Source organism: Cetorhinus maximus, chromosome 1, assembly GCF_964194155.1.
Source record: "Cetorhinus maximus chromosome 1, sCetMax3.hap1.1, whole genome shotgun sequence".
In the NCBI taxonomy this organism is placed as follows: domain Eukaryota; kingdom Metazoa; phylum Chordata; class Chondrichthyes; order Lamniformes; family Cetorhinidae; genus Cetorhinus; species Cetorhinus maximus.
In genome coordinates, this window is record NC_135879.1 from 104,966,758 (window position 1) to 105,038,846 (window position 72,089).

Below are 72,089 nucleotides of genomic sequence, written 5' to 3' on the forward strand. Positions count from 1 at the left end.
GCTAATCTTTACTCATAACCTCTATTTGCCTACTGTATTAAGCTTTTTGATTCCCTCCTGATTATTAACTGAGTCTTGCTGCTGAGATTTCTCATAAGTCTCCTTTAGCTATTTTATTTTAAGTTTTTATTTACTTTGTCATTCACGGCCCATTAGCTTTGGGTGCTCTATCTTTTCTCTTCAGAGCAATATGCCTAGCTTGCACTTGAATTATCTCTTCCTTAAATGCCCTCTATTGCTCAGCAACTGCTTTAGCAATCACCTTTTCCAATCTGCCTGTGCTCATTCCCTTCTTAAATCATTGAAATTTACTCTTCCTAGCTGGGCATTTTCACATTTGACATTTTCTGGTGTCTTTTCAAAATTACTTTGAATAAAATTATTTTGTGGTCACTGATAGCATGATGATCAACTATTGTAACACAGACCACTTGCCTAACTTCATTTCCCAAAAAGAAATCCAACACCGCTTCTTTCCTTGTGGCACTGTATATATTGAATGATCGAGCTCTTCCACGCACATATGAAAAATTGCTCTTCTTCCCTACCATTAGCACCATGGGCAGAATAATACACTTACGCGCCAATAGCAGTTTCTGCATCCAGAAGTCGATGGCGTTCCAACCTCTGGGCCCGCCGTCGATGCGCGTCTGATAATACGTTAATTGTCACCAATTGGCGGTAAGGGCAGGTTACAGACCGTCATCTCGCCCAATGAGTGCTGGAGGGTGGGATGTCCGGTCTCGGAGGCTGCAGGCCGTGACCTAGAACAAGATCACAGCCAGCACTTTAAAGGGCCCCCTGGCATGGGACAGTATCAGGTGACCCATCAGGTGATCACTCAAGAGCAGAATCTGTACATTGTGAAGATTTGCGAATTTTCCAGTCTAGCCAGGTAAGTCCATTTAAATTCGAGCTAATCTCTGTCAACCATGTCAATCTTCAAAGGTGTCACAATTTTTAAAAATCAGCAAGTCTCCCACCTTTTGGCATTGAGGAGCTGTACAATTATTGCAGATTTCCATCCATAGATGTCGGCGCCATTGGAGCAAGGCATTATAGAAGGGGAAAAGCTGCCCCCAGAATCAGTAAGGCCACCCTTGGTGCCCTCCTGTGTGCAGTACATGACAGATAGGATTAGCCAATTCCGTGCACTGGGAAGGGGAGGAAACCCATGCAAACTCACGCTATGTGGGAGGAGGTGGCCAACAAGGTCAACAACCTTGACATGGTGAGGGGACTTGGTGGCAGTGCCACAAAAGGCACAATGACCTCATGACGTCAGCAAGGCTGAGTATGGCATCAATTTGAGCAGCCATGGTCCAGTGTGATACAGGTCTTGCTAGTGAATGCAGGAGGTAATTGAGGTTAGCTGCTCCTCAAAGGTTGCACGATTCCACAGGGACACAGCTGTCCTAGACCATGCCATTGTGCATGCCAAGCAATGGTCTAGTTATCTGGTGGGTGGTTGGGAGGATCACCTTATGATGCATGAACAAAGGCTTCAGTCAGGCATGCACTGATCTGATAATGGGTTGAGGCATCACATATCCTAGTATTAAATTTTTGATGAAATCGCTGTGTCAAATCTTTTCTGGAGAAGGGAGCCCACAATACTCATGAAGAGCCTGTGGGGGTATATCAACATAGAAGTCCTGGCTCCTTATGAGGAGCAAGTGCTGGCCCTGATGGAGCCCAACTCATCCAGGAGTATAGGCAGTGGTGAAATTTGAGGAAGACCTGGTTCTGGTGAGATGGCAAAAGTATCAGACTGGTTGATAAAAGGAGATGGCTAGTGGTGGTTTAATGGGGATTAGGAATTATGCAATGTGTCTGGTGAATAGAGTTCACACATTGGAACATTGACAATCTTCATGATCAGAAGCTTCAGCTCTCCGTTCAAGGGTTCATTTTGCCTGCGGAGTTCATTCACCCATGTCAGACTGTGAAAGGGTTTATGTGCGTCGTGTGATAGGGCTGATGTGTCAAGTGTTTAGATGCCACACTACCCCCTTACTCATTTCTCCAAGTGAAGCCTCTTCAATGCAGGCTGCACCAGAAGCCACCCAGCAACCTTCATCCTCCAAGGAGGACAACCCTTTCTGCACCCAGCACCATCGCAGATACTGGCACTTCAGCAGGGTTTAAAGTGTTGGACAGGGTTCGTGCACACACTGGCAAGGGCCCTTCACATTCTCACATGCAGATGCTGGAAACTGTGGTGGAGCAGGCCTCAGGCAGTTGGAGGAGCACTTGGGGTGATCCAGAGCCTGATTCTAAGTTGGATCATGAGCCTCTGGAGTCGTCCGTAAGTTACAACATGCTTGATGTTCAGCGCGAGATCCGTGAAGTTTTGGCAGGCATACCGGAGGGGTTGCATGCTCTGGCCTGGACTGTGAAGGTGCCCATCCAGACCTTGAGCTCTGCAGTTATCCACTCTTCAGAGTGTCAAGCTTCCTCCATGGACAGACTGGTGACTGTCCTGGAGGAGCAAACCGAGACCTTTGCAGATGCAATCACTGGGATGTGCTCAGACCTGCACACCTGGCTTTGAGATCTGGGGTGACAGGGGAATGAGGAGGTTGGTCGTCTACCCAGCCCCTGGAACCTCACTGTTTGGCATGGAGGACCAATTGCTTCCAGTGGTGGGGGGGGTGGTGGTGGGGGGCGAGCAGCAGCTGCCTCTTTCTGTAAGTTCCTCCCATGACACTTCTGATGGGGGAGGCAGCATCTCCTCCACCCATTGCCCATTGAAGCAGGCCTCAACCATTGCCATGGCGACTGAAGACTTGCATGTGTGTCTGCACCAGTCTCCTGGAGTGGCCAGCTGCTCAAGGCCACAGCCGCACAGAGGACGCCTGCCGAAGTCATCCAGGGCAAGGGAGTTAGCAGATCAGACTCTCCAGTGCTGCCGCACTGCACCGGAGCACTCATAAACCTGTTAGTAAATATCCACATTAGTCACGAATAAGGGCATGTGGGTGAGATTATTATTTATTGATACTATTATTCCTTGAAAGCTTGCGGGTAAACACCAAATTCACATTCCCTCATGCTGATGTTCTTATTGATTGCAATGGCTATGTGACTTGTGTCTGGAGGTTGAGGGAAGAAATCAAAGGTTGAAGGACAACAGGAGGAATCATGTTCTTATGCGGGGTGATGGACAATGTTTGGATATAAGGGCTACAGGACTCATTACAACTGAGAAGATGAGGGGTGACATTTCACTAAACCCCTTCTATAGCTGTGGCAAGGAGTTCTATAGAAACCTTTGCTATATTAAAGCATCACTGATGTCCTGGCGATTCATTCGATCAGTCCCTCAAATCATCATCACCATTGTCCTCAGATGATTGGCCCCCATCAGGCCAGTCTTCATCCTCTAGGGCATCTCCTCTTTGAATGGCGATATTATGGAGTGCGCAACAAACCACGACCATCAGGGACACACGTGAGGGGGAGTACTGTAATGCACCTCCAGACCTGTCCAGGCATCGCAAGCTAATTTTTAGGAGTCTGATGGTTTGCTCCGCTATGGCCCTGGTGCTGGCACAGCTCTCATTGTATCTTCTCTCTGTGTCAGATCTTGGCACCCTCACAAGCATCATTAGCCATCTTTTGAGTGGATAGCCCTTATCACCGAGTAGGCATCTCTCCAACACATCCGGGCCAGTGAAAAGGTCTGAAACCTGTGAGTCCCTAAGAATATATGTGTCATGACTGCTGCCTGGGTACCCGGCACACGCCTGTATGACCCGCCGATTATGGTTGTGCACCAACTGCACATTGAGCAAATGGAAGGCCTTTCTGTTGGTGAAGGTGCATGGCTGTCCCACAGGTGCCTTAACGGCTATGTGTGTGCAGTTGATGGCTCCCCGCACCCTGGAGAAACCTGCAGTGGCTGCAAATCCTCTGGCTCTATCCATCTGGCCTTGGACATCCTATGTGAAGGAGATGTAATTCTCTGCCCTTCGGAACATTGCACGCGTGAACACCATGATGCAATGGTGTGCAGCAGGCTGTGTTATCCCACTAAGGTCTGCCTGGAATGAGCCTGTAGTGAAGAAGTTCAGTGCCTCTGCCACCTTTAACGTGATAGGCATCAGATGGCTCCCAAGGCAGCTGGATGTATTCTCCCCTGCAAGCATCTCACAAAGTGGTGTCACAGTTGCTCTTGAAAGCCTGAGTCTTCTCCTGCACTCACTCAGTCGCAGGCAGCTAAATCACTGCCTGTATACCCTCGGGGTGGCATAAGTTCGTCTGTGCCTCTGCTGAGGGTTTCTGGGCTCCTCCTGACTCGCGGGGTCTGGCGCTGCTCTGTCCCCTTCCTGAGGAACTACAGCACCCTGAAGCTCCCTGTGTTCCCTTCTTCCTCTCACCCTTCTCCCCCTCCTCCACCTCCTAATCCTTCTCTCCTCCTTGCTGGAGGTTGTTTCTCCAACTGAGATCACAATCCCCATCTGTCTCAGAGGCTTTTCACCCCTCAGCCCTGGGTAAAGGACAGGAATATATACAATCAAGAGACCCCTCTGAATCGGAGGAGAGTCCCCCTCATGAAAAAAAAATCTAAAAGGTTGCTCTGCCCACTCAAATGAGCCGTCCCTGCAGTCAATGGAGTTTGAACTGCAACGCTGAGACTCTGGTCCCTGTTACAGTTTTAAAACCCACCCAAACAAGCTTACCCATGAAAAAGCGGGTTCCCCAACTGTCGTGAATCTCACCCTGAAGGTGTATTATTGCCTTCTGACCGTATTATGGGAGTGAGGTGGGTAGTTAATTACCTTAATTGGGTTTTCAATTGCTAATTGAATGACGCGGGCAAGTTCCCGACTTTTTGACCCACTCGCTTATCATTTTATTGGGAACCAATGTGATGACGTCATAAACGGCACCCGATGTCATCACATCCTATAAAACGCTCTGTGAAGCGGCGAACGCTCCCAATATGGCAGCATATTATTCAGTCCTATGTTTTTCCCACTCCACATTTGGATAATTAGAGTTTTCTAACATTACTACTTCTGTAGTTTTGTTACACGCCTTTGAAATTTGCCAACAAATTTGGTCATCTATCTCCTGCTCACTGTACAAGTTGCTGTTGTTTTGGTTTTTGTTGTTGTTGTTCATCATCTGTCCTGTTTAACACTATAAAAATAATAAATTGCATTGTGGTTTTATGGAAAATCCTGAAGAAAGGGAAAGAGGAAGCGAGTTGGAGGGGTTTAGGGATGGAATTCAGTTTGACTACTGAACTCCTCCTTCTTCCCTGCTTATTTGTTGTTTATGTTCCTGTATATGATTTAGTTAATTTTGGACATTCTTGTAAATTTTGATTTTCTTAAACTGGAAGCTTTTCTACTTATTTTTCCAACTCCTGTTTGCTGCTCTGTGAAAATAATTTGCACTGTGATAAGAAATCATTAATTTTTAGTTTCTATTTTCACCTTATCTACAGCAGCCTAGTTACCAGATCAAGGATAGCTGCACAGAATAAGGTCACTTGACCTATCTTAATTCATCCATAGAATCAGAGAATCACAGAAGGATACCATTCAGCCCATTATGTCTGCACTGGCTCTCCAAAAGTGCATTATGACCTAGTGCCATTCTCCTTCCTTTTCCCCGCACCCCTGCACATTTTTTCTGTTCAAATAATCATCGAATGTCCTCTTGTGTGCCTCAATTGAGCCTGCCTCCACCACATTTCCAGGCAGTGCATTCCAGACCCGAATCACTTATTGTGTGAAAAAGTTTTTTCTCACATCACACTTGCTTCTTTTGCAAATCACTTTAAATCTGTGCCCTCTCATTCTTGATCCTTTTATGAGTGGGAACAGCTTCTCCCTATCTACTCTGTCCAGCCCCCGCATGATTTTGAACATCTCTATCAAATCTCCTCTCAGCCTTCTTCTCTCCAAGGAGAACAGTCCCAACCTCTCGAATCTATCTGCATAGCTGAAGTTTCTCATCCCTGGAACCATTCTTGTAAACCTCTTCAGCACACTCTCCAATGTCTTCACATCCTTCCTATATTATGGTGCCCAGAACTATACCATATTTCAGCTGAGGTCTAACGAGTGTCTTATATAAATTCAGCATAACCTCCTTGCTCTTGTACTCTCTGCCCCTATTAATAAAGCCCAGGTTACTGTATGCTTTATTAACTGCTCTCCACCTGTCCTGCCACCTTCAATGATCTGTGCACATAGACACCCAAGTCTTTCCTGCACACCCTTCAAAATCTCACCCTTTATTTTATATTGTCTGTCCATGTTCTTCCTATCAAAATGCACCACCTCACACTTTTCCACTTTGAACTTCATCTGCCACCTATCTGCCTACTCCACCAACTTGTCTATGTCCTCTTGAAGTTCCACACCATCCTCATCACAGTTCACAACACTCCCAAGCTTCGTATCATCCGCAAACTTTGAAATTGTCCCCTGCACACCAAGATCCACATCATTAATATATATCAGGAGCAGCAAGGGTCTCAATACCAACCCTTGGGGAACTCCACTACAAACCTTCCTCCAGCCTGAAAAATATCCATTAACCATTACTCTCTACTTCCTATTTTTCAGCCAATTTTGTATCTTGACTGTCCCTTTTATTCCATGAGCAATAACTTTTCTCACAAGTCGGTTGTGTGGTACTGTGTCAAATGCCTTTTCAAAGTCGATGTGCACCATATCAACAGCATTACCCTCATCGTCCTTTTCTGTTACCTCTTCAAAAAACTCCAGCGAGTTAGTTAAACACGATTTCCCCTTTAGAAATCCATGCTGGCTCTTCCTTATCAACCCATATTTTTCCATGTGACTACTAATTCTATCCTGAATAATTGTTTCTAGAATCTTGCCCACCACTGAAGTTAATTCAGAAAGTCCCCAGAGTGACCCTGATACTGTATTTAATTGGTCTTAAATAATTTTAGGGTTTTTACCTCAATCACTTTGCTCAAAAGTACATTCCAAATGTTGATCACCTTCTGTGTGAAGGAGGATCTCCTGCAATGAGTCATAAAGTTGCCTTTTACCACTTTGAAATGTGTCCCATTTACCAACTCCCTCTGTTTAATTTAAAGTGAAATTCCAGCTTAATATTTTTTGCAGAATGCTACATTAAAATAAACTGTGGGAGTGAGATAAAAATGTTAGGATTCTTACGCTTGTGATTTTATACGATGATAAATCAGCTTCCGTTCAATATGTGTTTTTGGGGGGGGAACTAAATTTGAATTGCAGCCGGCTTCCTTTCTGAGAGTTTCTTCCAGCAAAATGCCCAAAATTGACAGCTTGTGGGTCATTTCCTCAACTCAGCCAAAAACTGAGTGACAGAGTAACCTTCATCAAATTCAACAGCCTATTTTAATGTTTTACTTGATTAAATTAGTTTCTCATCAAGCTCAAGGTTTAATTTGCAGTCAGGAGAATACAGCACTACATAACAGCATCTGTGATTCATTTTGTTTTAAAATACTGTACCCTTCTTTGAATTCTTCTCTTCACATACCTTGCCAAATTGATTTGATTCTTGGCTTGTATTAACCATCCTGACACTTACACCATTTTTGTTAAAAAAAGTTTCATCGCCACTTGCAATACTTTTTATCACTGTGATAGTGAGAAGCCCACGACAGGTTGAATTAGAATTTATTTTCCTCACATGCTCTTTCGAAATGTCACTCCACATTCACTGAGACCAGCAATTTTCCTATTTAAGTCACTTTCATCAGTGGAAAGGCATGTAAATGTAATTACAACTTCATTGCTACAGCAGTACTGTTCTCAGAGCAGTGGTCAATTCAGAATAGAACTTTAACCGGTTAAACATGATTAGTTTGTAGGTATTTTATCACAGGATCTTTTAATGCTATTAACATCTTGTTGTGTTCTATGGTAGAGCTTTTGTTGCATAGATATTGGGCAGGAAATTGGGCTCAGTTGGGCACCACGGATGATGTTCAGGGATCATTTTAGCATCCAATGCGAGCATGCACAGTTTTGCTGCAAATCACATTGAAAACAGTCTTGTTGAAGGTGTGAGAGCGCACACACAACTAATGTCCATCAGAAGTATTTGGAGCAGTCTGATAATGATGTCAACCAGTTATGCACTGCTGATTTAATGCTAGTGGTGCCATTTTGAAGCTAAGCTGACACCCTCTCTTAACTTTGCACAGCTAAACATGTGGAGAATTTTCTCCCCATTGGGAGGGCAGTTCGGGAGCGGGCGCCGGCGGGCGCATAGCCGATCCCCACCCACGATTGGCTGTGTGCCTCCATTTTGCCTGGACAGGCCCCTGGAAACACTTTGCACTTCCTGTGCGGGTGGGGGGAAGAGGGTGAGACAGGGCCTGTGCTCTTTTGTGCATGCACGTGAAAGAGTGCAGAAATCTCCCTGAGGCACGGAGCTACCTCAGGGAGATTAATTTGATTTGGAAAATGTGAAAAAAAGAATTTAAAAAATTATTCAGACATGTTCCCTCATGCGACAGTGTCACATGAGCTGGGACGTTTCAATGAATTTTACTAAAAATTTTTATTACATTTATAAACCCTTCATGAAACCTCATCCTGCCTGTGGATGAGGTCCTATGAAAAATGTAAAGGCCGCCTGGGCTCTTCGCCTGCCCGGCAACCTTAAAGTTGGATGGGCAGCCCTGTTAATTATTTCAATTTCTATTTAAATGGCCTTAATAGGCCTTTGACAGTTCGGCGGGCGTGCAGCCAACTCCGGTGCGCGCCCACCTAACTGAAGATTGGAATGACGCACAGTGGCATCAGGCCTGCATACCGCGCATCATTTTACGCGTCGGTGAGCAGGGCCCATCCCCGCATGCCAACCAGAAGATTCTGGCCCAAGTGTTCAGCAACAGGAAAGAACCTCATCAATGCTAATCAGTGGGATCATCAATTACTTAATATTTGTTGCTGGTTGATTTCTTCTGGCTGTTGTGTTGATTCTACAAGGGTTTAGAGTTTTCCATCATTCTTATAAGTTGCAAAAGTCTACAGGATGTGGTGTGGAAGGTGCTGAAGGACATTTTGCTGATTTCAAAGTTCCGCACAAAGCAGTTTCTCAATGTCCTGGGTGTAAAAGTAGGCATTCCCCTTGGAATACAGAATGACGGGGAGAATGAGCAGAAGCTATCCAGAGCAAGATAAGTTGTTAGAAGAGTGAGGAGAAGAAAGTGAAGGGCTTTCAGCAGGAGGCCAACTCTGCCCAGGATGTTCAGGGAGGTGCACGGTCAGTGAGAGGAGGCATCCGCCGGAGCGAGACAGAGACAGAGATCGAGTGGGTATATTTGGGAATTTGGTTCAAAGTGGGAATTTGGTGCATAGGAGGTTAGGTAAGGTTTACTGCAAGAAGTAAAGTGTGCTGAGTGGGGAGTTCGCTGAAGGGTGGGGAGGAGGTGCCATTTTTCTTCTACTCTTTCTCAGCCTCCAGTGTTTGATTTCCATTTTGGTGCAGGAGAAGGAGCAGGTAAACCAGTAACTGGTATTATTAGTTTTATCAGTATTGTAAGTACTGTATTGTTTTATCAGTATTGTAAAGTTCACTGGCAGTGCCGAAACCTATTGGGAATTTTAATTAATTAGCAACTAATTAATTACTGCATATTGGGGATGGCAGGGCAGGCGATGCAATGTGATTGCAGGATGTGGGAGCTTCTGGATACTGGTGTGATCCAGGACAAACACATCTCACAGAATCACAGAATCTCACAGTGCAGAAGAGGCCCTTTGGCCCATCGAGTCTGCACCGACACTTGAGAAACACCTGACCTACCTACCTAATTCCATTTACCAGCACTTGGCCCATAGCCTTGAATGTTATGACATACCAAGTGCTCATCCAGGTACTTTTTAAAGGATGTGAGGCAACCTGCCTCCATCATCCTCCCAGGCAGCGCATTCCAGACCGTCACCACCCTCTGGGTAAAAACGTTTTTCCTCACCTCCCCCCTAAACCTCCTGTCCCTCACCTTGAACTTGTGTCCCCTCGTGACTGACCCTTCAACTAAGGGGAACAGCTGCTCCCTATCCACCCTGTCCATGCCCCTCATAATCTTGTACACCGCAATCAGGTCGCCCCTCAGTCTTCTCTGCTCCAACGAAAATAACCCAAGTCTATCCAACCTCTCTTCATAACTTAAATGTTTCATCCCAGGCAACATCCTGGTGAATCTCCTCTGCACCCCCTACAATGCAATAATATTCTTTCTAAAATGTGGCGACCAGAACTGCACACAGTACTCCAGCTGTGGCCTCACCAAGGTTCCATACAACTCCAACATGATCTCCCTACTTTTGTAATCTATGCCTCGATTGATAAAGGCAAGTGTCCCATGTGCCTTTTTCACCACTCCACTAACATGCCTCTCCGCCTTCAGAGATCTGTGGACACACACGCCAAGGTCCTTTTGTTCCTCAGAACTTCCTAGTATCATGCTGTTCAATAATACTTCCTTGTCAAATTACTCCTTCCAAAGTGTATCACCTCACACTTTTCAGGGTTAAATTCCATCTGCCACTTATCTGCCCATTTGACCATCCCGTCTATATCCTCCTGTAGTCCAAGACACTCAACCTCACTGTTAACCACCCGGCCAATCTTTGTGTCATCTGCAAACTTACTAATCCTACCCCCCACATAGTCATCTATGTCGTTTATATAAATAATGAATAATAGGGGACCTAGCACAGATCCCTGTGGTATGCCACTGGACACAGGTTTCCAGTCACTAAAACATCCTTTTGTCATCACCCTCTGTCTCCTACAACTAAGCCAATTTTGAATCCACCTTATCAAATTACCCTGTATCCCATGTGCATTTGCCTTCTTTATAAGTCTCTCATGTGAGACCTTGTCAAAGGCTTTGCTGAAATCCATATAAACTACATCAACTGCACCACCCTCATCTACACACCTGGTCACCTCCTCAGAAAATTCAATCAAATTTGTTAGGCATGACCTCCCTCTGCCAAAGCCATGCTAACTATCTCTGATCAAACCTTGCCTCTCCAAGTGAAGATAGATTCCCTCCTTCAGAATTTTCTCCAATAGTCTCCCTACCACTGACATGAGACTCACTGGCCTGTAGTTCCCTGGCTTATCTCTACAACCCTTCTTAAATAGCGGAACCACATTAGCTGTTCTCCAGTCCTCTGGCACCTCCCCCGTGGCCAGAGAGGAATTAAAAATTTGGGTCGGAGCCTCTGCGATCTCCTCCCTTGCCTCGCTCAGCAGTCTGGGACACAAATCATCCAGACCTGGAGATTTGTCCACTTTTAAGCCTGCCAACACCTCCAATACCTTGTCACTCCCTATATCAATTGGCTTAAGAACCTCGCAGTCTCTCTCCTGAAGTTTGATACCTTCATCCTCATTCTCTTGAGTGAAGACGGATGTGAAGAAGTCATTCAACACTCTAGCAATGTCCTCTGGCTCCTCCCATAGATTGCCCCCTTGGTCCCTTATGTGCCCTACTCTTTCCCTGGTTATCCTCTTCCCATTGATATACTTATAGAATATCTCGGGATTTTCCCTACTTTTACCAGCCAGAGCTTTCTCATATCCCTTCTTTGCTCTCCTAATTGCTTTCTTAAGCTCCACCCTTATCCACTTATCTGCAGTAAGTGTTTGCAGCTGCAGGAACTTTGGCTCAGAATTATTGAGCTGGAGGCTGAGCTGCAGACACTGCGGCATATCAAGGAGGGGGAGAGTTACCTGGACACTTTATTCCAGGAGGCAGTCACACATCTTAGGATCGGGTGTTCGGATTTGGTCAGCGTTCAGGGACAGGATGGTGTGACTGCAAGTGAGGCAGACAAGGGGACCCAGAGGGCAGGAGTGCAGGAGCCTTGGCCTTTGCAATTGTCCAACAGGTTTCAGGTTTTTTTCAGCTTGTGTGGATGAGAGTGGGTTCTGCAGGGTGGAATTGCTAACTGACCATGGCACCAAGGTACAGGAAGCCATTCAGGCAGGGGGAGTTACAAGGAATGCAGTGGTAGTAGGGGACAATATGGTTAGAGGGATTGAAATGGTTCTCTGCAGCAAAGAGCGTGAGCCCAGATAGATGTGTTGCCTGCCCAGTGCCAGAGTTCAAGACATCTGCTTGGGGCTGGAGAGGAATTTACAGTGAAAGGGGGAGGACCCAGTCGTCGTGGTCCATGTTGTTACCAACAACATAGGCAGGACAAAGAAGGAGGTTCTGCTTAGTCAGTATGAGGAGCTTGGCACCAAATAAAGAAACAAAGGTCATAATCTCTGGATTATTACCTGAGCCACATACAAATTGGCATAGGACAAATCAGATTAGGGAGATGAATGTGTGGCTCAAAGACTGGTGTGGGAGAAGTAGGTTCTGGTTCGTGGGGCACTGGTAATAATACTGGGGAAAGTGGGACTGTTGGGACAATCTACACCTGGACCGTGCTGGGACTGGTGTTCTTGCAAGCTGTACAACTAGAGAAATAGAAAGGCTTTTAAACTAAGTAGTGGGGGAAAGGGATCAAATTTGGGAAGATGTGGTAAATCAAAGAGTAGAGACAAGGCAAAAGAGAAAGGTATTATTACGGGAAATGAAAAGCAGACTGTGACAGGAAGGGATAGAGAGTACAAATCTAATAGTAAATCAACAGATGAGACTAGAGGTTATAAAAAGAATAAAAGGAAAGAACTAAAGACTCTGTATCTGAATGCACAAAGCATTCAAAACAAAACAGATGAACTGAGAGAGCACATAGAAATAAATAAGTATGATTTGATAGCCATTACGGAGACATGACTGCAGGAGGACATGGAATAGGACCTGAATATTGAAGGATACGTGACATTTAAGAAGGACAGGAAGCGAGGAAAAGTGGAGGGGTGGTTCTGTTAGTTAATGATGGTAATTGCATAATAGAGAGGGATGACCTAAGCTCAGGAAACCAGGATGTGGAAACGATTTGGGTAAAGATGAGAAATGTTAAAGGCAAGAAGTCGCTTGTGGGAGTCGTGTACAGGCCCCCTAATAGTAACCACATGGTAGGATGGAGCATAAAGGAAGAAATAACGGGAGCTCATCAGAAAGGCACTGCGATAATCATGTCTATTAATCTACATATAGACTGGAAAAGTCAGATGGGCAAAGGTAGCTGAGATGAGGAATTCACAGAATGTTTTCGGGATAGTTTCTTAGGACACCATGTTCTGGAGCCAACCAGAGAGCAGGCTATAATAAGCCTGGTATTGTGCAACAAGATGGGATTAATTAATGATCTCACAGTGAAGGTGCCCCTACGTAGCAGCAACAATAATATGGTTGAATTTTACATTCAGTTTGAGGGAGAGAGGAGTGGGTCCAAGACTATGTTTTTAAACTTAAATAAGGGCAATTATGAGGGCATGAAAGCAGAGCTGGCTAAAGTGAATTGGCAAATTAGGTTTAGGGATAGGTCAACAGAGATGCAGTGGCAAACATTTAAGGGGATCTTTCAGAATACACAGAATAGATACTTCCCAATGAGTAAGAAAAGATCCAAGGAACGGACGCACCATCCGTGGTTAACTAGAAAGGTTAAAGATAGTATCAAACTTAAAGAAAAAACATATAATTTTGCAAAGATAGGTGGAAAGTCAGAAGATTGTACAGAATATAAGGAACAGCAAAGGATGACTAAAAGATTAATAAGGAGGGAAAAATTAGAGTACGAGAGAAAGATAGCCAGAAACACAAAAACAGGTAGGAAGAGTTTCTATAAATATTTAAAAAGGAAACAAGTTAACAAAGTGAGTGTTGGTCTTATGGAAAGTGAGTCTGGAGAATTGATAATGGGAAACAAGGAAATGGCAGATGAATTGAACAGGTACTTTGCATCAGTCTTCACTATAGAGGATGCAAGTAACATCCCAGGAGCAGCTATAAATCATGAAATTGAAGGGAGGGAGGAACTCAGGAAAATTACAATCACCAGAGAAGTGAAACTAAGTAAATTGTTGGAGCTGCGGGCTGACAAGTGCCTGAGTCCTGATGGACTTCATCCTAGGGTCTTAAAAGAAGTGACAAGTGAGATAGTTGATGCATTGGTTTTAATTTTCTGAAACTCCCTAGATTCATGGAAGGTCCTGTTAGATTGGAAGATAGCAAATATAACTCCATTATTCAAAACGGGAGGGAGACAGAGAACAGGAAACTGCAGGTCAATTAGCTTAACATCTATCATAGGGAAAATGTTAAAAGCTAGTATTAAAGAAGCAATAGCAGGGCACTTGGATAAGCTCAAGGTAATCTTGCAGAGTCAACGTGGTTTTGTGAAAGGGAAATCATGTTTAACCAATTTGTTGGGGTTCTTCAAGGAAGTAACATGTGCTGTGGATAGAGGGGAACTGGCGGATGTACTGTACTTAGATTTCCTTTTGCTAAAGTGCCACATCAAAGGTTATTGCGGAAAATAAAAGCTCATGGTATAGGGGGATAACATATTGGCATGAATAGAAGATTGGCTGGCTAACAGGAAGCAGAGAGCAGGCATAAATGGGTCATTTTCTCAAACAAAAACAGAAAATACTGGAGAAACTCAGCAGGTCTAACAGCATCTGTGCAGAGAAAAACAGGTATACCGTTTCGAGTCCATATGACTCTTCTTCAGAGCTAGAGTCATTTTCTCGTTGGCAAGATGTAATGAGTGTTGTGCCACAGGGATCAGTGCTGGGACTTCAACTATTTACAATTTATATAAATGACTTGGATAAAGAGATGGATGGGATTGTTGCCAAATTTGCTGATGACACAAAGATAGGTAGGAAAGTAAGTTGTGAAAAGGACAAAAGGAGGCTACAAAAAATATGGATAGGTTAAGTGAGTGGGCAAAGATCTGGCAAATGGAGTATAATGTGGGAAAATGTGAAATTGTCCATTTTGGCAGGAAGAATAAAGGAGTAGCATATTATTTAAATGGTGAGAGATTGTAGAGCTCCGAAATGCAGATGGATCTGGGTATCATAGTGCGTGAATTGCAAAAGGCTAGTATGCAGATACAACAAGTAATTTGGAAAGTTATCATTTATTGTGAGTGGAATTGAATACAAAAGTAGGGAGATTATGCTTCAGTTATACAGGGCACTAGTGAGACCACATCTGGAGTACTGTGTACAGTATTGGTCACCTTATTTAAGGAAGGATGTAAATGCATTGGAAGCAGCTCAAAGCAGGTTTAACAGACTAATACCTGGAATGGGTGGGTTGTCTTATGAGGAAAGGTTGGACAGACTAGGTTTGTATCCACTGGAGTTTAAAAGAGTAAGAGGCAACTTGATTGAAACATATAAGATCCTGAGGGGTCTTGACAGGGTGGATGTGAAGAGAGTGTTTCCTCTTGTGGAAGAATCTAGAACTAGGGGTCACTGTTTAAAAATAAGGGGTCGCCCACTTGAAATGGAGGTGAGGCAAATTTTTTTTCTCAGAGGGTAGTGAGTCTGTGGAACTCTCTTCCTGAAAAGGTGGTAGAAGCAGAATCTTTGAATATTTTGAAGGCAGAGGTGAATAGTTTCTTGGTAAGCAAGGGGGTGATTTGAGGTTACTATCGGATCAGCCGTGATCTTATTAAATGGTGGAGCAGGCTTGAAGGGCTGAATGGCCTACACCTCCTTGTTCGTATGAACCTCAATGAGGAATAATGTGTAAGATATCTGTGCATCAGTAAGGATGTCCTCACAGAAATTTTGCTGCATCCACCGTTGCCACTTTAGAGCAGGACAGCATTGGCAGTGGCTATGAAGGTGAACGTGGTGATGAACTTTTATGCCCCTGGCACGTTCCAGGATGGAGTTTAAGATATTTGCAACTTTTCAGTTTGCCATCCATGGTTGTGTAAGGGAAGTCACTGAAGCACTCTATTCAAAAAGATCTAAATACATTTCATTCCCTCTTGCCAGAGATCTCAGGCATAGTGAGCACATAGCTTCTCAAGGATTGCAAGTTTCTGCATGGTGTAGGGTGCCATTGACTCCATGTGCATCGCTTTGTGGGCATCACATCTCAACTCTGCCCTGTGCTGAAACTGACTGGGATTCCACTAACTTAACATCCACCGGGTGTGCGACCATAGGCAATGCAGCTCAATACCTGGTATCCTGGCAGCAGTCACAATGCCTTCATTCTGTGGCAGTCTGCTCGGTCACTTGTATTTAAGCCACCTTGGGAAAACCAAAGTGTGCCTACTGTATAACAAACTATTCACTAATGACATGGCTCATGAGTCCAATGCACAATCCACAAGTACATTCACAGCGCAGATACAATGATAGCCTTGCTGCCACATAAAATGTGATAGAGCAAGACCACTGTTGTGCTGAAATAACATTCTCACTGTCCGGACCACTCTGAAGGAGCCCTGCAGTACTTGGCAGAACAGGCATTAAGATTTGTCATGCTGCACAGGCTCGCCATCATGAGGGGACATCCATAAGTGTTCTCATGGAGTTGGCTATCACTTCCACACTGGAAAAGCAGGGCTCCAAGCTCTGCATAAAGCCCTGTGTCAAAGTGGTGCTGAATTCCTCCATGTTCTTTGGCACTGAAATCCAAGTTTCTAGTAATTAGTCATGCCTACCCATCAGCGATTTTCCCCATCGAAAACCTTACCTGAGTCTTCTGCAGTGTGACCTTTGTATGACTTCACCCTCCGGTGAGCTGACATCTGTGCTATTCTTTCCCTCTGACCTGGCTGATGCCTATTCATGCCCAGTGTCTCGTCGTGTGCAGATCCTGCCTCTAGTCTATCTTCTAAGATAGAGTGCAATGTCAGTGCCAGAACTGGTGGCTGTGAGTGAGAGATCAAGTGATTGTGCTGGCTTTTCATCATCACTCCCTTCTTGGAGTTTATCCATCGCCTGGTCAGGTTGCACTTCTTGAGTATCTGAAAGGGATAAGACACAGGAGTAAGGTTGCGGTGAGGGAGAGGGATGGGGGAAAGAAGAGGTGCATGTTTACACCATCAGATCTATGTGCAGGATGAGGATGAAGTGGGATGAGGGAGGAGATTTGTTGTGAGGATACTGTCATCTGCAAATGGTTTAGCCTCGCAGCTGACCATGACCTTAGCAATGGTTGTTTCAATAATAGCGAGCACCATCTCCTCCATGGAGGTGAGGACATGCAGATGTGCCTGTCCCCCGCAGATTAGCTCCTGCTGCCTCTCATCATATATCACCTTGTCCTGGCAAGAGAGAGAACATTTTGTCAATGGCTGTTGTGCAATCTGTTGGATGATGTGCCTTTCATGGTAGAATACCTGGCAGTGCGTGCAAGTTGTGAGATGTGGGTGTGAGGCTTGCAGTAGTGCTAAGTGTGTTAGGTTGCAGTGAAATTTATGAATGTTAGGTATGAGTGCTGATTGATAGAGATTATTGGGAGATGAGGGGTGGGTGTGGTGAATTGAGGCTAGTGGTACAGTTGGTAGAGTACGCCATTTAAAAATGCATTCATTGACCTTAACCACTCGTGTGAGGTCATTGAACTTCTTGCATCATGTATCCAGGTCCTTGGGGCTTGACTTGTGGTGTTGACCTCCCATTGTCTTTTGACTATGTGTTGGAGGGTTTTCTGCCCCCAAGCAGATGTAGGACATGTTTCCTATTTTCTACCTCCTCCACCAAGACCTCCAGTGCAACGTCAGAAAACGTTGGGGCTCATTCTCTCCCCTGTGCCATTCCTCTCTGTTTCCCAGGACAGATACACTTTCTGCATGACTCCCAGCATCTGCTCCAGCCACAATGCACCTCTCTCTTAAGAGTTGTAGCTTAGCTTTAAGTGGTGCAAGTTGGCTTTATGTGTTGCAGGGAAGTGACAATTTGGACCCTCTGTTGGTGTGTGCAGTCAGTGAGTGATGTGTTTAGTCCTGGCTGCATGCAGGTTTCATTATAATCAGCAGGCAGTATGAAGTTGGCATGTTGCACGCATTTCAATCAAGACCGCAGGTTAATTGTGCGTCATAATATCTGTGCCCATTTTTGAGGGCTGTTCACTTTAGCTCCCATTGTATTCAGTTAACCAATGTCATAGAGTTCAAGACAATTATCTATTGTTTCAACCATTTTTGTATTTACTTCTATTGAATAATTTTGCTATTATCCCAGGAGTCAATGCTGCCTATGTCACAGTAAAGAATGAGGCATTAGCAATATTGGATAGGATAAACACATATAATATCCACATCCTCAATGATGGACCAACCCTGCACATTAGTGCAAAAGATAAGGCTGAAGCATTCACCACAATCTTCAGCCAGAAGTGCCAAGTGGATGATCCATCTCGGCCTCCTACAGAGGTTCCCAGCATCACAGATGCCAGTCTTCAGCCAATTCGATTCAATCCACGTGACAATGGCTGAAGGCACTGGACACTGCAAATCTATGGGCCCTGACAATATTCCGGCAATATTACTGAAGGCTTGTGCTCCAGAACTTGCCACACCACTAGCCAAGCTGTTCCAGTGCAGCTTAAACACTGGCATCTACCTGGCTATGTGAAAAATTACCCAGGTATGTCCTCTACACAAAAAGTAGGACAAATCCAATCTAGCCAATTACCACCCCATCAGTCTACTCTCCATCATCAGTAAAGTAATGGAAAGGGTCATCAACAGTGCTATCAAGTGGCACTTGCTTAGCAATAACCTGCTCACTGATGCCCAGTTTGAATTCCGCCAGGGCCACTCAGCTCCTACCTCATTACAGCCTTGGTTCAAACATGGACAAAAGAGCTGGACTCCCAAAGTGAGGTGAGTGACTGCCCTTGACACCAGGCAGCATTTGACAGAGTGTGGCATCAAGGAGTCCTAGCAAAACTGGAGTTAATGGGAATCGGGGAAGACTCTCCACTGGTTGGAGTTATACCTAGCACAAAGGAAAATGGTTGTGGTTGTTGGAGGTCAGTAATCTCAGCTCCAGGACATCACTGCAGGAGTTCCTCAGGGTAGTGTCCTTGGCCCAACCATCTTCAGCTGCTTCATCAATGACCTTCCTTGCATCATAAGGTCAGAAGTGGGGATGTTCGTTGATGATTGCACAATGTTCAGCACCATTCGCAACTCCTCAGATACTGAAGCAGTCCATGTCCAAATGCAGCAAGACCTGGACACTATCCAGGCTTGGGCTGACAAGTGGCAAGTAACATTTGCACCACACAAGTGTCAGGCAATGACCATCTCCAACAAGAGAGAATCCAACCATCGCCGCTTGGTGTTCAATGGCATTACCATCACTGAATCCCCCATTATCAACATCCTGGGGGTTACCACCATTGACCAGAAACTGAACTGAACTAGCCATATAAATATTGTGGCTACAAGAGCAGGTCAAAGGCTAGGAATCCTGCAACGAGTAACTCATCTCCTGATTCCCCAAAGCCTGTCCACCATCTACAAAGCACAAGTCAGGAGCGTGAAGGAACACTCCTCACTTGCCTGAATGAATGCAGCCCCTACAACACTCGAGAAGCTTGACAGCGTCCAGGACAAAGCAACCCGCTTGATTGGCACCACATCCACAAACATTCACTTACTCCACCACCGATGCACAGTAGCAGCAGTGTGTACCATCTACAAGATGCACTGCAGGAATTCACCAAGGCACCTTCAAATGCACCTTCCAAACCCACGAGCGCTACCACCTAGAAGGACAAGGGCAGCGGATAGATGGGAACACCACCATTTGGAAGTTCCCCTCCAAGTCAATCACCAGCCTGGCTTGGAAATATATCGCTGTTCCTTCACTGTCGCTGGATCAAAATCCTGGAACTCCCTAACAGCACTGTGGGCGTACCTATGCCACATGGACTGCAGCGGTTCAAGAAGGCAGCTCACCAACACCTTCTCAAGGGCAACTAGGGATGGGCAATAAATGCTGGCCCAGCCAGCGAAGCCCAGATCCCGAGAATGGATAAAAAAAAAATTTTTTAAATAAAGAGGATCAACTTAAAAGGTTGGCACGCCTCAAAGCAGAAAAGTCACCTGGTCCAGATGGGATACATCTTAGGTTACTGAAAGAAGTATGGGTGAAAATTATAGAGGGTCTGGTCACAGTCCTCAAATCCACCTTAGATGTGAGTGTGGTGCCAGAGGACTGGGGGATTGCAAATGTTACTGCCCTGTGTTAGAAGGGGGACAAGGGCGAACCTGAATAGTACAGGATATCAGCTTCATGTCAGTGTTATGGAAGCTTTGAGAAACAATAATCTGGGTCAAAAGTAATTGGTATTTGGAAAAATATGAGCTAATTAATAGAAGTCAGCACAAATTTGTTAAAAGCAAATTGTATTCGACTAACCTGATTGAGTTATTGGATGAAGTTACAGAGAGGGTTGCTGAGGGTAGTGTGGGCGATGTTATGTTTCAGAATCTCAAAAAGTACTTGATAAACTAAAACATGGGGCAGGATTTTATGGCCCCATTGCAGTGGGCGCAGGGCCATAAAATGCATTGCATTCAAAAGTCCATTAACTTTGGCAGGACTGCAAAATCCCGTAAGTTTAAAATTCCACCCATAATAGGCTTTTTTTTATGATATTGAAGCCCATAGGATTAAAGGACAGTGTGGATGTGAAGCTGACTAAGGAACAGAATGTAGAAAGTAATGGTGAATGGTTGTTTTTCAAACTGAAGGCAAGTATGCAGTGGTGTTCCCCAGATGTCAGAATGAGAGCTACTGCTCCTTTTGATATACATTATGAGTTAGACTTGGGTATAGGGGGCATAATTTTAAAGTTTGTAGAGGGCACAAAACTTGGAAATGTAGTAAACAATGAGGAGAACAGCAACAGGACATAAACAGAGCTGTGAATTGGGCAGACACATGACAGATGTGGTTTAACACAGAAAAATTGTGAAATTATACATTTTGGTAGAAAGAAAATGGATAGGCAATATAATCTGTATGGCACAATTTCACAGGAGAGACGTAGCAAATATTTAAAGGTGGGAGCACAAGTTGATAGGCTATTAAAAAGCCTGTGGCTTTCTTAATAGAGGCAGAGCATACAAAAGCAAGGAAGTTATGCTAGACCTTTATAAAGCAATGTTTAGGTCCGAGCTAGCGTATCATGTTCAATTCTGGATACCAGACATTAGAAAGGACGTCAGGGCCTTAGAAAGAGTGCAGAAGAGATTTATTAGAATGGTCCCAGGGATGAGGGACCAGTGATGCAGAGAGACTGGAGAAGCTGGGTTGTTCTCCTTAGAATAAAGATTAATAGGAGATTCGACAGAGGTGTTCAAAAGCAAGAAGGGTTTGATATAGTAAATAAAGAGAAGTTATATCTAAGGCAGAAGGTTGGAAACCAGGACTCAGGTTTAAGGTGATTGACAAAAGAATCTGAGGCGACATGAGGAAGCATTGTTTAACACAGTGAGTAGCTGTGATCTGGAATGCACAGCCTGTAAGAAGCAGTTTCAATGGTAATTTTCAAAATGGAACTGGATAAATACTTGAAGGAAAATATTTATAGAGTTTTGGGGAAAAGAGGGGGCATGGGACCAATTGGACAGCTTTACCAAAAAACTGGCATAAATATGATGGGGTGAATTATCTTTCTCTATGCTGCATTCTATGACTCGACCAAACTATTCAATGGCTATCTTTTTTTGCTCAAATGTTTAGAATTCAAATTAATTTCTCTGTCACGTGTTGCAAGCTTGTTGTTTAATTTTTGGCATCTACAAAGCAATAACTTAAAGGTAATAATAATTCAAAACTATATTTGTAAAATTCTACAAATTACAATTTAAATCATATAATAAATTCCAGAAGAAATAAAACCTTAACATCTCACACTGAATTCCTCATAAGGGAATATTTTTGATAAGTGAACAGTCCATTTAGAACAAACTGTTATTTCCTTATCAGAAATTTATGTTTAAAAAGTGTTTGGACATAAGACAGATACATAGTTCAACCTAGCTTTGTGTGATAGAGACAACTCTCTTCACATGAGCTCATGCAGGCCAGCATTTTAGGAAAGATTGTCTGGCATGCGGCTATTCACTGTTGCCCTATTATTAGTCTCGAGCCATCAAACAATGTAAGATGCACAGTATATAAAAATGCAATCATATAAACTGAAACATCATACTAGTCCTTTAGGCCAGTATTATTTGTGCCTATGCTATAGCAGCTGTCACAACTTCTCCAATAATATTGCATCCCATGCCAGACAAAAGGTGAATCTAGATAGCTTACAGGTGTGGGCTGACATGTGGCAAATAATAGTTGTACCACATAGACTCATAGATGTTTACAGCACAAAAGGAGGCCATTCAGCTCATTGTGTCTGCACCGGTCAACAAAGATCTGACTACATTAATCCCATTTTCCAACGCTTGGCCCATAGCCCTGGAGGCTATGGCAACGCAAGTGAATATCTAAGCACTTCTTAAATGTTACAAGAGTTTCTGACTCAACCACCCTTTCAAGCAGTAAGTTTCAGACTTCCACCACCCTCTGGGTGAAAAAAATTCTCCTCAACTCCCCTCTTGGCCTTTTACCTCTTACCTTAAATCTATGCCCCTGGTTATTGACCTCCCTCCTAATGGAAAAAGTGCCTTCCTATCTGCCCTATCTAAGCCCCTCAATCTTATACACCTCTATCAGATCCCCTCTCAAACCTTCACTGCTCCAAGGAAAACAACCCCAGCCTATCCAATCTTTCCTCATAGCTCAGACCCTCCTACCCAGGCAGCATCCTGGTAAATCTGCTCTGCACCCTCTCCAGTGCAATCACATCCTTCCTATAATGTGGTGACCAGAACTGCACGCAGTACTCCAGTTGTAGCCTAACCAGCATTTTATACAGTTCCAGCATAACCTCCCTGCTCTTGTATCCTATGCCTTGGCTAATACACGCAAGTATCCCATATGCCTTCTTAAACACCATATCTACCTGCCCTGCTAAATTCAGTGATCTATGGATATTCAAATCAAAGTCCCTCTGATCTTCAGTACTTTCCAGGGTCCTACCATTCATAGCGTAATCCCTTGCCTTGTTAGCCCTCCCCAAGTACATCACCTCACACTTTTCTGGGTTGAATTCTATTTGTCACTGCGCTGCCCACCTGACCAGTCCATTGATATCCTCCTGCAGTTTACGGCTATCCTCCTCATTATTTATCACACTATCAATTTTCGTGTCACCCACAAACTTGTTGATCATACCCGCTACATTTGTCCAAATCATTTATGTACACCACAAAAGCAAGGGCCCCAGCACCGGGCCTGCGGAACCCCACTGGAAATAGACTTCCAATCACAGAAACATCCCTCTACCATCACCCTCTGCTTCCTGCCTCTCAGCCAATTTTGGATCCAATGTGCTACTTTGCCTTGGATCCCATGGGCTCTTACTTTCTTAACCAGTCTGCCATGAGGGACCTTATCAAAAGCCTTGCTAAAGTCCATATAGACCACATCAAATGCATTACCCTCATCGATACTCCTGGTTACCTCCTCAAAACATTCGATCAAGTTTATCAAACACGACCTTCCCTTAACAAATCCCCGAACAAATCCCTGATTAATCCATGTCCCTCCAAGTGCTGATATATTCTACCCCTTAGAATTCTTTCTAGTAACTTCCCCGCCACCAAGGTTAGACTGACTGGCCTGTAATTTCTTAGTCTATCCCTTCCTCCCTTTTTTAATAATGGGACAATGTTAGCAGTCCTCCTGTCCTCTGGTACCGTACCTGAGGCCAGGGAAGATTTGAAAATTACTGCCAGGACCCCTGATATCTTTTCCCTTGTCTCCCTCAGCAGGCTGGGATACACCTCATCCAGGCCTGCGGATTTATCCACTTTTAAGGTCGCTAAACCTGCTAATACCTCCTCTCTCTCTCTGTTAATTTCCTCTGATATTTCACAGTCCTCCACTCTGATGTCTAAACCTGCATTGTCCTTTTCCATTGTGAAGACCGACACAAAGTATTCATTGAGGACTGCACCCACGTCTTCCGGGTCCACACACAGATTACCTCTATACCAGGTAATGACCATCCTAGACCTTCAATGGCACTACCATCACTAAGGCCCTCATTATCCGCATCTTAGGGGGGTCACCAAAGACCAGAAGCTGAACTACACCAATCATATCAATACAATGACTACAAAAGTAGAGCAGAGACTAGATGTTTTGCCATTTGTGGCTCACCTCCACACAAGCTTTGCCATCTACAAGGTTCAAGTCAGAATTGTGATGCAATTTGCCTAGATGAATACTGCTACAGCACACTCAAGAAGCTTGACAACATCCAGGATACAAAAGTTTACTTGGTTGACATTCCTGTTACCTGGCTTAATACCTACCACTCCCCCACTGGTGCAGAGTGGCCACAGTATGTATAATCTACAGAATGTGCTGCATAACTCACCAAGGTTACTTTCATTGTACCTCCCTGCTGTGAATGCTTTATCACAAAGAAGGGCAGGAGCAGCAATGTCATGGGAACATCACCACCTCCAAGTTTCCTTCCATGTCACACACCATCCTGACTTGGACATATTTTGTCATGTTTTCACCATCACTGGAAGAATATTTGGACCATTGTAGGAGCAACAACAACTGCAAGGTGTGCAACAAATCACAGAGAAGGTTCGCCACCATCCTCTCAGAAAAACTAGGGATGGGCAATAAATGCAGTCTTGCTTGTGCTGCCCAAAAATGCCATTTCTGACACCTGTGAGATTGTACCTGGAAATTTAAGTCATCAAAATTTCTTTGGGATGTAGAAGGAAGACCACTCCTTAAGCTATTAACCCTACATCTGCTAACAAACATTTTTGTCACCAGTAACGATATTTTCCCTTCTTCTATTCCATTTTGATTATGAAAACAAAATTACAATTACATAAAGAAATTACAAGAATGGAAACAATCACTTGAAATTTCAAAAATAGCAAACATTTCTCTCACAATCTCTTTGGAAAAGGAGCACAGGTTAAAATAATCCCAGAGTTATTAACATTTTGTAAGAAAATTTACTTTACACTGTTTTCATTTTTTTTTTCGTTTTACAAAATTTGCAAATTTGCATCCAATTGTAAATTTATAGCTTAATGCATTGAAATAAAATATATTTTGAAATGCAGTGGCTTGTTTTTTCAGGAAAAGCATGACTTACTCATAACTACAGATCATTAGTTAGAAGTTTTCTAACATTCTTTGTTTACTAATTACAGGAATTGGAAGTATCAGTGTGGAAAATACAAATGTTTCTAACACCAAGTAATTTTAATTGGGTAAAAGTGCATCACAATCAGTGTATAGGTTCCATTTCAGATAATGAGCTTCCAAACTACTTTTCCATGCCATCATTAAGACGGCCTATTTCCACCTCCGTAAAATTGCTCAACTCACCACCTGCCTCAGCTCATCTGCTGTTGAATCATCAATGCCATTGCTACTTCTACAGTGACTATTCTAATGCACTCCTGGCCAGCTTCTCACATTCTGTAAACTCGATGGCATCCACAACTCAATTGCTGTGTCCTAACACATACCAAGTCCCATTCATTCATCATGCCTGTGTTTGCTGACCTACAGTGGTTCCCAGTTAAGCAACATCTTGTTTTTAAATCCCTCCATAGCCTCCCGCATCCTATTTCTGTAATCTTCCCCAGCTGCACAGCCCCCTGAGATATCTATGCTCCTCTAAATCTTGCCTCATGAACATCCCCAAATTTAATTGCTTCACCATTCAGCTACCTGGTCCTTAGCTTTGGAAATCCCATCCTAAACCTCTCAGCTTCTCTACCTCACTGTCCTCCTTTAAGACACTCCTTAAAACCTACCACTTTTATCAAACTTTTGGTCATCTGCCTTAATATCTCCTTTTGTGACTTGGTGTCATATCTTGTTTTATAACACTCCTGTAAAGCACCTTGGGAAGTGTTATTATGTTAAAGGTGTTAAATAAATACAAATTGTTGTAATACATCAGACTGTAATAAACTTCTCCAGTGCATGAATTCTGTGTGAGGTTTTCAGATTATGCATCTGTGATACCTTTATTTCTGAAAATACATTCCTGAACATGATGAAAATACATTATCTAGCATTGTAGCTCTAATACTTTTCCAATTGCTTTGTCCTGACCTGACCTCTTCCTTTAACCTCGACGTTTTAAAGACATTTCATCTTCTATATTTTTGTGCAGCAATAACATCCTTAAGTTGCTGTTTATAAACATGTTTCTGTCATTACTGTTGTTGTCATTAATTAATGCCATAATATATTTTACATTATAAAAAACAACTGATATGTGTTGTTATTTGAAGACAACAACTGCATTTATTGCCAAATTATGAGCAATACCTAGCTCTAGTCATGGATTCAACAGCCACACAAGTCTCTGTAAAAACATTTCCCCTGCTCTCTGATCTAAATCTCACATGTAATCTTATATTTTTGTTCATAATTTGAAAACATCTATCAAATCATTCCATAATTCCTCTGTTTGAATGAAACACCCTGATTTTATATCATTCCCTGTATTTTCCCATGTAAAGAGCCAAGGCTAATAAGAAAATGTGGGAAAGTGCAATATCAGGATATGCCTATCTAAGTGATAATACATAAATAAACCTATTGAAAATGCTGACAGCAATTTGTGTCCTGATTCATCCTTTGAAGCTGTCTTCTGGCAGCTACTCACCCAGGGACCACATGATGCAGGAGCATTTTGTTTCTGCTTCAACATTGTGTACTGAAATAAACACCGCAGAATATATACCCATCTCAATTCTGGTCTTGTTTTCTTGCACATGATATAGTATTCCAAGATGACAGTTGCATTTATTACCAAAATATATGCAAAATAATTTAAATTGATATTTTGAGTCTTTGTGCTAAAATGGAAATTTCATATTAAAACGAGTTATCCTCATCTCAGTCTGCAGCTGGCTTCCACCTCACCATCCCAAGTGATGGTGTCATTCCACAAACAGATCTCAATCTGATTGCAGAGCATAATAAGCATGAAGAACGCCTTGATGAGACTATCTCACGCACTGAGGTGATCGTATGGAAGTCACCACAATGCAGACTGGTGAGAAGGAAATGCTTGGATAGAGGTTGGGCCCCACACATCTGAGGCGCTGTATGAATGAAAGCACAACCTCTAAAAAATACTTTGGTTCTCTCAATATATTTAAATTTAACAACCCAGGTGGATCTCTTTCTGAACTTTGGCTAATACCACACCTCAAACCAACCGCATACAATTTCACCACTTACCTTGCATTTCGACGGGAGTCCTGATGAATTGCTGATGAATTTACTTCAGGCTTGAAGGAATTCTTCAGAGGCCTTGAAACTCCACTCTGAGCATTTAGTGATTCAATAGCTAAAAAGTATTTCGCACCTTATCCCTAGGATGAACAATCAATTGTGAAATGATCTGAGGCAATTATTCCCATCTTAGCCCTGATAAACTTTGACTGTTACGATCCAGCTCCGTTGTGTTTACGCTTTAGTCTTTAAAATGCGGAAAATTCAACATCTGTAATCCCTGTTCCAATTGTCTCCCTCACTTCATCCGGGGACAAAGTTTATTCTTGGCTCCTCCTATGCAATCCTACGGGAGATAAACAAGTTGACTGAAACACAATCGAAACATAATAAAGACATATCTGTTTTATCATTGCCAGTTTCTTTCCCAAATAAATAGTGTTCAAAATGAGTATTAAAGCAATTGCATGGAGGTGTTTGGGATTGTTTTTCGGAGGGCAAAGGCTTGGAGTGGCGTCTACGTTATATGAGAGGATATTCTAGTACCATTTACTCCACAACTTGTGTCACATGCTCTTCACTAATGGATGTTTGCTGATTGTATTAATTAGTGAAGAATATTGGTAAAAGTGACTGCGATTCTTAAAGGTTCTTGAGAGGCAGTGGCGGATCTCTGGAAACAGTTTAGATTGTGCCCGAAGGGCTGTCATTTATCTTGCTCGCGCATCAATAATTATGGCCCGAAAGACTAATGTTTTTGAACACTATTGCCCCAAATGATCGATGCTAAGAGCATAGACAAATCATGACTATTTTAGAAAAACGCTTCACTAAAAATTAAATTTTAATGTTGTCACTTTTATGGACTGCAGATCCAGATGAGTAAACAGGCCCGCAATGGATTTTAATTCTACTCTTATAAACATAAGAAAATGATTAGTGAGTTCCACTTCTTAATAAATGATATATAACCATCATTTGCGTTTTAACTTCACCAGTAGATCCGAGCATTTGTCTGATTGCCCGGGATTTTTACCAAGCTAAATTGAAAGCTTCCCGTTGGATTAACTCTTGATAGATATCCGAAAATAACAGACTAGATATGTGTTCCTGTAAATGGTCTGTTTAGTTTCTCTCGCCCTGAATAAATACAAACAGGATTATAAGGGTGATAAAAGCGATTTTTTCTCCAGGCAGCGACAGGCTGACGCCGCTCCTGTTTACTCCATTAGCTCCATTAGCACTGAGTGAGATCCCACTGCCGATTGTCATTGGGCAACAGTCAGAGAATGTCGAGAAACAACAGGCTTCAACATCTAGACTACAGACAGTTTAAAATATCGTTTTCTCCGATATTAGTCACGTTTTCCTCAAGAATAACGAACCGTGTAACTAACAGATGGCAATAAAAGCAGGACAATCTGTTTCAGAGGAAGAGCCACGTTAAGAGGTTACAGTACTGGAAAGCACGACTGGGTCATTTGTAAAACACTTAATGGGCGCTTTGAGACTGTTCCACAAATAATAGCTGTGTATGAAGGGACATCATTGCGACAACAAAGAACACCACGTAAAATTAACTCCAGTGACCGACAAAACTGCTCCACGTAATTTTAATTGCACAGGGCGCTAACTTATAAGAGAAGCAAAAATACGTTAAAACGTTGGGGTTTGACCGTGTAAAGAGCTCAGGTACATCCAACAAGGCACAGGTAATGCACTCTTATCACACCAGGTACAATCAATAGAATCACCTTGTTCCTTAAGCAGGTTGGACACAGTTAAGATTCTTTTCATTCTATCGGACTCATTTTTTATATAAAAGCCATATTAAAAGTACATTTCAATGCCGCCTTTTTAGATTACACCCCATGTAGTATGCACATCTTTCTGTATAATTAAGCACGATTATACAGCTTTTCTTGGTCGTAGGTATTTGGCGATTAAACATTAATATAATAATGGCACAGCAAAGGTACAATTAGTCTACATGCAAATCCGCGAGAAATCAGTATCACGCAAAGTGCTCGTGAGTAATAACTTCAAACCACCTTGCACTGTCTTCCAGAAACAAAAATCAATAAAACATAATTTCAATTCCATCAGTACCCATGGTTCGTGTTGGGTTGCTCGCGGTTGCCAGCGATCAATAAACGCGCCCAATATTAAATAATACAACAGCCGCGTAGACTTCGTTAGTAATAACAACAGAAAGTGCTGGGAAAACTCAGCAGGTTAGGCCGCAGCTGTGGAGAGAGAAACAGAGTTAACGTTTGGAGTCTGTATGACTCCTTCAGAGACTGTCAGGACCTGTCTTGTTAGGGGCAGCAAAGAGATTCCACTGAATGGACTCAAATCCATTACTGCTCGGTTATTTTAATCATTACTGCATCAATGTGTGAATTACTAGTGAAAAATATTTTAAAGAACGACATAAGGGCCACAAGACATAAGGGCTACAGAAATCAGATTTTGCTGAGTTTAATTCGGTTTAATATTCGTTGCAAACACAATTCACTTGTTGCCAACATTCCCATCACAGAGTTCATCCAGCTCCCGCATCTTCCTGGCGTTCGGATAATAATTGGCTAACCGGCTATAGGTGACCCGTACCTCCCTGGCGAAAAGCCTATTTTAGCTGGGGTCTGGTAGCGAATGATCTGAGCCAGAATGTGCAAAGTAGGCAAAATAATAAACGGAGTCCTACTGATTCATGTAAGCGACACAATTTCCCCTTTTTACGTCCGATTTGCGTCCAAACATCTCATTTGGTTCTCAGGTTTGAGTTAGCTGAGATGGAGGGATTTTACTTTCAACACTTTCTGGCGAATTCTGAACGCTTACATTGACATATTTAAATAAGCTGTTGAAACATGGCATTATCAATTAAATAATATCTCGTACAGCCGTTTCAACAATTGAATTAACACACTGCTTTATTAACTGTTCAAAAGTTACAAAATGTTTCTGTTATTGAGGTGGCGAGTCCAAGGCCTTACGTTTACCAGAAGACAGATCGGAAACTGACACTTAAGGCCTATCATTAGCACATCTGAAAACCTCTTTAGTTTCCTAATCAAATAGATCCGACCACACGTTACAAACAAACCGAATGTTAAAAGAATTAAAATACTATAATAAATAGAGTTCCTCGATTTCTTTTACTCAAATTTCTTACCATTCCAGGGATTCATTGTCTTCTTAATTTATTTATAAATTGAAAATTGCTCACATTATACTAAAGTCACCAGCTTCGCTGTCTCAGTCTCGTTTGCCAAGCAGGCTGGTTGTAATCTTACCACGCTCTGATTCCATGGAAAGTTCCTTGCAGAGCCGGGACCCCGGGGTTTTGGTGGGCCTGAGACTGCGCTGCCGAGTAATTCATGTTGCCAACGTTAAAATTCATGCTCATGTTGGCAAATGGGCTGGCAGAAGCATTCTGCTGCACCGCGGGCATGCTCGAATACATGCAGCTGTAGTCTCCGTCACAGGCTGCAGCGTTGTAGCTGGGGTAGATGCTGTAGCTGTACGGTGCCATGCTGACATTGTATGGTGCGCTGTATGAGGGCGATGCTCCCAGGCAAGGCTTCCCATCATGTACCAACACAGGCACTGCAACCCGGCGAGGGGCAGGAGGGGCTGCGCCCAACTCCAAATGCTTGTCCTGGCGCTGCCGCTTGCACTTGTACCTGCGATTCTGGAACCAGATCTTGACCTGTGTCGATGTCAGTTTTAAGACATTTGCCAGATGATCCCTTTCTGGGGCGGACAGGTATCTTTGCTGCTTAAAGCGTCTCTCCAGCTCATAGACCTGGGACTGAGAAAACAGGACTCGCGGTTTCCGCCGAACTCTCCTTCCAAGGCCTTCCAAAGCGTCGTTTTTCTTTGCTTCGCGCGTTAGATGTTTTCCTTCTAGGTCACAACACAAACACGAAAATGAAAGGAAAGTAAAACTATTATCGCGCTCATTTAAACTCTCGGTCTTTATAAGGTGACTGCCCTGCTCTCGCTTGGCAATCGCTTTAAAACTCGCTGAGATTAAGCGCTCAAAGGTATAGAATACGGAAAGAATGAACATTTCAACCTGCGGGCTCCTAAATTTGTGTCATTTACCTAGATTGTTTTGTACCTTATGCTAACTGAACGAAGATAAAATCAGACCATTTACTTTTTTGAATTCCTGCTAACTGCTGGTCTTGTTGATGAAGGTGTAATGAAGATGTGCAACATTATCAGGTCTCGATACCTTCCTACCCATTCCAGCTCACTTTAATAAACAGCCGACATCAATATCATTCAGGGACTCACATCAACCACTGACAAGCCTTTCCTGACACATTCCCCTACACACTTCAAAGGATCAGGACAATTGTAACTTGGTCCTATCATCCAATCAAGGGGGGCACAATATATTGCAGGAAAATACATTATAACTTGGCCTGCCACATTGTGGAGCAAGATCAAAAGCGGAGTGAGCAGAAATGCGCAGTTGCATCGATTCAGTTAATCCGATTCAATAGCACCACACTTCGATTTGATGATTTTTCTAGCCCTTTCGTCAAAATCAGCTCAGTGCAGTGCTCTCGGTTGTACTGGGGTACTTTCCTATGCGGTCTTTAATGATCGGGTAAACTATGTGAAGAGGCTCTGTTCACTGATAATCACTTAGCAAGTATTCGCCCCAGTGTTAGGGCATTTACCTTGACTGCTGCTTTGAAAAGACATGTCCATCTGCGATTCGCTGGAGTTCTCAGTATCATTGACGCTCAGGCCAGGTGAAAATGCCGCACGATTCCTCTGGACCTGGGGTTTGCCAACTTCATCTCCACCGCCTGAGAGGAGAGCGTTTTGAGGTTGATTCGCCTGCTCCAGCATATAAGGAGAAGACAGGAGGTCCAAAGTTGCACTCAAATGATCTGGAATCCACTGCTTTTGCTGGCGATGTTCGAGATTGAGAATATCCTTTACAGAGAATGGTGTCGTCGATATTGCAGGACTTGGAAGCATCTCGGGATAACTCCTGGGCTGTAACGGTACTTCTAAACTGTTAGGAGGACGGTGTGCAAATCCTGCCCTACATTACTGTTTGAATGACGTCAGTTTTAATGGCGCTTACCCAGTTAAAGCGTGACTGACATTAACAGGGGCAGAGCCGGAAAGCTTCAAGTTAAATACGGAGATTTCTATTGGCCACAAGGTAGCCCTGGGAAAACATGGCTTTATCCTGGGCTACGGACAGCGGCCAATTTCCCCTTTGAAGAATGACATTGGCGACGATTTCTTTAAAAGCCAGCATTCCTTTTATCTGGGCTACACTAAAAATATTAAAATGCCAAATTTTCCAGTCGGATTTAATAACCCTGCTACAAAATTAGTTACAATAAGAATTCGTTTAGTGATATTGCATGTTTACATAAACAGAAAGACAATTACCTAGCTTTAAAAAAAGTGTCAGAAATTAGCGAGATTTTTACAATGAGTTTTAACGCTTGAAGGTAACAAACACACACCTTTCAGTTACAAGACCTTTTAGGTGTTCCAGAAACTAGGTGTAGCAAATATTTGTGCAATGAATATCGTAAAATTCACCTATCATAAGGATGCCCTGCGATTTTAAAGCGCCTAGCAAATGTGTACAACGCGATTCTTGCACAGCCACCTGTTGTTGGAGGCCCTTTCCATTTAGATAATGTTTCCAGTGTCATTGAATGGGAGATGAATTTAACTGAACGGATGCTTTCACCTGAAGTAGCGTTTTCCCGCCCACTGCGAGACTGCTCCATCCTTCGATCATTCCTCCTGTTCCTCAGCCATCCTGAAAACACTGACAATCCTGTTGCATTTCGTTTATACAGACGTCAGTACATTATTTGCATCTATGTTAAATTCCCGATTCTGTGCTGTGTTATATTAGCCCAAGTGCAGCGAAGGTTCCTGCGAACTTAACGTGCGCTTGATAGATAGGCGGGATGGAAAAGGATTTATCTAATCTTGGAAATGTGCTGGCACTTTTTGACTTATTGTGGAAACTTCATGAGTCAAGTGAAGGATGTTTTCAGATGAAGAGCAGGGGTTTAAATTTGGCTGCAATCGCCATTCATCTAAGAACGAGGAAATAAGGGACTAGAGGTGCTAGAGTTTGGCTCAGACAAGAAAAAAATCACAAAAATTATATTGGTTATATTAAAGTTTTCTGTTTATTTCTGTACTTAGAATTACTTAGAAGAGGCTTTAATAAGCTCCCTTTAATGTGCCCCGATTACTAAAGTTCTCCGCTGAAAAAAAATTCCAGAATTTTGGCAAATACCTCGGGTTTAAAGTACACACATAATTTTATTCAGCGAATGACAGAAAGGTAATGGTGTAATTAATGCCTTAGGTGAGTGGGATCTGAAGCACCGACAAGCGGTTTTAATGGTTGACTTTGTCACAGATACAGTGTTCCGGTGGATCATAGGGCATGATAAGTGCTGACCTGCAATCTCTCCCTCACTCAATTAGCATTTTGAGAAGGACATTGTCGAGCTGCATGTCTGTCTTTCTGACTGAGTAATTAAACGCCAGATAGTTGAAGAGGCGAAAGAGCTAAAACATGTACCTCCGCTGTTTTCAAATCGCTTTTACCGACTGACATGCTGGAAAACGATTCCGTGCCTACAGTATTATGTAAATTCTATTGAATTAAAGGGCATCTGTAAATTGACAAGAAATCTTCCGCAAGACAAGGAATATTAAAATGATTTTTAAAAATTCACAGTGGAATTAATTTAGCAACAGAATTTGATTCGTGGATTATCTATTTGTTTGTTTGATCGATCAGGAGTATGTGGTTTGAAATTGTCTAAACAAAAATGGCCACTTTCCAGATTGTAATGTTCATGTAGACGCACTTATTCCTGTCATAAGTGTAGGGCTGTCATCAGGATTATATTTTGAGTATTTACTTTTACAGACAATAAGGCCAGAAAATCAAATCAAGAAATTAAACAGACTATTGCTACTGATGGTTTAATATTCCTATAACTTTGCTTAGTTTAAATTGTGGAAGCTATGCAATTCTAAGAACCTGTAAATAAAAATCAAAGGAATATATGTAGGAAGAGCTCAAACAAAATGCAGATCACAGTTTCAATGCCAATGAATTTTCTACTTACAGACATAACGTGCGATACTTGACGTATTACTTATGAACATTTTCATTGTAAAACTCGCAACTGAGATCACACTGTTTGTAATATTGCTTTCCACAATAACACCTCCATACATTTTGAATTGTTTGTCTAGCATGACATTGCGGGTATGTTAAACGACTCATCCATGAAAAGTAATCCTTCTTGTTGTGACATCCATTCTATTAGGAATTCTTGCTGTATCCACCGTTAAAATTATATACTTTAAAAGCGTAGTTTCTTGCTAAACAAACAGTACACATTACTGTTTTATTTGGAAATAAATATTCCGAATGGACATTCATGGCACATACCATTAGAGGGTGATTTTATTTTGGACCATATGTTCCTCAGTCAGATATCTTTTTTAAGTTAAAGTAATTTCCGATCTTTACCAAGCCGATTATTTTGCTCTGATTTTTTAAGGATGATAAGTAAAAAATCGAACTTCGGAAAGTTAGCTCGTATCTTCTCCTTCACTTCATTAGCTGTGGTGCTGATAGTTACAATCCAGGGTCACCTGATAAAAAACACTTTATCAGCAACGCATTAATACTTTTATCAAACAGATATCACGGCGTCTGTTTCAATTAAAATTCCTTTGGCAAAAATAATGATAATGCTCGGCAGTTTTCTGATGCAGAGCTGTGTGGAGCTGCTAGCCTGGGCATTTGGACAGCTCACCCGCTTGCAGCAGTCTGCCAAGCAGAAATAAAAAGCCAAATCCAGAAAGTAGAAGGGCCAAGGACAGTGTCGGGTCTGTTCAAAGCAATGAGCTCAATTCGACCTGACCGTCCCTTGCACCGTCAACATCAAATATGTTAACAGCAACTAGAAGCAGTACGATTTTAGAACTTTTCACCAGAGAATGGTGACCCGGCATTGCACCGCATAGTGTGTGAACCCTTTTCCTTGACTTCTTCAGCCGAAGTGACGGACTGGTTAGATTTCAGTGAATAACATCTTTCGAGAGGGTTTTTTTAGATAAGAAAAGTTGGCCAGTTTTAAGATATAAACTGCCTTACAATGGCGGGGCGTTTTGGGTTGAAGGATGGTTTTCGATGGCGGCGGAGAGCTAATCGGCTCCCAACACAAGACACCTATTTCTCAGAAAGTAAACACATGCCCAAGTGTTATTTAACTGTTTTGCTTTAAGATGATTAATAATACCCCAGACTGCCCTCACACTTATTAATAAGAAACTCGGAATACATTACAACCTGCTCCCACCACAATCTCATACTCCACGTCCTGAAATCTGTCCAATATCATTTATATCGAATTTAAAAGCAATATGAGTGTTTTTCAAAAAAAGTTAGTCTTGATTTTTTGGGGGCTGGAGTATTTCACTTAGATAGTCACTGACAGAATTATCCCTTTGAAATATCCCTTCCCCAAGTTAATTTGTTAAAAAATAAGTTAGGCGAAAGGGTGCACATTTATTTGGTTAAAAAAAAGATCAAACTAAACTAAATATGGGACTAAACAAGGAAACATGAATAAATGTCTATTTTGGATATCTTCTTGTACATAGTTTACTACTTCAACTAATACTCCAAACTCTGTGCGAATATATTGTGATCTCAATATTGGATTCTTTATAAAGTTGTTTATAAGTTCTCTTAATATGGGACTTCGAGTAAGAGGATTTTTCATCGCGTTTAAAATGCTCGAACTTGTCGGATTTAATGTCGCAAATATGGTACCAGGTTTTTTTCTTGGTGTAACATAAACTGAAGCTGCTCCTGACCAACTAAATTACTCCCAGTATTAAATATTGTCTGCTGGTTATAAAGGCGGCCGACGATGTAGAAATGTCAGGAGGCTTAACTTCTTTATCAGAGGCAAATCTCCAAGCCGCCCCTGTTCGGTTGCGCTCTGGGACGCATCCATTTCATGCGGCTGAGATAGGAGAGAGGAAGTCGCCACAAGCATTAAGTGTTGGGCTATTTCTTTTCCGCCCTCTTTAGCTACTGTCAGTCAACATTTCAGAGGCAGCAGCTAATCACTGACCCGGCAATCGACATATTCCCAGCAGCTGTTAGCTGGATGGCCTTACGTGCGTTAACTCGGCATTACTCACTCAAACAAGCGGGTCAAATCTGTCTGGTTTCAAAGCAGCCAAAATACAGTGGTGAGTCATGAGGCCGATTCATGTCCTACGCTGGACAATTGGGCATTTAAGTCGTTTTACATCTGTTGCTGGGTTTTTTTTAAGCCGGTTCATATGAACACGCCGAACTATATATATAAAGAGGTTGATATGGAAGCCCAGATAAATACATATCACAGTGCCTTATAATATTAAGATAAGAATCAGCTTAGAAATGTTTAAAATGATGAGCGTTTCCATTGCGCAAATTTTATTTTACATAGGGTTAACAGCACAAAATAGGCCATTCGGCCCAACCAGTCCATGCCAGCGTTTAAACTCCATTCTAGCCTCCTCCCATCCCTGTTCATCTAAATCTATCAGCGTAACCCACTATTCCATTCTCCCGCGTATGCCTGTCCAGTTTACCTTTAAATACATCTACACTATTAGCTTCTATGGTAGCGAGTTCCCCATTCTCACCACTCTTTGAGTTGTAGTAAAGCTGAGTGTGACAATAACAGTATATTCCGCACCCATTAACTGAGCTTTAGGCTTTGGAGGATAAAATTAGATCCCAAAACGAATAATGCAAGTTTCAAAAGGCTGACCATTTATTCCATAGAGTTCCCAACTCGAATCGATATAGATTTTTTTTTGCGCCAGAATATAGGACTCGTTTGTGCATGAATAGGTTTTTGGACAATTCAATGCACGAAAATAACCGAGCTTGCTAATAAAGGGGGTCTGCTACTAAAAGCAATAACACGTGTATTTAGGAATATCATTACTAAAATATTGCAGGGTTATTTTGTTACCGCATCTACAAAAAACGTTCGTTTTTTTGTAGTGACAGCGGATACATTTGAGATGATAACTGATCTAAAGGCGATGGGATGGGCATTTAGAAATACACGTTATTAGGTATGGTTCATTAAAATATCAACAGGAAGAGCAGCAGAAATTTAAAGGGTTTAAATTTAAATTTAAATCACAGCAGTACTTCATATTTATTTTCATGTTTTGGAATAGGGGACAATTTTTTTGTGCTCTTCAAAGTGAGAGATATAATGGTGTGCTAAAGTACCCAGTCAGCATTAATCCCTCCCAGGTCTGAATATTTCAGTGACAAAGCTAACAGAAACTTTACACCAATCAAATATGCACTGAAAGAATAAATAAAATGAAATATTTCAAACATATTTGCTTATATTAGCTTTACATTTCTTCGTCTCTTTCTTTTCCACAGTTCATCTTTTTTTAAATAATTTTACCTTCGCCTTTTCCCCTGAAGTAATTCCAGCCTATATATAATTTTCTGTGAAATTAACCTTTATCCAGTGCCTACCCCTCCAATTGTGAGTGGCTCAAAGCCAACCTCAAGAGCTGGAACAAAAACAAAAACAGAATTACCTGGAAAAACTCAGCAGGCCCGGCAGCACCGGCGGAGAAGAAAAGAGTCGACGTTTCGAGTCCAATGACCTGTGACGGGTCATTGGACTCGAAACGTCGACTCTTTTCTTCTCCTGTGAAGGGTCATTGGACTCGAAACGTCGACTCTTTTCTTCTCCTGTGCAGGGTCATTGGACTCGAAACGTCGACTCTTTTCTTCTCCGCCGGTGCTGCCGGGCCTGCTGAGTTTTTCCAGGTAATTCTGTTTTTGTTTTTGTTTTGGATTTCCAGCATCCGCAGTAGTTTTTTGTTTTTATCTCAAGAGCTGGAGTTTTAGTCACTGAAATTGTAGATATCTGAAGGTCAAGTCATAGAAGCCAATAAGTCAAATGTGAGCTCCTGCCCTGAATCAGAAAGAGGAACTCTACCACTGTATGAGCTATCTTGTCCAGTGTATAAGATAAAGAGCAATGGGCTACATATATTTAAAGTGCATATATAAAATTAAAATGTGACCAACGGAGGAGGGAATAAAACTTTTTATTAGCTATATTCACAGAGGCTGGGGCTCCAACGTTTGAAAATAGTTGTATACAAAAGGTTCACTGGTTCTTAAATTATATCGTTCGTTACACTTTCCTAAAATCAAAATGAATGACAAATGAATGGTGAAAATAACATATTTTTCTCACTTTGGCCAACCCGTATCAGTCTTAAGCCACAAGCACTTGCTGGTCAGCTGTAGCATAGTTATGGAGCCCAGCATGTCCGAAATACAGGTAGCCCTTCCTTACATGTACAAGTACAGGAGTTATAACTCATGTGGGCTTTCGAGTGCACCCAGTACCTGCGCAGCAACAGTTGATGGAACTCGCACTTGAGAGTGAAACCCTTAACTTCCAAATACTCTTACTGTCGAAAGCAATTTTCTTCAGCTGAGTCGCTCTGTTTACAGGGGAATCGACTAACTTGACGAGACAGTGTGTGGAGCCCATCAAACGCAGGATTAATAAGTCTAGCGGTTACCGATTCATCTTTAAGAACTGATTTCAAGGCGTGGGATGCATATCATATAGGTAAACAGTGAAATTAATGACTAGCGTTTATTAAAAACTGCTTGCTGTTGGATTGTGGCGAAACAATTTATGAACAGAAGACATGACGACACTCCCAGAAAGACTTTTGAGCACTTTACTTTGTACAGAAAGTCTCTCAAAGCGTTATTCCCAAGACTTTAATAGACCTTACTAGCATTTATGGTTAGATTGAAGTAACGGCTCTCAGTGGTACAACCCCACCACCATTAATATCGATCTCTGCACTTGAGGTGCCCGCGTTAAGCTCTAGCATACAAGAAAGTGCACTCATCAGCAATAGTCTGTGAAAAGTCCGTCAGCACTTAATTATATTAACCAGCTAAAAGATTAATTATTGCCTACACATTAAGGTAACAGTGTACATGGTTAATAGATTTATATTTTAAATAGAACCTACACAAATGACACACGGTTATTTTAGTAGTTTTATGGCACATCCAAACGTGGTGGCGGAACAGTGCCACAGCCTGCTGGTAGAATTGGAAATACAATTGAGATGATTCCGACACTATTTGCTGAAGTGATATACATAATTGTCTGTTGACTATAAAAATGAAATAACTCAAAATTAAACACAAGATGGAAATACTATAAATATTTTTAAGACAACCTAATAAAATATACCTGTAGGTTCTAGTTTAAGTTGCTTATAATGAACATAACGGCCAGTGAATGTATATCATGGTCGGGTTTTAGCAGCAATAAGAATGGGATGTGCATCAGGTCAGTCAGTACCTGGCAAGGCAGGCTGAGATTTGTGTTATCAGACACAACCTAAGCTGTGGCTCAGTGAGAGCACACTGGCCTCTGCGTCAGAGGGTTGTACTTTCATATACCATCGCCTCCACCCCCAAAGACTTGATCATATTTATCCGGACTGACACCCCAGTGCAGTACTGAGAGAGTTTGTACTCTCAGAAGTGCCTTCTTTTGGATCTGAAGTTAAACAGAGGCCATGAGCGGAATCCTGTGCCCTCTCCTGAGTTTGGTGATGGGGGCCATTTAATCAGGCGGGAGGGTGGGGAACCCGCCACCTTCCCACCTCCACCCCAATTATACTCGTGGTGGGAAGGCCCGTGGGCGGCCTTCCTGCCCCACTGCCAATTGTGACATTTTCCTGGGCAATTAATGTTCACTTAAAAGCTTCACCCCACTGCCGCTGGCATTCCACTTTTTCCTTTATTGAGGGGTTTTAACACTGGCATCCCGTCATCCGGACACACACACTGGGCTGGGGTTCCCGCAGGCCCACCCCGCCTCCGCTAAAATGTCGAGGGGAGCCCACCCACGATCCTGATAGCTGCCCAACAGCAATTTAGCGCTGGGAGCAGCATTAATTGGTCTAAGGTGAGATCTCCTCCTCTTGGGAGCGCAGGCAGCCCCACCAGCTGAGAAGCCCAGGAAAGTGCGGGGTCGGGTGTCTCAACAAAATTGGGGGGGGGGGGGGGGGGGGCGTGGGTCGGGGTGGGGGGAGAAGAGGGAGGGGTGTGTATGGGGAGAGGTGGGAGGGGGGAGTAGAGTGGGGGGAATGGAGTGCGGGGAATGGAGTGGGAGGAGTGGGGGGCAGGGGGAGTGGGGGGGGCGAATGGGGAGAGCGTGGGGCAGGGGGGACGAGTGGGGGAGAATGGGGAGGGGGAGCAGTGGGAGGGCGAGTGGGGAGAGTAGTGGGGTGTGGGGGGCAGGAGGGAGGAGTGGAGGGGGGAGTAGTGGGGTGTGGGGGGCAGGAGGGAGTGGGGGTGGGTGGGAGTGAGGGGTGTGTGTGAGGGGAGGGGAGCCAGGGCTGCAGGTGGGGTGTTCAGCAGCACCAGGGGCGACAGGAATGTGAAGACACTCGACCTGATTTAAAGAACTGCATTACTAGCAGGTTCTATGCCTGTTAGGAACGGCGCTAACGAACCAGGGCAAGAAGTAGGTAAGTCGGAGGGCAAACAACCCAAGTCTACATGCTAACAGGATGGGAGCCTTTTTGGTGAACTGGAAGTTCGGAGTTCCAGCGTAAGTCATTTCCCCGGAAGTTCCGAATCCAATATGAGCCTCAATGGCAGCGAACGTTTCAGCGTCCATCCTTCACAGGACATCCTCGGATAGGGGAGTCAAACGGCAATTGAGTTTCCACCATTTACCCACAGGAATCACGCCGAGAGACTGGGATAAATAGTAAGCAATTGCAGGGACTGATCTGTCATTCTAAACCTTGCTGACTGGACCTGGAAGAACTGAAGACTATTTTGTAAAAAGTCAGCCAGGTTAGATGTAACGGAGATTTGACAATTGTGCCATGTAGTATGATGTTTTTATCTTCCGGACGCAAAGGGCATGGCTGAAGTACTAAATGAATGTTTTGCATCTGTCTCCTCTTAAGAAAAGCACGTTGCCAATGTCACAGTAAAGGGGAAATAGAAGAGTAAATTGATAGAATAAAAATCGATGAAAAAGAGGTGCTTAAGGTGTTGGTAACCCTCAAAGTGTCCCGATGAAGTGCGACCTGCATTAGTGAGGGAAGTAAGCATGGAAATTGCACTTGGAAAATGGGGCGGTGCCAGGGGACTGGAAAATTTGAAATGTCACAGGCATGTTTAAAAAAGAGGTGAGTTATAAACCCAGCAACTACAGTCTAATGTCAAAAGTAGTGACATTTTCAGAGACATCTCTAGGAAAAAAATGCCACTTGGAATAATATGAGTTAATAAATGAAAGCAAACACGGATTTACTAGCATTGGAGAGGGAGAATGAGGGTAGGCAGTGTGACTGAAGATGTGTATATGGCCTTTGAAAAGTCATCTGATAAGACAATGCTTCCCAAACGTTTCCTCAGAGAGTGTGACCCCATTTTAATACCTCACATTTTGTGTCATTCCAGTGTGAAAGTTTGGGAGGTAAAAGAGATGTTTACTAGGGTGGGGGCTTGGGGGGGGGGGGGGGGGGGTGTTGTGGGGGAGTGGCTTCCACCTACTTCACTCCCATCTCTCCCTCCTTCATCTCATCTCTCCCTCCTTCACCCCATCTCTCCCTCCTTCACCCCATCTCTCCCTCCTTCATCTCATCTCTCCCTCCTTCACCCCATCTCTCCCTCCTTCACCCCATCTCTCCCTCCTTCACCCCATCTCTCCCTCCTTCACCTCTCCCATCTCTCCCTCCTTCACCTCATCTCTCCCTCCTTCACCCCATCTCTCCCTCCTTCACCCCATCTCTCCCTCCTTCACCCCATCTCTCCCTCCTTCACCTCTCCCATCTCTCCCTCCTTCACCTCATCTCTCCCTCTTTCACCCCATCTCTCCCTCCTTCACCCCATCTCTCCCTCTTTCACCCCATCTCTCCCTCCTTCACCTCATCTCTCCCTCTTTCACCCCATCTCTCCCTCCTTCACCCCATCTCTCCCTCCTTCACCACATCTCTCCCTCCTTCACCTCCACATCTCCCCCTTCTTCATGTCCTCCATCTCCCCTCCTTCGACCTCATCTCTCCTTCCTTCACCTTTGCATCTCTCCCTTCTTCACCCCCATCACTCGCTCCTTCATTGCCCCATCACCCCCTCCTTCACCCCATTTCTCCCTCCAACTCGCCATCTCTCCATCTTTCACCTTCCCGATCTCTCCCTCCTTCACCTCCCCATCTCTCCCTCATTCACCCCATCTCTCCCTCCTCCACTTCCCCATCTCCCCCTCCTTCATCCCCATCTGCCCCTCATTCACCCACATCACCCCGACCTTCACCCCAATCTCTCCCTCCACCTCCTCATCTCCCCTTCTTTCACCCCCCAATATCTCCCTCCTTCACCTCCTCATCTCTCCCTCCGCTTCCCCATCACCCCCACTTTCACTCCCATCTCTCCCTCCTTCACCTACCCCATCTCACTCTCCTCCCTTCATCTCTCACTCCTTCACCCTGACCTCCCCTCCTTCACCCCATCTCTTCCTCCTTCACCTCCATCTCTCCCTCATTCACCCTATCTCTCCCTCCTTCACCTCCCCATCGTCGCCTCCTTTACCCCCATCTTTCCCTCTTTCACCTCTTCATCTCCACTCCTTCACCTCCCCATCTCCCATCCTTCACCTCCCCATCTTCCCTCCTTCATCTCCCCATCTCCTTTCCTTCACCTCCCCATCTTCCCCTCCTTCACCCTATCTCTCCCTCCAGCTCATTATTTCCCCCTTTTCACCTCCCCATCTCCCCTCCTTCACCTCCCCATCTCTCCCTCCTTCAACTCCACGTCCTTCATCCCCATCTCTAACTACTTCACCTCCCCATCTCTCCCTCCTTAACCCCCATCTCTCCCTCTTCCATCTCTCCCTCCTTCACCTCCCCATATGTCACTCCTTCACCTCCCTCATTCCCCCTCCTTCACCGCCCCCCATCTGCCTCTCCTTCACCCTCCTTCATCCCCATCTCTCCCTCCTTAACCTTCCAATCTCCCCCTGCTTCACCCCCATCTCTCCCTCCTTCACCCCCTGTTGCCTCCTTCACATCCTCCATCTCTCCCTCTTCACATCCCCCATATCCCCCTCCTTCTCCTCCTCCATCTCCCCCTCCTTCACTTCCCCATCTTCCCTCTTTCCCCATCTCTGCCTCCTTCACCCCCATTTCCCCTCCTTCTCTTCCCCATTTCTTCCTCCTTCACCATGCTAACTCCCCCTCCTTCGCCTCCCATCTCTTCCTCTTTAACATCCCCATCTTTGCCTCCTTCACCCCCATCTCTCCCTCTTTCACCTCCATCTCCTCCTTCTTCACCCCCATCTCCCCCACTTTGTCTCCCTTCTTCAGCTCCCCATCTCCCCTCTTTCACCTCCCTCAGCTCCCCCTCCATCACCTCCCCCATCGCACTCTCCTCCCCCCATCACTCCCTCCTTCGCCCCCAAGTCTCCCTCCTTAACCACCCCATCTCTCCCTCCTTCACATAACCCATTTCCCTACCTTCACCTCCTAATCTCCCCTCCTTCACCTCCCCATCTCTTTCTCCTTCACCCCATCTCTCCCTCCTTCACCTCCATCTCTCCCTCCTTCACCTTCAATCTCTCCCTCACCTCCCCATTTAACCCCCCCCCGTTCACATCCCTATCTCCCCCTCCTTCACCCCCATCGACTCCTCCTTCATTGCCATCACCCCCATGTTCACCCTGGTCTCTCCCTCTCTCCTCCCCAATCTTTCTCTCCTTCACCCACATATCTCCCTCCTTCACCTCACCATCTCTCCCTCCACCTCCCCATCTCCCCCTCCTTCACCCCCATATCTCCCTCCTTCCCTCACCATCTCTCCCTCCACCTCACCATCTCCCCCTCCTTCACCCCCATTTCTCCCTCCTTCACCTCCATCTCCTCCTTCTTTGCCCCCATCTCCCCCACCTTCACTCTGATCTCTCCCACCACCTCCCCATCTCTCCCTTCTTCAGCTCCCCATCTCCCTTCCTTAACCACCCCCATCTCTCCCTCATTCACCTCTCATTCTCCCCTCTTTCACCTCCCCCAGCTCCCCTTCCATCACCTCCCCCATCTCACTCTCCTCCCCCCATATCTCACTCCTTCATCCCCTCTCCCTCCTTCACTCCATCTCTCCCTCATTCACCCCATCTCACCCTCCTTCATGCCCATCTCTCCCTCCTTCACTCCCATCTCTCCCTCCTTCACCTTCAATCTCTCCCTCACCTCCCCATTTCCCCCCCTTCACCTCCCCCATCACTCCCTCCTTTGCCCCCATCTCTCCCTCCTTAACCTCCCCATCCTTCACCACCCCCATCTCTCCCTCATTCACCTCCATCTCTCTCTCCTTCACTTCCCCACTCCCCCTCTTTCACCTCTCCATCTCCCCCTCCTTCACCCCCATCTACCCCTCTTTCACCCCACCTTCACCCCGGTCTCTCCCTCCACCTCCCCATCTCCCCCTCTCACCTCCCCAATCTTTCCCTCCTTCACGCACATCTCTCCCTCCTTCACCTCCTCATCTCTCCCTCCACCTTCCCATCTCCCCCTCCTTCACCCCCATCTCTCCCTCCTTCACCTCCATCTCCTCCTTCTTCACCCCCATCTCCCCCACCTTCACTCTTATCTCTCCCTCCACCTCCCCATCTCTCCCTCCTTAACCCCCATCTCTCCCACCATCTCCCCATCACTCCCTTCTTCAGCTTCCCATCTCCCTTCCTTCATCTTCCCCATCTCCCCACTTTCACCTCCCATCTCTCCCTCCTTCACCCCCATCTCTCCCACCATCTCCCCCTCCTTCACCTCCCCCATCTCTGACTCCTTCACCTCCCCATTTCCCCTCCTTTACCTTCCTCACCTCCCCCTCCTTCACCTCCCCATCTCTCCTTGCTTCAACTCATCTCCCCTCCTTCACCTCCCCTTCTCTTCTTTCTTCACATCCTCACTTTCCCCTCTTTCATCTCCCCATCTCTCCCTCCTTCACTTTGCCATCTCCCCTCTTTCTCCTCCCCCATCTCCTCCCCCTTCACCCCCATCTCTCTCGCCTTCACCCCCATCTCTCCCTCCTTCACCTCCCCCACCTCCCCTCCTTCACTCCCTCATCTCCCTTCACGTCCCTAATCTCCCCTCCTTCAACCACCATCTCCCTCTTCCCCTCCCTCATCTGCCTCTCCTTCACTTCCACCACCCCCATCTCCCACTCCTTCAACCCCAATCTTTCCCTCCTTCACCCACCCCATCTCCCTCATGTGTTGGGCTGATGAAAAGGCAGGGTTTCACCAATAACAAACACCTACCTATTGTTATGAAGCCATGCTGTATAGTAAAAATGACCTTATGGATTTATTGGCTGAAAACCACTGATAAGGATTTGAAAAAGCTGACACTGCATCCCAATGATGCTTAAGAGTATGGGGGCGGAGATGGTGGTGTAGTGGTTTTGTCACTGACTAGTAAGTCAGAAACCCAGGGTAACGTTCTGGGGACCTGGGTTCAAATCCCTCCATGGAAGATCGTGAAATTTGAAATCAATGAGAATCTGGAATTAAAAATCTAATGATGACCATGAAACCATTGTCGATTGTTGTAACCACCTTGTTCACTAATGCTGCTTCAGGGAAGGAAATCTGCAGTCCTTATCTGGTTTGGCTGACTGACATGTGACTCCAGGCCCACAGCAACGTTGGTGGCTCTTAAATGGCCTAGCAAACCACTCAGTTGTATCAAACCACTAAAAAGTCAATAAGGAATAAAACCAGATCGACCACGTGGCATTGACTTAGGGGCTGGAGATGACAATGGTAAACTCAGCCCTGTTGACCCTGCAAATTCCTCCCTACTAAAATCTGGGCACTTATGCCAAAATGGGGAGAACAGTCTGACATAGTCATTCTCATGAAATCATACCTTACAGATAATGTCCCAGACATCACCATCCCTGGGTATGTCCTGTCCCACTGGCAGGACAGACCCAGTAGAGAGGGAGTTGAGCTGGGAGTTCTCAACATTGACTTTGGACCCCATGAAGTCTCATAGCATCAGGTCAAACATGGGCAAGGAAACCTCCTGTCGATTAATCAGTACTCCTCCATGTTGAATGCCACTTGGAGGAAGCACTGAGGGTAGGAAGGGTGCAAAATGCAATCTGGATGGGGGCTTCAATGTCCATCACTAACAGTAGCTTGGTAGCACTAATACTGACTGAGTACTAAAGGACATAGCTGCTAGGCTGGGTCTGCGGCAGGTGGTGAGGGAACCTACAAGAGGGGAAGACATACTTGACCTCATCCTCACCAACTTGCCCGCCGCAGATGCATCTGTCCATGACAGTATCGGTAGGAGTGACCACCGCACAGTCATGGAGACAAAGTCCCATCTTCACATTGCGGATACTCTCCATCGTGTTGTGTGGCACCACCGCCATGCTAAATGGGATAGATTTCGAACAAATCTAGCATCTCAAGACTAGGCAACCATGAGGCGCTGTGGGCCATCAGCAGCAGCAGAATTGTACTCAACCACAACCTGTAACCTCACGGCCCGGAATATCCCCCACTTTACCGTTACCATCAAGCCAGGGGTCAACCCTAGTTTAAGGAGGACATGCCAGGAGCAGCACCAGGCATACCTAAAAATGAGCTGTCAACCTGGTGAAGCTACAAATCAGGACTATTTGCAGGCCAAACAGCATAAGCAGCAAGTGATAGACAGAGCTAAGCGATTCCACAACCAACAGATCAGATCTAAGACAAAAACAGAATTACCTGGAAAAACTCAGCAGGTCTGGCAGCATCGGCGGAGAAGAAAAGAGTCGACGTTTCGAGTCCACATGACCCTTCAACAGAACTGAGTATAGTTCAGTTCTGTTGAAGGGTCATGTGGACTCGAAACGTCGACTCTTTTCTTCTCTGCCGATGCTGCCAGACATGCTGAGTTTTTCCAGGTAATTCTGTTTTTGTTTTGGATTTCCAGCATCCGCAGTAGTTTTTTGTTTTTAGATCAGATCTAAGCTCTGCAGTCCTGCCATATCCTGTTGTGAATGGTGGTGGGCAATTAAATAACGCACTGGAGGACGACGCTCCATAAATATTCCCATCCTCAATGATGGGGGAGCCCAGCACAGCAGTGCAAAAGATAAGGCTGAAACATTCGGAACAATTTTCAGCCAGAAGTGCTGAGTGGATGATCCATCTGGGCCTCCTCCAGAGGTCTCCAGCATCACAGATGCCAGACTTCAACCAATTCGATTCACTCCACATGATATCAAGAAACAGCTGAAGGCACTGGATACTGCAGAATATGGGCCTTGACAATATTCTGGCAATAGTACTGAAACCTTGTGCTGCAGAATTGCCACACCCCTAGCCAAGCTGTTCCAGTACAGCTACAACATCGGCATCTACCTGGCATGTGGAAAATTGCCCAGGTATGTCCTGTACACAAAAAGCAGGACAAATCCAACTTAGCCAATTACCACCCTATCAGTCAACCCTCCATCATCAGTAAAGTGATGGAAGTGGGCATCAACAGTGCTATTAAGAGGCACTTGCTTAGCAATAACCTGCTTACTGATACTCATTTTGGGTTATTCCAGAGTCACTCAGCTTCTGACCTCAATACAGCCTTGGTTCAAACATGGACAAAAGAACTGAACTCCAGAGCTGAGGTGAGAGTGACTGCCTTTGACATCAAGGCAGCATTTGACAGAGTGTGGCATTAAGGAGCCCTAGCAAAACTGGAGTCAATGGGAATCAGGGGGAAAACTCTCCACTGGTTGGAGTCATACCCAGCACAAAGGAAGATGGTTGTGATTGCTGGGGATCAATCATCTCAGTCCCAGGGCATCACTGCAGGAGTTCCTCAAGGCAGTGTCCTCAGCCCAACCATCTTCAGCTGCTTCATCAATGACCTTTCTTCCATCATAAGGCAGAACTGTGGATGTTCGCTGATGATTGCATTGTGTTCAGCACCATTTGCGATTCCTCAGATACTGAAGCAGTCCATGTCCAAATGCAGCAAGACCTGGACAGTATCCAGGCTTGGTAAGTGGTAAGTAACATTCAAGAACAAAGAACACAGAAAAGTACAGCACAGGAACAGGCCCTTCGGCCTGCGCTGATCATATTGCCCGTCAAACTAAAACATTTTGCACTTCCGGGGTCCGTATCCTTCTATTCCCATCCTATTCATGTATTTGTCAAGCTGCCTCTTAAATACCACTATCGTACCTGCTTCCACCACCTCCTCTGGCAGAAAATTCCAGACACTCACTACCCTCTGCGTAAAAAACTTGCCCCACACATCTCCTCTAAAGTTTTCCCCTCTCACCTTAAATCTATGTCCCCTAGTAATTGACTCTTCCACCCTGGGAAAAAGCTTCTGACTATCTACTCTGTCCGTGCCACTCATAATTTTGTAAACTTCTATCAAGTCACCCCTCAATCTCTGGCATTCTAGTGAGAACAATCCGAGTTTCTCCAACCTCTCCTCATAGCTAATAACCTCCAGACCAGGCAGCATCCTGGTAAACCTCCTCTGCACTCTCTCCAATGCCTCCATATCCTTCTGGTAATGTGGCGACCAGAATTGCATGCAATATTCCAAGTGTGGCCTAACCAAGGTTCTATACAGCTGCAGCATGACTTCCCAGCTTTTGTACTCAATACCCCTGCCGATGAAGGCAAGCATGCCAAATGCCTTCCTGACTACCTTATCCACCTGCGTTGCCACTTTCAGTGACCTGTGGACCTGTACACCCAGGTCCCTCTGCCCGTCGATGCACTTAAGGGTTCTGCCATTTACTGTATAATTCCTACCTGTATTAGACCTTCCAAAATGCATTACCTCGCATTTGTCCGGATTAAACTCCTTCTGCCATTTCTCTGCCCAAGTTTCCAACTGATCTATATCCCGTTATATCCTTTGACAATCCTCTTCACTATCTACAACTCCTCCAACCTTAGTGTCGTCTGCAAATTTACTAATTAGCCCTGTTACATTTTCCTCCAAATCATTTATGTATACAATTGCACTTGCAATGACGATGATTCACGCCACCTAAGTGCCAGGCAATGATCGCCTCCAAAAAGAGAGAATCCAACCATCGTCCCTTAACATTCAATGGCATTACCATCACTGGATTCCCTACTATCAACATCCTAGGGGTTACCATTCACCAGACACTGAACTGGGCTAGCCATATAAATATTGTGACTACAAGTGCAGGTCAGAGGCTAGGAATAGTGTGACGAGTAACCCACCTCCTGACTCCCCAAAGCCTGTCCACCATCTAATAGGCACAAATCAGGAGTGTGATGGAATACTCCCCACTCGCCTGGATGACTGCAGCTCCCACAACACTCAAAAAGCTTGACACCATCCAGGACAAAGCAGCCCGTTTGATTAGCACCCCATCCACATACATTCACTCCCTCCACCGCCGATGCACAGTAGCAGCAGTGTGTACTATCTACAAAATGCACTGCAGGAATTCACCAAGGCTCCTTAGACAGCACCTTTCAAACCCACGACCACTACCATCTAGAAGGACAAGGCCAGCAATTACATGGGAACACCACCACCTGGAAGTTCCCCTCCAAGCCACTCACAATCCTGACTTGGAAATATATCACCGTTTCTTCACTGTTGCTGGGTCAAAATCCTGGCACTCCCTCCCAAACAGCACTGCGGGTGTACCTACACCACATGGACTGCACCGGTTCAAGAAGGCAGCTCACCACCATTCTCAAGGGCAATTAGGGATGGGCATTAAATGCTGCCCTAGCCAGCGATAACCATTTCCCATGAATGAATTTTAAAAATCATCGGCAGTAGGAAATGGAATCCTTATCCAAATATGTAAAAGAAAAACAACTAGAAATTCAAAGTGTAATAAAAAGTATTCAGCAAGGATTTCAAAAGGGAAAGTAACGTAGTAGATGTAATGTATTTGAATTTCTTAAGGTCTTCTATAAGGTAGGCTCAGGACTAAGTTCAGAGCATGTCCAGTCAGGGGAAAAGTAACAGAATGGATAACAAGCTGGCTGCAAAACAGAAAACAAGGCGTAGGAGCTGAAGATAGTCACTCAGATTGGCAAAAGATGGGAAGTGGTGTTCCACAAGGAATGTTGCTGAGATCAGTGTTGTTCACCATTTACATAACCAAATTGGACTCAGGAATCAGATGTACAATTTTAAAATTTGTGCATGACCCCAAATTGCAAGTACAGCTAATATAGAAACAAAACTGTGACACAAATACAGCAAGGTATTAAGAAATTTGCATAATGGGCATGTAATTGTCAAACGAACTTCAATATAGATAAAGTGCAAGTTAGTAAGTTTTGGTAGCAAGAATAAGGAGGCCACATACTCAGTGGAAAATAAATGGTGTAGAGGAACAGAGGGATTTGAGGTACAGATACACAAATCACTAAAAGTAGCAATGCAGGTTAATAAGGTGATTAAAACAAAGCAAAGCACTGGAGTTCATTTCTAGAGCAATAAAATTGAAAAGCAGAGAAGTTTTGTTAAATATGTATAGAACCTTCTTTAGAGCACACTTGGTGGAGTTTGAATGTCCCTTCTGATCTCCATGTTATACCAAGGATATAAAGGCATTGGAGAAGGTGCAAAGTTTATAAGATTTTATAAGAATACCTTTCAGAAAAGGTTGACCAGGCTTGGGCTTTTTTTCTAGAAAAGGGAAATGTAATGGGTAATCTGATAGAGGGTTTTATGATTATGAAAGTGTTTGATAGGATAGACAGAGAGAAGATGTTTTGACTTCTGGGCGAGACCAGAACTATGGGCCAGAAATATAAAATAGGCGTTAATAAATGAAAAGGAAATTCAGGAGAAACTTCTTTATTCAGAGAATAATGGAGCTCATTACCACCAGAAATAGTTGAGATAAATAACATTAATGCATTTAAAGGAAGCTAGATAAGCACATGCTGGAGAAATGGATAGAAGGATATGATGAATGGATTAGATGAAGGAAGGGAGAAGCCTCATATAGAGCTTAAATAACAGCATGGATCTGTTGCGCCGAATGTCCTGTTTCTGTGCTGTAAATACCTTGTAATACTATGGGCAGAATTTTCCGAGCCCACTGGTGGCGGGCGTGATAGGTGGCATGTGTGGAAAATATGGTAGGACCCACTTCACAACAGCACAAAGGCAGGTCGCGATCATCCACTCAGCCCACCGACAGCGGGCTGCGTTTCCCATCGGTCGGTGGGGAGCTAATTGTAATACATTAATTAAAAGGCCATCCCGTCAGGCTCTTGGAACCCCGCCGTATCATCTGTCTACGTCGGCAGGAAAGCGCACCGACGTGTTTCACAACAGCACACTGGCGACGTGCACCTGGCAGCCTTCACTTTGGGGGAACTGAGGTGGGTGAGCAGCAGCGTTCACCACAGCTCGTCCATTGTTTACCGGCCTCAGGGGTGCTTGGGGGCAGGGGAAACTGATGCCTGGCAACGCAGGTGACTGCTAAGGGGTAGGGTTGTCTGGGGGCAAGTGCTCTCCAGCCTCAGAGGTGACTGCTGAGGGATGGGGAGTGTCTGGGGGCAAGTGCTGGCCTGCCTTGGAGGCGACTGCTGAGTGCCAGGGGGTGGGGGTCAAGTGCTGCCCTGTCTCTGTATCCCGTGCACATGCGATCGAGGTGGGGGTCAGGGTAAACGAGGGGAATGGCCACACATCAGGGACACCTGTATAAACTGACCATTCCTCTGCAACTGAGACAGATCAGGTGCAGCCACAATGATGTGATTGGGGTCGGACTCCTAGCCTGTCCACCCACTCAAGCATTGCGGAGGCACCAAAGGGCCACCAAATGCTCCATATCTTAGCCCCCCCCCGCAACTCCCCCCACGGCACAGACTTCGAGTCCACCATCACTTTACTGGACCGCGGAGCAGTTGGACTGCACACATTGTACAATCTCCTCGCCAACACTGGCCGTGTACCAGTCACTGCTGGAGGTGCTCACAGCCCCTTGCAATCTCAGCATCCTGGTTTGGACCAGTGTCCCCATGTCGCAGGTTGACAGGGCAGCCATGCAGCGCACTCACCTCTGGCCATTTGAGGGGTGACCAGCACTCTCCGGGAAGCATTAAGGGGCAGTCACACAGGGCCTGGAAAGGTGCTAAGTACAGCCATGATAACCATGTCTCTCTCTCTCTTTCATGCTGCAGGAGGACCACGGCAGGATCATGGATCCTGGTGACCTAGCTGTATGCCTGATGACCTACAGAGACCATAGAAGACTGAGGAGAGAGGGACTGATCTTCCTGGCCATGCAAAGGCAGGAGCAGCAACCTCATGAAGAAGGGGCAGCAGGGGCTCCCGCACACTCTGCCCAGGAGCGACAGTGAGCCATGGCTGGTCGGTGCCTAGCGACACCAGGGTCTATAGACGCCGCCTGCCATTCCTGCAGATAATTGAGAACCAGTGTCGCCGACGACTGCGCATGTCTAGGGACCTGGTGGCTCACATCTGCCACTTACTGCAGGACTTGGCGCCAAGGGGACATGGAGGGCATCCACTGCCAGTGGCTGTGAAAGTGACCGCGGTGCTCAATTTCTAAGCCAGTGGCTCCTTTCAGGGCTCCACAGGTGACCTCTGTGGGGTTTCACAATCCGCCATCCACAAATGCATCCATGAGGTCACGGATGCCATCTTCTCCATGGCACACAGCTTTGTGCATTTCGCCCAGGACCAGGACAGCCAGGGTGCAAGGGCCATTGGATTCGCCCTGATCTCGGGATTCCCACAGGTTCAGGGTGCAATTGGCTGCACTCATGTGGCACTCAGGTCTCCATCACTACACTCGGTGGACTTCATCAACCACAAGGGGTCCACTCACTGAACGTGCAGCTGGTGTGCGACCACCAGAAACGCATCCTGCAGGTATGCACATGGTTTCCAGGGAGTGTGCATGACGCCTACATCCTGAGTCACTCGCAGATCCCTGCAGTCTTCTAGGGTCCACAGAGGCTGCAGGGTTGGCTCCTTGGGGACAAGGGCTACCTGCAGAGGCTGTGGCTGATGACACCTGTGTGGCAGCCTCAGACTGCAGCAGAGTGACGCTATAATGAGGCTCATGCAGCAGTTCGCAACTTGGTGGAGCAGACCATCGGGATGCTGACGATGCGGTTCCGGTGCTTGGACCAGTTTGGTGGAGCCCTGCAATACAGTCCACGGAGGGTGTCAGGCATCGTCATCGTCTGCGGCACCCTTTACAACCTGGTGCTGCAATGGGGTGAGGAGCTGGCTGAGGAAGAGATGAAGGAGCTGCATGTCTCCTCCGGTGAGGAGGATGCTGATGGGGATGAGGGTGAGGGGGTCCTCGATGGTGACGATGACGAGGATGAGGCTCTCGCACTGGCTAGACGAGGCAGGCGCACTCGGGAGGCCCTCATAGCTGCCAGATTTGTGGAGGATGCTGACGACATACAGTGAGGTGTCCCCGTGGGTCCTCACATCGCAGTTGTGAATGTTTGACTCCAGTCTGGCTTATCTCAGTGCCAATACCCTCTGTGGGAATGATCCTGTCATGGAGATGCAGTGGAGGCCCTAATAGTCGCTCAATTGCAGGAGGATGATGACAACATGCAGTAAGGACACTCCATAGATCTTCACACAGCCTCTGGGAATGTTTGACTCCTGTCTGGCCGAGGGCAGCTCACTTGCGCTCCATGATCAGGGCCATCTTAGAGACGCAGTCATGAAACTTTAGATGCGTCTGACGCTGTGTCCATCTTCAACACCTCAGCCCTTCAGGAGCTGGTGCACAGCATCACTGGTCGCAGATGCTGGTGTGTTGGGGGCCAGCCCCACCTTAAAGATGCTGAGAGCACACAGAGAGAATGAGAGAACTCTGTGGTGCCTGCCCACTACATTCTGGCAGCAATGACCAGCACCGCCGAGGTGCAGGCATCAGTAATGTTTCCAGGGAGTATGAGGCTGGACCATCACTATGGCCTCAAGGCTGACAAAGCACAGGGAAGAGGCCCAGGACTGAGACACCTGCCTTTATCTTGTGCAGAAAGGTTTCACATCTGAGTGACAAGAGCGTTGCTCATCAGAACAAGGAGCCACAGGCAGGGAGACATCCTTGGGAGTCTATTGACAATAGTGAACAGTGTGTACAAGTGATTAAACCCATGCCCAGGCTGTGCAACTAATTTTCCTTAACTTTCCTAACCCTGCCGCTATGCCTTGGTGCTCTCTGAACATCCACAGCAGAGGTGGAGGTAGCCTGCTGACTGCTACGCCCTGTCTGTGATGACTTTGGCGGGTGTCCTCTAGAGGGCCGAGACTTGGAGGGCTCCGGCTTGCTTTCGGGGTCCTGCTATGTGGCAGTGGCACCCTCCTCGGCCTGTGAAGCTGGAACTGCGGGAGTCACAGGAAGAGGGGAGTCAGATGGGCCGGTCACTCTCAGAGTCACCTGGGTGGATGGCCCTGGAGTGTGCACCTGCTGATCCTTCTCCTTATGGGTGCCCGAGGGCCCCTGACTCCTTGAGCGGAAGGGGTAGCTGGAGTGAGATTGAGCTGCCCATCACCCCTCCTGTGTACACACTGTTGGAGGCCAACTATGGCATTAGCGATGGAGTTAAGCCTGCGCAGCGGTGCAGGAGTGATGTCCTGGACCAAGGTCTCCATGGTGGCTGCCATCCTGCCAGTGTTGACCTCGGTGCATTGCAATGCCGGCACTCTCACCTCAGCCTGAAGACGGACAGACTCCTCCATCGTGCCTTGCAATCTGAGGCATGCAGCAGACATCCCTTCCTGTTGTTCCCGAGCTTGCCTTTGCAGCTCCAGCAACTGTGACATGCCGGAGTCAGAGGCTCATCATCTGACTTGGATTCAGCAACTTTCTGGCCTCCAGCAGTCCTCCAAGTGCTTGGGGACCTGGGAACTCCCTGCCTCCGCCTGTTGTGGATCAGAAAATGTGATGTGCTCACCAGATTGTGATCCCGAGGCTACTCTAAAGCTAGATCCCACTGAGGTGTGTGTCTCTGCAATGGCGGAAGGTGTGGGTGAGCACTGTTACCGGATTTCAGGGAGGGTGCCTTCAGATTCCTCTTCGGAGCTTGCTTGGAGGCCCTGGGTCATGGACTCCGTCTACTGCTTCCCAGATGTGCCTATGAAAGCAAGGGGAGGTAATTAGTGCATGGCAGTGGCCTGTGAAAGAGGACACATCACTCACAGCATGGTTGTCTGATGGATGTAGCACTGCTGGGTCCTCACTTGGTACAGCAGCGCTGACGTCACTGTCAGCACAGGACCGGTCCCGGTCATCGCTGGCCAGCTGGATGGCTCTGTTTTCAAATTCTGTGAGGACTTGGAATTCCGGCATCCTTCCACCTGTCTGACCTTTCCCTCCTGTTGTGTACCAGTTTGTCCTGCATTGATAGAGATGTGGAGAGTCTATCAGGATGCCTGCCCGGCCAGATGATAAGTATGCCTGGCCTGTGTGGGTGGTGAGTGGTCCCATGGACGGGATGAGGATAATGACAGTGTGTGTGAAAGAATGAATGGTGATGTCCCTTGCACTAGCAGCGAGTTAGGGTCCTGTGGATGTGTGATGGGTTTGTGAGTGTGTGAGTTGGGAGTGATGAAGAGTGACTTACCCTGGTGGAACAGGGGAGATCATTCATCCTTTTGCAGCACTGGGTGGCTGTCCTCCTCTGCAGGGTGTTTGTGCCGCCCACCGCTGCCATCGCCTCCCAAGCTGGGTTGGTGACATTGCTACCCATCCTGCAGCCAGAGCAGGGGGGTAGAGCACATCTTAGCAGGCCTCCACGGCACCCAGCAGTCGCTCGAAGGACCCGAAGTTGATGCGGGGGGATGCAGTCTTTTTGCCTTTGCTGGCCATGCCTGCCAAACAGCGGTGGTGAGCTGGTGGTGATGAGCACTTTACTGGCGGCTGCCTTTTAAAGATGGCGGCCAGCATGATGCAACAGCCGGGTGATGGCGAGCGGGTGAATGAGACCCCGCCTGCCATGGAAACGGTGTGTTTTGCGGGAGTGAATACATAATGAGGTGGGCTCAGGAAGATACGGCGTGAAAACCATTTTCATTGGCGGGTTGGACTCCATTTTACTCGCCCGCTAACGCACTTGGTGCAATTCTGGGAAAATTCAGCCCTATGTAATTGATGATGTTTACCTGGCACTTTTGTTTCACAAATATTATAAGGCAGTTGTTAGCCCAAGCTAGTCTTTTCAAATCTCACTGCAGAGTGGGATGGGTGGGTTTTTTACTGAAGCAGTTGTGAATGGATTTGAATACTTTTATTTTGCAGTTAGCAATGTGCAGTCATCAGGTAGAGGTTGCATTTTCACATATCTGAGTTATTGATAAAATATGTCATACCGTACATTACACTTGTGGGAAAGCAAGCACACATATTTGTTCTAGACAAAAATGGAATAAAAACTTCCGGCAATTTACCTGAAAAAATATAATGAATATCTTCAAAGTTACATCTTGAACAGATGGTCCTTTAATTGTATTTTTTGTAAATATCTTTCATCTGTTTTGTTGAGCAGGTTTTTTAACCATAAAAAAATACATTAAGACTGACTTCATTACTTCAATGACACAATCAGGCCAGATATGCCATAAGATAGGCAGCAGTGTTTTGGATGAGCTGAAGTTTATGCAGGATGTTCGATGAGAGACCATCCAGCAGAGCAAAAAATACTCAGATTTGAAGTGGTCAATACATGGATGAGGGTCTCAACAGCAGGTGGGTTGTTGTAAGGACGGAGGTGGGCAATATTGTCAATGTGGAAGCAGAGGATCATTATGATGGAAAGGATATGAGGGGTTTCAGACAATTTTATTTAGAAGTAAATGTATTATTGGGTGAATTGTATAAAGTCTTTCATCAGCAAAAATCTATATTTTTCTGAATGAAATATTATAGGTACAAATTCATTTCCTCTGATAGCTAATAGGTATTTATCCAAAGAGCTATTTCAATTATACTTGTACCTGCTAAACAGTTTGTTTGTCTTTTAAAATTCATTGCACATTTTGTGGTTCTATGAAAATGATTTAGCCATTTCTGTGTATAGTGTAAATTGCAAATTGTAACAGTTCAGTCACATCTGCCAGTAAAACACCATCACATCACTAAAACAAAATATAACTTAAAAGTTTGCATTTACAATACCAAACCAAAAATAAATTCTAGATTTGCAACACGCGCAGAATGTGAACAGTTTTAAGTTCCAAATGTGGGTATAGTTATTGGAGAGAGCCTGCTAACCATTGGATTTTTCTAGTTTCTGAAGGTACACAATTGGATTCAACATATAAAAAATAACTCATATCAGATGAAACTGGACAGGGTCAAAGCGTTTTAGGAAACTGATCTTGTTTTGTCTGCAATAGAAGGAAGAATTAAATCATCTAATAGAGGCTGAATGATGGAAAATTGATACATCAGTCACAAATTTTTGTCATACTTTAAATCTGTGGAAATTCAGTTTTGCATTCATTGCCATTCTTACAGAAAATGGACTTCTCCTGATTTCCTGCTTTTCTACAGGGGGCAACTATAGAGAAAAGATTGACACATTATTCACAAGCATACATGTTCTGTACAGAGAGGAATATTTTTAAATCCAGAAGGTGGTTAAGTTGTAATTACGTGCATACAGAAATCATTTCTAACTGAAGTTTGTTTTTTAATATATTGTAAAATATATATTCTCTAATGATATTAGTAATGATGACATGTTTGTATCCAAATGCAATATTCGCATCTTTGCTGGAATAGAATTGCATAATGTCTCCTGAGATTACTGTCAATGTTGCCAAGATTAGCAATTATAAAAATAAATCTTTGAAAATCCTGTTCCAATTCCTAATTCTTGCATCACACTACCATCACCTAACACACAAGATATCAATCAGCCCTATTATGTTCAACACAATACAATGACCTGCCTCGGAGTCACTGAGAACAGCATCACCCTCAGGAGTTCATGAGTCTCAATAATATGCTAAACAAGTTAGCACTTACTGGATATTATACTAAACTGAAAGAAAAAACAGTGGAGAGTCGGCTAAAGGTAAGAATAACCTATTCATGGTGGGGGCTCAGATGATACTTCTATACCAACCAAATCTGAATCTTTATCTGGAATTATTGTCTGCAACTTATACCAAGCAGCCTGTCTGAAAAACCATCTAACAAAACAGAAAGGTCTAAGATATTAAAATGGTGCATTTACCCAAGATCAAATTTTAAACAGGCTAACTGGCTGTTACATATTTCAGGCTAATGGTTGAAAAATGTTTTATGCTGCATCTATTTGTGACATTTTAAAATACTGTAGTTTTTCAGGTAATTGGAGAACTCCAGAAAGAGTTAAATGTATTATTCACACTTTGCTATTGAAGAAAATGCTTAGAAGATGGTCCAAACGCTTCACCCTGGACAGAAAGTGTTTTTTAAAATTATGTAATTGTTCAAAATCATCCAGCTTTTCTCTCTCTTAAACATTGTTACGTGATATCCCATGATAATGCTCAGAGATGTCAAAACCAAGTAATGTCTTCAGGTGGGTTAGAGGGCAGGAACAGTTCATCCATGGCATACAGGTTGAATTCAGTTCCCATTTTAAAGACATGCATTCTGTCCTTAATTTTATATTTCCTTTACGAAATGCTATATCTACATTTATAATGGACCTTGCCTATGTAAACATAACACACTGCAATCACTGCCTTTTGCCAATGGTGATGCTGCAGCACCTCCACTAGAGGGAGACTGCAATTACAATGTGACAAGTTTACATGGACAGTCTCATTATAAACGTGGCATAGCAACTTATAATGGAAAAAGTTGACATGTAGACATAACATTCTTATTCTAAATGTTAATGGACAATATTTTTTCTACAGCAGGGCATAGCATGTAGTCAGCCATTTTTCTTTACCCTTCAGCTTGAACATTTTTGCCCGATAAATTGCTGGATGCACAAGCTGATTACAGCACAGCAAGGGCAACGAGGCTAGGACCTTAGTGAACAGGGGGATCAACCATCTGTTTCCATAAGGATTTAAGGATTGAGAAACAAATATAGGAATGATAGAGAAAGGAAATAGGATGAATTAGAGTCAAATCAGGCACAGAAAAATAGAGAGGGAAACAAAAATTGGATTGAGAGAGAAAAAAGAGACAAAAAGGGAAAGTACTTTCATATGGAAAGGAGAGGAGGATCAACACTCAAATGTTCTCAAACAACTTGCATTAGCAAAGGCTTGAGAACAGCGATATTTCTTGCATTCTCAGTGGGAAAGTAATAGGGAGCAATTGAAACATTAAATATGTGACTGTATTAAAATAGAATCTTCTTTTACATATGTTATACCATACAAAAACTTGCTTTCATAGTTTGGACCAATTCAATTTCAAATTTGTCTTAATTATTTGTGAGTGCCATTAACTAATGCAAAAATAAATATAAACTACAGGTCACCCTATTAAAATAGTGACCTATAGTAAGTAGTTTCATGAGAAAGAGAAGGAAAGACAAAATGGAAATGTCCAAATATACCAAAAAAAGGCCACTAGTAGGAACAACAATTGCTCTAAAACCAGCAGCTGTGCAACTACATGCTCAATTCAGATTATCCTTATATTTAATGTTGAATATATGATGTACTTACAAGTGTCTCAAGCTGCATTAGAAGAAAATTTTATTGGTAATGATTATTTCAGTTTCTCCCCAGATGTCACTGGAATGTCCGTGTCTATAATAGTGTTTGATTATCTAAACTCTAGTTTTTATAAATTAAGCACTATATGCATGATTATATATTTTAAATCTGTACAACATATGATGATTGAAACTATTACTTTTTACATATGATGCATACCAATGAATTAATCATAGCAGTAATAATTAATGGCCTTAACATGATTGATTGGAAAGAAAGATTGAAGATGTGTGTATTTTGAAGATATCTTGACAGCTCTTGGATTGAAATGCAGCATTTAACTGACCCAGTGCAAAAGATTAAACAGGAAAGTTCCATTACATGGTTCATGACCTCCTGCAGTGTAAATAGCCGTAACTGCAGCACACTTTAAAGATTCATTTCCTTTCCTTAAGCATACTGATTAGGCTTTAGGATTTGTTCATTTACTGCTACAAGAATCAGTTGTGCTTTGTTTCAATGCTGTTAAGAAAAGCAATAACTTCAAGGGGTGTGGTAACACCTTGAACCTCTTTATGGTTTACTGGCAGATAGTTTGCCAAAATAAGGTGTAACATCTAGATAATACACCTGTTATCAGTACCAAGTACTGAACTGCAAGCTCATTTCTTTGTGACAAATTGCTGTTCATTTTAAATGTCTCCCATTGTTGTTGGAAGATTTATTTTAAGCAGTCCATTGCCACAGCTTTTTTTTGTTACAGGCAAGTTAATGGGATGTGTAACAATGCCACTCAGTATACAGAAAAAAACCCACTAACCCAAACACCTCATAAAATGCTGCTGAAACTGCATGGTAAGCAGTTCAATGAACTCACAGACATTTGTACACAGTCTGGCAGACTGCAGCAACCTTATTTGGAGTGCCTCTGGGAAATGTGACTGAAGTATTATAAACTGTTAACACTTCCAAATGATTCAGCATGACATGCTACAAGTTTGCCTTAAACAAGCGAAATAAAACAACCATCTGGCATGCAAAGCAAAAATAAGTTTGTTGAAGGCAAAAGGAATATTTTCTGTGAAATATTTATCCATATTACATAAATCCTTTAAAATAATATGGATAATAATAAATTAATTAATATGGATAAACATACACTGTGACTGAACTAAATGATTTGATGAAAATATTTGTAACCAAAACATCAATGATGATCAACATGCACACTTTGAACCCTCGATAATCACTTTTACTGAAATTATTCCAAAATCATCAATAGCTTGCACTGGTAATTAATATAAAGTTCAAAATTATTTTGTAATATTAACAGATCAATGTGTGACCCATTTGCATGACATTTGTATGGCATTTTCCTGTCCACTACATTAATGGATGAATTATAATTAGGTATATGTCATTTTTTTCTGCAGAAAATTGGGTGTTGTGTATTGTGGACAATTGTTTTGGTTCTGTGAAGTGGCCACAAACAATATTCCCCTAAGCTGCATACATTTGTGGCTGTGCAGCAACCCAGAAAGTACCATGCAGGCCACCCACAGGTTGTCTCCTTTAAGATACCAAGGATGAGCGGCGGCACAAAGAAATTTAAAGGTACCGTGCATTGAAATGCACAGGCCATACAGATGAAAGGGTTATTGGCCATGTTTATATCCCAATCAAATCAATACTGCAGACTGTTTACAGAAGCCATGACATTCAGTAAACTATAATTATGGAAGATGAAGATTCTGTTTCAACATGTTATAATCCTGAAATGAAAAATTAAATTAAAAGACCTTTATGTTTTAAGTTCACTTCCTCGAAATTGTTATTATTTTTCAAATCCATGCCAATCTTTCCAGCAATTCAACATTTAAAATCCTCCAATCAGGCTTCGGCCCTTGCTACAGAACCAAAATAAGCCTTATCAAAGTCACAAATGACATCCTATGTGGCTGTGGCAAAGGTAAACTATTCTTCCCAATCCTTCTTAAGCAGCCTGTAGCCTTTTACCAAACCGTCCTCTTCCAACACCTCCTCTGCGTCATCTAGCTGGATTCGATTGCCTTCTCCTGGTTCTATTCATATCTATCTGGTCACGGCCAGAGAAAAACCTTCAGTGGCTTCTGTTCCCACTCCTGCACCATTTCATCTGGTGTCCCCTAAGGATCAATTCTTTGCCCCCTTCTATTTCTCATCTACATGCTGCTCTTTGGTGACATCATCCATAAATACAGTGCCAGGTTCCAAATGTACACGGAGGACACCGAGGTCTACATCACTGCCACCTCTATCAAACCATCTATTGTCTCTGATTTATCATAATGCTTGTCTGACGTCCAGTTTTGGATGAGCAGATATTTCCTCTAACTAAATATTGGGAAGACCAAAGCCAATGTCTTCTGTCCCAACCACAAACTCAGTTCCCAAGCCACTGATTTCAGTCCTCTCCTGGCAAATTCCGGAAGCTGAATCAGACCTTTCAAAAGCTTGGAATCACATTTGACTCTAAGATGAGTTTCCAATCACATGCCTGATTCATCATCAAGACTGCCTTCTTACAGCTCTATAACATTGTCATCTCTATCCCGGTATCAGTTCCTCTATTGCTGAAACCCTCATCCATGCCTTTGTTACCTCTAGACTTGACTATCCAATGCTCTCCTGGTTGGCATCCCATCTTCCATCCTCCATAAACGTAAGCTTACCCAGATTGCTTCTGCCCACATTCTAACTCACATCTCATTCACCCTCAGCCATGTGCTTGCTGATCTAAATTGACTTCTGGTAGGGCCTTCACCAAAGTTGTAGGTTTGCCTTTAGGGAATCCCATCCCACAATTCCAAGAGATAAAAGCTAGGAACTGGCTTTTGAACTACAAGAAGGGAATTCCCTCAAGTGTTCACCCATGACTTTAGGAAAGCCCCTTACTTCAACCAGAAAGTGTTATGAATATGAAGTTTTATAAGGTGGTTATATTTTAAACCGCTTCTTTTAATTCAAGGTAAAATGGAGCATGTAACCTCCTACTAGTTCGGTCCCACGATAAGCCGATGTGAAATGGTTACTGGGTGGGTGACCAGATCAAGTCCTATTGAAACCCAAGTGCCACATTTAACATCTGAACACAAAGGCAGCAGTTCTGCTATGGCAGACTTACAGGCTCTCAGGTTACTGATCCAGAAACCCTGGACATAGAGAGAGATGCTGCTGGATGAAGACTCAGGGAAGCTATTGTTGTAAGCAGCAGGGGGAAATGCTGTTTTGTGTTAGTCACCAGGCAGAATGTAGGTGGGAGTAGGTTCTCTGGTCGAAGAGACAGAACCTGTAGAAATCGAAGGACACTGAAAGATTCATCCCTGGTGAGGCTGGGTGAGGAAATCATTGGAGTGGGCCTTGCTGCTGAAATTTGTTTTGGGGTTCTCAGAAGACTAAGGGAAATGACTTTCAATGGACACGGGACATTACAACTCAGTGAAATGGGGAGAAGCGAGCCCATCAGAAGCTGGGAGTAACTTTAGAAGGGTTCCTTTAAAGACTACAATTCTGCAGAGAGTGCAGAGTAAAGTATAAATATGTCATGTGGTTATTGGTTGTGGTAAGAAGCTAATAAGTTCTGTAGTTTAGAGTATTAGTTGCTTACTAAGAAATGTTTAGTCAATGTTGATTTTAGTGGTTTTTTTGTTACAGTAAAAGTTTTAAATCTTGAAATCTTGTCATGCAATTCCTTTAAGTCGTCACTGGGAATTCAAATCTTTTTTAAAATGTCATCGGTTTGTATGGGGATCATAACAAAAGACGTTAAACAACAGGCCTTTCCCCAAAAGTTGTGACTGCAAGAGGAATTAAATGTTCTTGCTGAGAATATTCCTCCACTCGAGTGGCCATTTTTTCCTACCACTAACCTCGCCTTTCCCTCCTATCACTGACCACCCCTGTATCTGACATCTGCGGCTCTATGTCCCTACCCCCGCTGACCTGCCAGCAGTGAATTACATCTCAAAGGGCACCCACGATCTGTTGGACAAGAACAGTGTTTAAATCTCAACTCACCCACTTGGTTATTTCTTCTCCCTCATCACCAGTCATACCAAATCCCTGTTAAGCACTCTCTCTTTTTCTCTCCCACCACTTTCCTCTTCTGGGTGGATAGTTCTCTGCTTGTTGCCTACATTTGTCATCAGAAAAATCAGCCCAGGGACTAGATTCTTTGCCCTGCCATGACCAATGGCTCAATATGTGAGGTTATGCACTTTGGCAGGAAGAATAGAGGAGCTGAATATTATTTAAATGAAGAAAGACTGCAGAAGGCTGCAGCACAGACAGATTTGGGGGTCCTCATGCATGAATCACAAAAAGTTAGCATACAAGTTCAGCAGGTAATAGGGAAGGCAAATGGAATGTTGGCCTTTATTTCAAAGGTAATGGTGTATAAAAATAGGGAAGTCTTGCTAAAACTATAGAAGGCACTAATTAGACCACACCTAGAATACTGTGAACAATTTTGGTCCCCTTAACTAAGGAAAGATATACTGGCATTGGAGGCAGTCCAGAGAAGGTTCACTAGGTTGATCCCAGGCATGGAGGGATTTTCTTACGAGGAGAGGTTGAGTAGGTTGGGCCTGTACTAATCGGAGCTTAGAAGAATGAGAGGTGACCTTATTGAAACATATAAGATTCTTAGGGGGTTTGGCAGGGTAGATGAGAGGTTGTTTCCCCTTGTGGGAGAGTCTAGGACCAGAGGGCATAATCTCAGAGCAAGGGGGTGCCCATTTAGGACAGAGATGAGGAGGAATTTCTTCTCTCAGAGGGTAGTGAATCTGTGGAATTCTTTACTGCAGAGGGCTGTAGATGCTAGGTTGTTAAGTATATTCACTGCTGAGATAGATGGATTTTTAATCAGTCAGGGAATCAAGGGTTATGGGGAAAGGGCAGGAAAGTGTTGAGGATTATCAGATCAGCCATAATCTCGATGAATGCGGGACTCCTTCTGCTCCTATGTCTTATCATCTTGTGGTCTAATATACACCCATGGCCAGTTGGCCTGCACCACCAGTTGTCGGCCTACTCTGTCCTCTCGCACACAGTCATAAGCCACTGCCAGAGTACTCACCATCTCACACCCAAAAGTACACAGGAACAAAATATAGAGAAAAGCTTTTTAAAAAGAAAAGAAAGAGTAGAAATGCAGTCAGGAAAATAGAGAAGCTGCAGTTTCAAGATAGGCAAGACAGAGGGCAAGTTGTGCAATTTGTATATTTAAGCAACTTTATGCCTGTTTCAGTTGGGTGAGCTGCTCAGCTATTCACAGTGCTGGCTGAATATTTTATCAGCTGAGGCTGGAGTGTCAAAGGGGTGGAGGAGGTATCTCTTTATCCCTCCTGCCCACCTCAATTTTCAATTGCTGACTATCCATTTTTCAGGTGCAAAATGGATGTCCATGAGTTAAATTTCTCCCCTGTAATGTCATATGGTATTTTCAAAATTTACCAATCCCCAAGGTGTGGCCTTTATAACCCCTTTCATCTAAATGTAGCGCGAGATGCTACTCTAACATGACCATTCATGTCAGAAAGAAAATTTGGGAATAGCTGATAATACAAAATAGAAACAAAATCATAACTTTTAATATTACAGCGAACATAAAATACTTAATTTTGAAAAGGTTTTTTACACAATACATTTCGAAGAACATTAATAATCACAGTCCGCAATATAGGAAATTGCACAATTATAGAGATTACACTGATCTTACGCACACAATAATACCATTTTTGTGTAAATGTCTGAGTGCAACCTGGCTAAAAGCAGAAGAAATTCCACAATGTAGGCCAATAGTTCATATTTAACTTAGTTTCTTTTCTGGCCTATCCACTGCCTGAATATATTGTACAACCACAAGGTGGCATACTAAAAAGAATTATTTCATCATAATTTCTCATCAATTGGGTAAAACCTGAAAAGCAACATTAAGCCTCTAACATAGTAAAACGTCCCAAGGCGATTTACAGGAATGTTATCAAACAAAATTTGACACCGATTCAAATGAATGAAGGAGATGGCGGGCCAATGATCAAAAAACTTAGACAAAAACGTAAGTTTTAGGCAGTGGCTTAGAAGAAGACAGAGAGGGAGAGAGGTGCAAAAGATTTAGTGATGGAATTCCAGAGGCTGCATCCAGGTAGCTGAGAGCACACCACCAATGGGCACGCTCAAGAGGTAGGGGTTAGAGGGGTACAGATTTTCAAAGGCTTGTTGAGCTAGAGGTGGCTATCAAGGTAAGGAGGGGTACAGGAAGTTTAAAACAAGGATGCAAATTTTAAAATTGTGGTGCTGCTGGATTGTGAGCCAGTCGCAACGGGCACAGGGGCGGTAGGTGATCGGGACTAATTTTGAGTTCGGATGTGGAAGCAGAGTTTTGGATCAGCTCAAATTTATGGAGGGCAGAATTGGACAGCAGAGCATTGGACAAGTTAAATCTAAAGGTAACAAGGCATCAGTGAGGATTTTAACAGTAGATGAGCTGAAGCGGGGAAAAGTGAGGTGATGTTATGGAGGTGGAAATAAGCAGTTTTGATGATAGATGTTTTCCAGGGCTCATATTTGTGTTAAATATGTTGCAGAGGTTGTGAACATATTTCTTGGTGAAATTACCTACAAATTATCCAAGTTTCATGTTTCAGAATAATCCATATTTTGCTCACATTGACAATAAAGGTCATTTTATAATGCTGTTCTTTGTATAAAAAGTCTTGCCAGCCAAGAGCATATATTAGGAATTCAGGTGCATTAATGGTTGGAATTCATGTATAGGACGCTGAAGTTTTTTGCTCTCGGTGGGCAAAGTTCACCATCAATACCACAAGCTTAGGAAATCGCACCTTATTGTCACACACCTACAAAAAACACTAACCATTTAGGCTTAGAGAGGCTGCAAAACTATGGCAAGCAGCTACATTTCAGTCCAACACAATACAAACTTCCTATATTTAATCACTTAAAAATAAGATCTTTATAAATTGAATAATACTGTTGTAAGACAGGTCCCAGGTTTAGCTTCCTGGCACTATTTCTGTAACACAAATCCAAACAATTGCATAATATACAAAATTACTTTAATGCCAGTACCATGGCTATATTGCTATATTGCACTCGATGGACAACTCCGTGTAGTTAGTTGGCAGCCAGATGCTTCAGTGCCAGAACTCAAAAAGGTGCAACAAATGTAAGAGTTCCACTAACATTATTCTTCCCCTACATCTCATGAACTTCTTAAAGGCTTATTGTTCCCGACATTCCTGACTCTGAATTTTGATGTTCTTAGCTCCAACTTCTATTTTCCCAACCATAGTACCAACCCTGTTCAACCCTTGAGAAGGCTATCCTAGTTTTATTCTGATAATTGATTTTTAAACATGAAAACACACACATAGCCAGAAGGATGGATTTAAGTTCCACTCCAAAAACTTGTGTTTGTAATGTAGGCTGATACTTGAGTCCAGTACTGAGGAAGTGCTGCGCTGTCAAAAATGGAGCTAGGAATCCTGTGGTGAGTAACTCATCTCCTGCCCACCATCTATAAGGCACGAGTCAGGAGCATAGTGGAATACTCTCCACTTGCCTGGATAAGTGTAGCTCCAACAACACTCAAGAAGGTTGACACCATCCAGGATAAAGCAGCCCACTTGATTGGCACTCCATCCACAAACATTCACTCCCTCCACCATCAACGCACAGTGGCAGAAGTGTGTACCATCTACAAGGTGCACTGCAGGAAGTCACCAAGGCTCCTTCGACAGCACCTTCCAAACCCATGACCACTGCCACCTAAACGGACAAAGGCAGCAGATAGATGGGAACATCACCACCTGGAAGTTCCCCTCCAAGTCACTCACCATCCTGACTTGGAAATATATCGCTGTTCCTTTACTGTCGCTGGGTCAAAATCTTGGAACTCCCTCCCTAATAGCACTGTGGGTGTACTTACACCACATGGGCTGCAGCGGTTCAAGAAGGCAGCTCACCACCACCTTCTCCAGGGCAATTAGGGATCGGCAATAAATGCTGGCCTAACCAGTGATGCCCACATCCCATGAATGGATAAAAAAAAACTAAGAACCCCTGGGGGTCCATACTGACTTTTCAGTCAATCTGCAAAATAATGTCAAGGTGCTTACATAGCAGGGCTGGCCTAACTGATGGGAAATGTGGGTAACCACCCAGGGCGCCAAAGACAAGCAAATGAGCAGCGACCGAAGGTAGGCCTGGTATGAGCCAGGAAGTGGGAGTGGAGTGCATCAAACATCACATCAAGGATTCACAGACTCTGCAACAAGAAGCATTACCAAGATCTATAACTAAATATCTGTTCTCTTAAACATCTTATCAAAATATTCTTTACCTCAACACTTCCATATTATGAACATTATATGGTATCATAATATAGGTGGGGGTCTGTGATTACTAGTCCAATTGAAAGGAGCCGCTCAATCAAAAAAGTTTGAGAATCACAGATTAGACAAATCAGTAAAGAACAAAAACAGACCAGTACACACAAAAAACAATCATCAGGAGATGAGCAGAACATTTAGTGAAACTGCTAAATTAACCTACTCCGACCGAGTTCCTAAATATACCTACAGAAACTCATTTGCAGCTAAATACAAATAAACCCCAGAGAAGAAATGAAGATGGCCATAAAGAAACTGAAGAGGAGGGCCACCGATCCCACTAGGAACATCCACTGAAATATGGCTCCAACTCAGAAGGGGAAACAGAAGGGGCAGGTTGAGTGTGCTGTTATAAAGTTACCAATGAAAAAGAATCTCACAGATTGCAAGAACTGGAGGCATCACATTATTTTCAAAACCAAAGAAAGTCTTAAACAGGATTATCCGTGAAAGAATAAAGACAGAATAAATGGCTCAGAGATGAACAGGTTGTTTTCAAAAGGCAAATCACACAATGACCATATAACCACAATATAGTGGAACACTCAAATGAATGGAACTCTTCTTTCTATCTCATGTTCACTGTGAACAGCCATTTGGCAGTCTGGACTGATTTGCCTTCTGGAATTTTTGATAATTTGATAATGTGCAAATTCGAATTACCCAAACAGCATCTCAAAAAGATAAACGTCCTGTTTTAGACACAATTGTTAAATCAGTGCTTTTTGTGCTGCATGGAAACATGGGCTGGAATTTTCCGTCCCCTTTGGTGTTGGGCATCATGGCGGCCGTGAGCGGACAATATGGCGGAAAGGCCAAAAATCAGTTTCACGACGTCATGAAACCAGTTTACGATCATCCGCTCCACCCATCAACGGCGGGTAAGGTTTCCCACTGCTGGATGTCGGGAACTTCATTTTAATACATCTGCATATCATTATAAGCCCTGCTCACTGGAATCATCCCCCCACAGTGGATCATCCAGGCATGTCGGTGTGCAATTACACCAACGTATTTCACAACTGTACATAAGCAACATGCACCAGGCGAACTGCACTTCGCTCAGAACTTTGAGGTTTGTTTGCCTACCTTGCTTCGGGCAGCACAAGTGGTCATCAGCACCAGGCTTCACAGACTTCACCACATCTCTTTTAGGGGGGCTCACGGGCAGGTCTCTACCTACCAGACCAGCCATAAGGCGGGGGTGGCTTTTCAACGGTTGCAGAACTAGGGCTTGCTTGGGCAAGGGAAGAGGCTGCAGGGCGAGGGCTGTCCTGGGGAAGAGAGATATCCCAGGGTGTGTGTGGGGGCAAAAGTTGATCTGTGCAAGTAGCCTCAAAATGTGAAGTTCTGTGTGAGAGAGTGAGTGGTGATGTCCCTTGAGCTGGCAGTGAGTGAGATGCCATGGAATGTGTGATGGGCTTGTGAGTGTGTGAGTTTAGAGTGATGAGATGGTTGCCTTACCCTGGCAGCACAGATGAGATCATTCATCTTCTTTTTGCACTGGATGGCCAGCCTCTTCTGTGCAGGGTTGGCAATGACCACCACTGCCAATGCCTTCCAAGCTGGAGTGGTGAAATTGCTGGATCTCCTGTGGCCAGATGGGGCTGGAGGACATCACGGTGGGCCTCCAAAAGGCATTCCAGTGATGGGTCACTGAACTTTCCTTGGCTTTCAAGGCCATGTCTTCACTGGAGCAGTTCTGGGCTGCAAACATTGAGAACTGTGTGTGCTGCTGCAGTTTAGATATGGCACCCAGAGTGAAGAAATGGTGTGGTAACAGTGTGGCAGGCGAATCAGAGGCCGCCAGTGAGACGGCGTGTCTCCAGTGGCTGAATAATTAATGAGGTGCAAAGTGAACAATACAGCGTGAAAAGCCGCCATTGTGGCTGCCAGATAAAAAATCCTTTTTCCCGCCAGCTACCACACTTAGTGCAAATCTGGGATGATTCCGCTGATGGAGAGGAATGTAGATCATAACAAACAAGTTGGAAGCTTTTGACGATAAATGTCTTTGAACAATCTTGTGCACATGCTAACCAGAGACGGTCAAGGCTAAAGGACAGGAGAGAACAGGATTGCAATTAAGATGTAGAAAATTTGGTTTGGATTGGAGGCAGACTTAGAGGACCCCACCTTTACTCATTGAAATGGAATCCCCAAGTAAAGGTGGACCAGGCAGACCAAAGCCAGTTTATGTGGAACAGCGGATTTTGTGACGTGAAAAGGAAGGGCTGGATGTGGAATCAATTGAAAATGGTTTCCTAAAACAAATTTCATTGGCATAAACAATTGGAAGAGCTAAACTCCACAAGGAGCAATGAGATTGAATGCTGAAAATAATTTTTTTTTTTAACTTGTTCATGAAATGTGAGAGTCAATGGCAAGACCAGCATTTATTGTCCATCCTGATTTGCCCTTGGGGGTGCTGGTGAGGGCGCTGCCTTCTTAACCTGTTGCAGTTTGTATGTTGAAGGTACTCCCACAGTCCTGTTAGGGAGTTCGTTCCAGGATTTTGACCAAGTGATGGTGAAGGAACGGCGATAAAAGTCAGGATAGTGTGTGGAGAACTTAAAGATGTTGCTGTTCCCATGTGCCTGATGCTCTTGTTCTCCTGGATGTCAGAGGTTGCAGGTTTGGAAGCTGCAGTAAAAAAAGCATTGGTGAGTTGTTGCAGTGCATCATTTAGATGGTATACACTAAAGCTACTGTGCACCAATGATGGAGGCAGTGAATGTTGAAGGTGGTGAATAAGGTGTGGATCAAGTGGGCTGCATTGTCCTGAATAGCACAGAGTTTCTGAGTATTGATGGCCCTGCACTCATCCTGGCAAGTGGAGAGTATTCATTCACACTCCTGACTTGTGCCTTGTAGATGGCGGACAGACTTTGAGGAGTCAGCAAGTGAGTTATCTGCCTCAGAATTCCCAGCCTCTGACCTGTTCTTGTAATCACAGAATTATAAGGCTGGTCCAGTTCAATTTCTGATCAATGGTGCCCCCCAGGATATGCGGGAGATTCAGCGATGACCATGCTGTTGAATGTGAAGAAAAGATGATTAGTCACTCTTTTTTGGGAGGTAGTCATTGTCTGGCATTTGTATGACAAGTTACTTGTCACTTATCAGCCCAAGCCTTAATTTTGGCCAGGTCTTGCTGCATGTGGTTATGGGCTGCTTCAGTATCTGAGAAGTTGCGAATAGAACTGAACACAGTACAATCGCCAGCAAACATTACCACTTCTGACCTTATGATGGAGAGAAGGCCATTGATTAAGCAGCTGAAGATGGTTGGGCCTAGGACACCCTACAATAACCATAACCATCTTCCTTTGTGCTAGTCATGACTCCTGACAGTGGAGAGCTTTGCCCCTGATACGAATTGACTTCAATTTTACTAGGGCTCACAGCATCTCATGCTTGCCCATTTTTGAGCTGCTACACCTGTTCTGAATCTATTCCATTTGTCATGGTGGCATGAAAACACAATGGAGGTTGTCCTCAGTATGCAGA

At 44.2% G+C, this 72,089-nt stretch overlaps 1 protein-coding gene across 1 annotated transcript; it reads right to left on the reverse strand.

Annotated features, from left to right (window-relative positions):
* Positions 1-29,781: 29,781 nt before the first annotated feature.
* Positions 29,782-32,360, reverse strand: LOC144686415 (homeobox protein Nkx-2.5-like). Its single transcript, XM_078551624.1, has 2 exons — positions 31,971-32,360; positions 29,782-31,182 (listed from the first exon to the last, which is right to left on the reverse strand). The coding sequence occupies exons 1-2, from the start codon at positions 32,275-32,277 to the stop codon at positions 30,566-30,568; spliced, it is 924 nt and encodes a 307-aa protein (XP_078407750.1). The 5' UTR covers positions 32,278-32,360; the 3' UTR covers positions 29,782-30,565.
* Positions 32,361-72,089: the final 39,729 nt, after the last annotated feature.

Excerpts from the sequence above, each read along its gene's own strand:
- LOC144686415 (XM_078551624.1), bottom strand. The coding sequence starts at position 32,277 with ATGCTTCCAAGTCCTGCAATATCGACGACACCATTCTCTGTAAAGGAT. Across the intron at positions 31,183-31,970 it reads TTTTCAAAGCAGCAGTCAAG|AAGGAAAACATCTAACGCGC; the intron begins GTAAATGCCCTA and ends GTTGTGACCTAG.